This window comes from Crotalus tigris, unplaced genomic scaffold (genome assembly GCF_016545835.1).
Source record: "Crotalus tigris isolate CLP2741 ecotype Arizona unplaced genomic scaffold, ASM1654583v1 scf7180000017639.5415321, whole genome shotgun sequence".
Lineage (NCBI taxonomy): Eukaryota > Metazoa > Chordata > Lepidosauria > Squamata > Viperidae > Crotalus > Crotalus tigris.
Genome location: NW_024096532.1, coordinates 4217586 through 4288979, shown reverse-complemented (window position 1 = coordinate 4288979; position 71394 = coordinate 4217586). Strand labels below are relative to the sequence as shown.

General features: G+C 41.4%; 3 protein-coding genes across 7 annotated transcripts in view; 1 reads left to right on the top strand and 2 right to left on the bottom strand.

Annotated features, from left to right (window-relative positions):
- Positions 1-2224: 2224 nt before the first annotated feature.
- On the bottom strand, positions 2225-20536 carry PRMT1 (protein arginine methyltransferase 1). Of its 3 annotated transcripts, XM_039335265.1 has the most exons (12): positions 20420-20464; positions 17081-17138; positions 15980-16023; positions 12283-12384; positions 11954-12109; positions 11516-11579; positions 9927-10069; positions 7412-7499; positions 7097-7212; positions 6004-6154; positions 5289-5410; positions 2225-3083 (listed from the first exon to the last, which is right to left on the bottom strand). In XM_039335265.1, the coding sequence occupies exons 1-12, from the start codon at positions 20447-20449 to the stop codon at positions 3000-3002; spliced, it is 1158 nt and encodes a 385-aa protein (XP_039191199.1). In that variant the 5' UTR covers positions 20450-20464; the 3' UTR covers positions 2225-2999. The 3 variants fall into 3 exon arrangements, with proteins under 3 accessions (XP_039191199.1, XP_039191201.1, XP_039191202.1); XM_039335267.1 differs by lacking the exon at positions 15980-16023 and having other exon boundaries at positions 17085-17138; positions 20420-20509; XM_039335268.1 differs by lacking the exons at positions 15980-16023; positions 17081-17138 and having other exon boundaries at positions 20420-20536.
- A 5618-nt stretch (positions 20537-26154) lies between these two features.
- Positions 26155-63772, top strand: GYS1 (glycogen synthase 1). 3 transcript variants are annotated; one of them, XM_039335261.1, is made up of 18 exons: positions 26155-26245; positions 27141-27324; positions 29362-29476; positions 33492-33673; positions 38902-39093; positions 39184-39369; positions 41646-41790; positions 42522-42639; positions 44834-44954; positions 46068-46174; positions 47984-48043; positions 48858-48936; positions 50964-51077; positions 52368-52494; positions 54936-55031; positions 57389-57552; positions 59783-59863; positions 62751-63772. In XM_039335261.1, the coding sequence occupies exons 2-18, from the start codon at positions 27265-27267 to the stop codon at positions 63057-63059; spliced, it is 2256 nt and encodes a 751-aa protein (XP_039191195.1). In that variant the 5' UTR covers positions 26155-26245; positions 27141-27264; the 3' UTR covers positions 63060-63772. The 3 variants fall into 3 exon arrangements, with proteins under 3 accessions (XP_039191195.1, XP_039191196.1, XP_039191197.1); XM_039335262.1 differs by lacking the exon at positions 29362-29476; XM_039335263.1 differs by lacking the exons at positions 26155-26245; positions 29362-29476 and adding an exon at positions 26302-26325.
- A 3722-nt stretch (positions 63773-67494) lies between these two features.
- Positions 67495-71394, bottom strand: part of FTL (ferritin light chain) — a 4009-nt gene continuing 109 nt past the window's right edge. The window contains exons 1-4 of the mRNA XM_039335264.1: positions 71257-71394; positions 68703-68849; positions 68457-68582; positions 67495-67806 (exon numbers count right to left, since the gene is read on the bottom strand). The exon at positions 71257-71394 is cut by the window's right edge and continues 109 nt beyond it. Of these exons, the coding sequence (XP_039191198.1) occupies positions 67648-67806; positions 68457-68582; positions 68703-68849; positions 71257-71358 (534 nt within the window). The 5' untranslated portion in view covers positions 71359-71394 and the 3' untranslated portion in view covers positions 67495-67647. The remainder of the gene's footprint in view (positions 67807-68456; positions 68583-68702; positions 68850-71256) is intronic.

The following is a 71394-nucleotide window of genomic DNA, read 5'->3' as shown; positions in this document are numbered from 1 at the left end:
CAATTGGATGTTGGAGATGCACAGATCCTAGAGGCCAACTTCCCTGATTTAGGAAGTTAACACATTTATTAAAGTCATTGTTCAAAAACTGACTTTCCAAGGAAAGCAAATTCATTGCATAACGTAGCTGTGGCAAGTTCAAGCCATTTATCATTCACAAGAATCAAATAGGAAAAAACATTTCATAATTTTACTCATAGTTTTCTTTTGAGACTGCTGAGAAACACCATTTTGCAATTTATCTGAGTAATCTTAGAAAACTTGCATTGCCTAAGCTAGCTCCATCTTAAACTGGCTGTGAATGATTGTTGACAGTAAGATCAGGTGCACATATGCCTTCTCATTTTTCCTATGAAAATTTAAATGTGACTGTTGCTTAACTTCAAATGATTTTGGTGCCATAATTCCAGAGGAAAAGTTCACTCTTCCTTTATTCAAATTGTATAACAAGGTTACTGGCTGAACCATTCAGTCAGCCTTCCCTCTGTATTTGGCAATCTCCATTGCTAGTATCAAAACTATTTTAATTCCCATAGAGAAGTTCTCTCCCATCACTCATTTCCCTGATTCTTTCACTTCTGAAATTCCAGGGCACCAATCTGCAATATTCTGCAAGCAAGAATATGCTCTCCTATTCCCTTATTCACACTAGTCAATCATACACTGACACTAAATTATAATTGTGATTCAGCTTTAAAAAAATTCACTTTATTCGACCCTGTAATCCCTTAATTTGGAGTAGAGCTGGATGACTGGATGGAGCTGAGCGTTCACTGGCTAGATGCCCTTCCTGACGCTGTATTGAACTCTCAACCTTCTGAGTGGGAGGCGAGCATCTTCACCCCCCTAGGCCACCACACCACTCTATAACATTGATTCAACTATAGCAACAAATCCTGTTCTTTAAGTCTGCATAAACATAGGCAAGTCAGACTTAAGGAGCACTTTCTAATATGAGGCTTTATTTTAAGAATTGGTAGCTATGAGCCATAACCTTGAACCCAAGGTTGCCCCCTGCCATTCATTTCCACTTCAGCCCCCAAAATCATTTTTAAATAAAATGCATTCAGTATGCTTAATTCTGATATATTGTAGATGCCGATGCAACTTTAAAACCCATCCTCAAAGGAAGAAAAAGTTTTAAAAAGGCTTTCTGGAGACCCAATTGTCTCGAAACAGAATGCTAAGAATTGAGGTTGAGATTACTATATCTGAGCTATGTGTTAAGGATGATTGAGTCCACATTTGTAGTGAGGGGAGGGATTGTGTGGAAAATGCTCTTGGTTTCATAATTCGGATAGTTTGGGGCAGGAATGTCGAACTTTGGCAACTTTAAGATCTGTGGACCTCAACTCCAGAAATCCCCCATTCAGCCATGATGGTTGCGGAATTCTAGGAATTGAAGTCCACAGGTCTTAAAAGTTAACAAAGTTGGACACTCTTGTTTAGGGCTATTCCACACTTGGGAGCAGCTGCCGTGGCGATCAGGGGTACAAATACCCTGCATTGTTTTCCTAGACCAGCGGTTCTCAACCTGTGGGTCGGGACCCCATTTGGGGTCGAACAACCATTTCACGGGGGTTGCCAAACAACGCAGTCCACCATTTTTTCCCCCTTTTCCTTAGCTGGGCTACTCCCTTTTATTCTACTGGCTTTTAAAAGCCAATAGAATAGACTCTCTTGAATAGAGTCTAATTCTATTGGCTTTCAAAAGCCAATAGGAATTGTCCAGGCTGTCTCTGCCCTGCTGAGCCCACCAAAAGTCCCATTCTGCAAATGGTGCTGCACCAGTTGAGTAGTCCTCGACTTACGACCGGTTGAGTAGTCCTCGACTTACGAGCGGTTGGGAGTCGCGGCATTAAAAAGATTGAGAACCACTGTCCTAGACTAAGCTTCTTTATCTGTGTAGTTAAGGAGTCTATGCTGGAGCCACTGCTGAAGATATAATTTCTCCAGTTAATTTCTACATATGGAAAGGCTGGTGTGCTATCCTGTCTCTTGGGACTGGCTTGTAAAAAGAAGTCTACAGCGGCATCAGTGACAGGATGGAAGTCCTTTATATCCTAAACACCCTGGGTCAGACTGTTTTGGAGTTCTCCACAGCGCAGCTCTATCCTTCATCCTATTCCCACGTTCTTTTCTTATAGAAATATTTGCACGGAACATTAGATGTGCAAATGGTCACATTATCACATTGTCTTTTTCTATTAAAAGAAAGAGCAACTGGTTTCAACTTCTTTATTTTTTTTTCCTCATGAATGTAACCATATAAAAACCATAAGTTATGAAAGTCACACTATGTCAGCTTTCCAAGGGCAAGGGATTTAAAAAACACCATCACCCTCCACAGATCTGAACAGGAAATTTAAGAGGGAAAAGTACAAAACCGTCAGTGAAAAAACAACATCCACAAAATGAAGATGCTTTTTTCACCCAAACCTCCACATGCCCTCTTGATTTAAAAAACCTGTCGGGATGCCCATCCTGCTGACTGGACGCGAAATTGATGTATGTACCCCCAAAAACCAAGCAGCGTTTGCACTGGAGTTGGTGACAAGGAACAGTGTTACACTGAAAAAACGGGCTGGGAGGGAGAAAATTTTTTAGGCAACACAGTTTGGCAGAGAAGACCAACAATGATTTAACAAAAATAAAAATCCATGATGGAAGCCTGCTGTTGGCATTCAAGCCTCAGAACAAACGGACGACAAACCACGTGCATGTCTTCAATTGTGCTAACAGCCTCAGTTCCTGGTAGTTGGGGAAGGGGAAGGCTTTTGAAAACAAGGGGCAATGGGATTTGGGGTGGGGGGATCTTGGCTATTTCCCCCTAGCCTCTAATACTGACCCTCTCCTTGCTGGCCCAGAGTGCAGCTACAGGGAACTACACAATGAAATGAATTAGTGATACGTCAACGGAATAGGATGACAGAGAGGATTTGCTCTGGGTGCAAGGTTTGTTGAAGGAGGAGAAAAAAAACCCTGTGGGAGTAAAAGGACTAACGCATCCGGTAATCCGTCGAACACGACAGCTCACATAATTGCCCCTTGAAGTCCAAGTCAATGGTGAAGTCCAGATCTCGCTGCATACAGAAAAAGAAAATATTTTGAGTCAAAACATTTTTCTTTTGGCACAATGTACTCCACCACACACACACACACACACACACACACACACACACACACACACAGGAAGCTCAACCTCATCCCCATTAAGAGACAGGGAGGATTTACTTGTCATTCTTGTGATGCAAACGTTGTTATGTTCTCTTTTCAGAATGTTACCTTCCCACTGAAATGGTACCTATTTATCTACTTACATTTGCATGCTTTTGAGCTTCTAGGTTGGCAGGAGCTGGGCTAAGGCTGGGAGCTCACCCTGCCGCATGGAGCTCGGGTCTTTCCAGCTGACAAGCCCAGCATCTTAACCTCTAAGCCACCGTGCCGCCCCCACTTGCTGCAGTGCATAACCTTAAATACGTTAAATTTTTGGAACCTAGATATTAAACTCAAAGTACACTAAAGCTGAACTTTCACAAGTTTACTATATCTGGTAAGATATTAGAGTCCTTGCATGACAATTCAAGGGAGAAAGTCCCAAATCCCAATTTTATACAAGATGTTGCAGGGGAGTTTTTAAACAAAGAAAACTTTTTTTCAGAACCATCTTTTATATATTCAGAAGATTATGCAAATTTCATCAATTATGCCTGAGTCATGACTAAAACATTTTTTCTAAAAATAGTAAAAGTTACAGATTAGCTGGCCTTCTCCCACAATCTAAGTGCCGACAATGGTGCCGAGATGAGATGGAAGAGAAACTGGATAAACAGGTAACAACATTCTAATACCTTTTTATGGTTTAAATATAAGAGGCCAATCACACTCATTAAAAAAAATATGTCTTATTTAAACTCCCACCAATCAAGAGCATGTAACTGAGAAAGAATGGGGAAATTAAGTTGGGGGGGGGGAGAAAAATGTAAAGAGCATATGAATGCACCCTAATGGGGGAAAATCCATTTCAGATCAGCTTTTGGCCAGGATTAGGGTAGGAAGTAACCAATTTCCCCAAACTGGAACCTCCTAAACCACTTCAATCACAGCACTGCTGGTAAAAGAGCCAAAGCCCAGATTAAGACCTGCTATCTTCTCCACATATGTACCGTATATGCTGGTGTACAAGGCGACCCGGCGTATAAGACGACCCCCGTCTTTGTCGCTGAGCCGCATTCCTAGAACGTCGTCTTTTACGCCGGAAACTACCAGTATTTCTGGCGTATAAGACGACTCGGCGTATAAGACGACCCCCGTCTTTGGCGCCGATTTTAGCGTTTGCGGAAGTCACCTTATACGCCAGCATATATGATATGCTATTCATCAGGAACCTTACTTTAATTCATGTCTATTCAGGTATATTTATAAGCTGCTGAAGAATCAAGAAAATTGCAGGGACTTGCCCAGGCACTCTCCAAGACTGAAAAAGGAAGAGAAAAAAAGTACTTCCACACGAGTGTATGTGTGAGAGAAAGAGGAGGGAGGGAGGGAGGAGAGAGAGAGAGAGAGAGAATCTGAAACTGACTTTTTTGCAGCAAGCTACCAAACCATATATCTACTGCCAAAATAATGTTTAGGGACATGGAAAATTTCCTGAGTCAAAATATATTCTCCAAAAAGTTACAAACAGTATGAGGACAAAAACTAAACTCAAAATTTTTTTCATTAAAATCAAAGGATCTCTGGTCCTCCTGTCACATTAAAATTATACTTGGGTAATATTTGGAGTTGCACATGTAACTTTCAAAAGTTTCAGATTATGAGCATTTATCCAAAACTATTACTATGTCAAAAGTGTATCACATAATAGCATTTTTAGACAAATGTTTGATTCAAGAACAGAATGTTTCCCTACTAGTTTGTCCACTACAGGCAAGGTTATATTTACCTAGACCAGAAGAACAGAACATTTCACGCTTCCCTACTTAATTGGAGGAGTAAATGCATCTTAATTAGAATTCCAGCCAACCATTTCATCTCTCTTCATCACTGCACGTCCAACACTCCATGGCCAACACTATGTTTGATCCTCACTGGACTGTTTCGGGCTAATAACTTTTTGCTTAATATGCTTATTACGGCCTTTGTATTTTTGCAAATCTAAGAAACAAAGAAGCTTCTGTAGATTTGATTTCTATTTCCCAAGCAGGTCTGCCATTGGAGGAAATGATGTCAACTTTCCAAAAAAAAAAAAAAAACACTGCAGGAAAAGACCCACCCTCCTGACTCACATTGTTCTTGGCGTTAGGCTTCATGCCAATGGTGCCAAATATCTCCTCTCCTGTCTTCACTGTTAGATAATCCTCCATGTAAAAGACTGTCTGTTTCCAGTGGGTGTAGGGAGATTCAGGACCTGAAGGTAATAAAAAAATGAAGCTGAACAGAGAAAGCAACCAGGAGGGGGAAAAAATAAGTCAAGCCATTTGCTTCACTTAGTTGACTTTAGATATTTTCCTCCAGATAAACTGAAGTTCTTTGAATCCCCCAATAATTTTACTTTTCAATCTCTCAATCAGTAAAATCTACAAGAATGCTACAACGGGAGGATACCCATGCTCCTGAAAAAACAGACTAGATATAGTTTAGTTCAGTTCTTACTGTAACATACCACTGCTAGAAAGGCTAGATTTGTGTTTCTCAACCTTAGCCACTTTGAGTCGTGTGGACTTCAACTCCCAGAATTCCCAAGCGGTATGGCTGGTTGGGGAATTCTAGGAGTTGAAGTCCACACGTCTCAAAGTGACTAAGGTTGAGAAACACAAATCTAGCCTTTCCAGCGGCACTGTGTTACTGTAAGATATTAACTAGTCATATTTTAATACCGAAAATTCCATTGATTTAGTTCTATCCTTTACCAGAATTAACATTTCAGCACCCCAGCTCCCCGACACTGGATCAAAGTCCCTTATTGCTGATTTCCCACACTGAGGTAACAAATGCCCTTACTGGTAGAGAATCCAGTTCGCTTGTGGCATCGGGTAAACTCTATGTTGAAATAGGCGACCAAGGCATGGATGTAGTCGTTGCGCTTCACTTGCAGACAGAAAGGGGACGTGAAGGTGAGGTCCTCCACCTTCACTGTGTAGATGTCTACTTCCTGCCACAGGTGTACGAAGGAGAGAGAAAATAAGACAGATTGAAAAAAGTCAACATGCCCTCATTAGCCTCACAAAACAACATCTATCATTCTTTCCGATAGCAAGCTCCTGCAGATTGCAAAAGTAGCAATCCTTTAGAGCCAAAAGAGTAACTTCTGAAAGCCAAATATTTGGAGGCATCCTGAGATGAACTAGCATTTGAAACAAAAAGTGAGCAATCTGTAGAGTTTGTAAGGGGAAGGTGCACCTGTGCAACTCACTATGTTCACAGCTAGTCTGCTCTGCTCTGGGCCATACGGGGACAATACCAATCTGATTGTTTCCCCTTTTTTTCTCTGGGGAATACTCCCTTACTGCTCTTCAATACAACAATCTACAGTAGCATTTGTTCTTAGTCCCCATTTGCCTATTTCCATCATCTTCTCCCAGTTATATGCCAGGGCTGTTCTCTTTTGCCTACAAAGTCCCCCAAAGGGTCATTTGCATGCATAATCCAGATCAGCAAGAGTCATAGATAGACAAAGTATAGAGAGACCCTGTCAAAAAACAGGAGAAGCAAAAAAGGCAATGTTTCTAATGCAGTGACAACCTTTATCCACAGTAAATGCCCAGTAAGATTAAGAAAGATTTCAAATGCTGGATTGTAGATCCTCTGGGTGGGACTAATTTCCTCTAGGTTCTGCAAAGTTCCTGGCGTGCCACTCTAAGTGGCCTTCTTTGGGGATAGCTTAATGTTCCCCTTAATCGGGATCACTGCGATCGATATTGTTCAACCTTTTATTCACTGGTCTGAAAAGCCACTGCAACAGAGAAAGGTGATCAATGCTAGAAGCAACCAGTATGACCAGCGAACACCTAATACCATTTTAGAAAGGGTGTTCATAGCAATGGTGATTAAGAAAGTCAAGAGCAGAAAAAGAAATTACCCCAGCCCACCATACCTTGATGAGACAGGCGTTAGTGACCAACTGCTTTGGGTCAACAACGTCCACCAAAGGCTCTTTGATTGCCACATCTTTGATGCACGACATGTCAAATCCATATACGTTCTCCCACCCTGCAGTAAGAAATACGGAGTTTAGAAGGGATTCAGGTCCTGGAAAGCCTTTGCAATCACACCCACCCACTAAAAAAGTGTACAATAAACAGAAGCAGAGAAAATGCTGTTCCCTTAAAAGAGTCACCAGGAAATATATTTTCCCCCGTATGTGCTCAAAAGGCCTGGCATCCTTTTTGGGAAAGAACTTAGTACTTACAGTGGATCTTGTAATCTTTGTACTGCCGGTCTTCAATAGCAGTGATGTACAGAGTGGCACGGTCTGGAAAAATAAGTCCATCTGGGGCCTGGCACAAAATGGATGGTAAACAAAAAATTAGCCACAAAATACAATCCTTCGTGGAGAATCTAGTTTCTTGATTAGGGGAGTGAGCAGGGGAGAGACACACAATATACATGTCAGAATTCATGTTTCTTACAATTACTTATACCCCAACTTTCAGAATAACAATAAAATACAGTAATACCAAAATTGCTTACAAGCAGTATAATTCATTCTAAATAAAAATAGGAGGAGACTTCTAGGATCCTTCCCATAGCATCATGGGTACTAATGACGCTGTAAGGAGGAGGGGTAACCTAGGGAAGTTAACACGACTGTTAATTATGAAAAGTGAACATGAGTAATCAGGTTTCAAATAACACTGCATATTTATTCTGACTTCTGCACAAATTACAAAAAAAACATTTATAATTACTGATAAATAGGTTTGAAACCCTATTCACAATAACAGCCATTAAGTGCAAAACAGGTAACATTAATTCTCAGAGCTCGTCATCCTGAGAGATCCTTGAGCTGGGGTGTTACTTAAAATTAATCCTTGTGTCGCTCCCTATTGATGCTGTAATTAGATCTTCAGCAACATTCAGAGGGCTACAGATGCCGCAGTGTGTCCTAGTGCAGGGATAGGCCTCTTTTATGACTTGTGGACTTCAACTCCCAGAATTCCTGAGCCAGCCATGCTGGCTCAGGAATTCTGGGAGTTGAAGTCCACAAGTCATAAAAGAGCCAAGGTTGCCTACCCCTGTCCTAGTGTAATAATAGTATTAGCATCCATAGAAAAGCAGCTTGCCCTGAAAGATACTCCTGAATAAGCTAAATGCCAAAGGGGCTACCATCATAGCTTGAGTGACTACGTAAAACGGCAGTGGCTTAAATACTCAATCGGATACTTTTGCTCAATGAAGAAGAATGTTCCATTTGCCTTATTTGGAGACAGCCTTTACTTCACGTCAAATCAAATTCTGTACAGGTCATCCTCAACTTACAACAGTTCATTTAGTGACTGTTTGAAGTTACAACAGCACTGAAAAAAGTGACTTATCACCATTTTTCACACTTATCACCATTGCAGCATCTCCACAGTCGTGATCAAAATTCAGAGGCTTGTAAACTGACTCATATTTATGACTGTTGCAGTGTCCCAGGGTCCTGTGATCACCTTCTGTGACCTTCTAGCAACGGGGAAGACAGATCCACTTAATAACAGTATTACTAATTTAACAACTGCAGTGATTCACTTAACAACCGTGGCAAGAAAAGTTGTAAAATGGGGCAAAACTCACTTAACAAATTTTCACTCAGCAACAAGACATTTGGGGCTCAATTGTGGTTGTAAACAGAGGATCACCTGTATTGTACAGCAACAGCCCAGACCAAATAAAACCTATTAAATAAAACTTACACAGCTACAATGTAGAGCATCCAGACTAAATTAAGGCATACCAGGTAAAAGTACTTTCACTACTTTGCTGTCGGTGTGGGAAAAAAAAGCTTTTGCAACTTTTATTTGTGCTTCCCTATTATTTTATTAAGAATGAAATTCTAATTCCGTTTTATGTTTTGTGATTAACAGCCAAGGATGGATTTTTCATGAAGCACAACAGCACTTGAGAGACCCATAAGACATAGAGCACTTTTGAAAACTGAATACCGGGAAAGGGTGTGGTTTAGAACAAGGACAGATATCTTTTTTTCTGTTAAATACTACAGCCTCTCAGGAACATAAGCCAGCTTGAGCGAAAAGTATGTTTTTATTATTACCTTTCCCCATTTCTACCCAAGAAACTGCAGGGGAACTTTTGCCAGAGGTACAAATAATCATTTCTAAAGAGGTTTTGAAAATTAATCAAGAGCTGAACAATTCCCCTGCTATTATAAATGGTACCCTTCTGTCTTACTGTATTTTTAAAGGAATTAGTACTGTACTGTTCTGAAAGATTAGATGATTTAGATACTGGGATGAGTCTAATGAATCTGACTGTAATCCTGAGACTTTACAGGGACAAGGTCACTCCGAAATGTTCTTTTGGCCAAGAGAGTAATAGCTATTATTAGTGGTGTACAAATTTCTGAAACTGAAAATCCTGTTGTGACCTTGAAATAGCTAGTCCGAGATCAAAACAGCTATTTCATGTACAAAATGGTCTTCTCCGATTATTCTGGAAGTTTTCTGAGCTAAAAATTCTTCACTTCAAACTAGAAGTGCTTTCTGAACTATAGTTTAGATTACAAAACAGTTGTTTTGCATTCAAAATGGGGTGCTTCACATTAAAATAAGTTTAAAATCAAAACGTCTGAACACATCACCATTCGACCACTACATCTTGTCCTTTTTGTCAAATGGCATTTTCCACAATCCAGATTTGAAAATAAGATAAGCTAGGGCCAGCTTAGATCTAGGCACTGGCAGAAATCAAGCGTTGAGACTTACCAGCCACTTATCCCGGGCATAGATGACAGTATTGAGCATGGACTCATAGAAGAGACAGTAGCCCATCCACTCACTGATGATGATGTCAACCTTTTCCACAGGCAACTCCACTTCCTCCACTTTGCCCTTGATGATGGACACCACTTTAGAGAGAAAAACAGCATGATTTAAAATTATGCTTCAGCGCAAAAGAGAGAATGAAAATCAGTTTGGCAAAGATGGCTTCTTCATATTATTAGCTCAGTCAAACCCAGCACTCCTAGTTGTAACTGTTAAGCAATCTCACAAGTTGTTAAGTAGATGAAGTCCCAGGTAAGTTACAGTTATGTCATGGGAGTGGAGGAGACCCTGGGATACCTGGCGCAGGCTGCGGGCAGGTCTCTCCCTACTCGGGAGCTGAAAATCCTCCTTAGTGAAATTCAAGCAGGACTTTAAGCTCCAAATCGAGAGTCACGTGGCCTAAACCGTGCATTCTCCACCTCCTTGAGGGACTCTGTACTCTGTACCTTAGAATGCTACCTCTCTGCTCAGGGGCAGAAAATCCTGCTTGGACTTCAGCTCTCTCTCGTTTCTGAGGGTTGGCTGAAGTGTTATTTGCTTAAGGATTTCAGCTCCATGCCAAAATCTAAGCAGGCATAGAGCTGAAATTTTTGCAACAGCTCTTTTAGCCAGCCCCCAGAAACATGAGAATCCTCTTGGTAGGTGCCAGCACCTTACAACCTTTCCTACTGGTTTCTCCACTGACTTTCTGGGAAAGCCAGCAGAGAAGACTGCAAATCAGGCCCCAAAACAAAGAAAGACAAGTAGTCGTTCTTCCAAGCTGATTTCTTTATTGCAGAGTTCCCCAATGTTTCCGGCTTTATGGACTGGTGGGGGGAAGGAGATGGTTCCGCATGAGCAGCCAGCAAGCATGTGCACAGCTCCATTTGTGCAAGTGGAGTGCACACGTGCCTGCCGCTCACTTAAATGGAGCATGCACACATGCTGCCCATGCAAGTGAGGATCACCCTTGCGTGCATGCTCACTTGCTGTTTCCATGGCTTGGTTGCAAACCCTCATAGCACACTAATGGGCCGCAGCCCACAGGTTGCGGACCCCTGCTTTATTGCTTCCACATCTATAGACAGAATTTTACCAAACTAAGCATTTTACTATCTCCATCTATCATACACTCTGAGAATTATTATGGAGGCGATGGCTTCATCCTCTTTCTCACAGATAAAGTATCTGGATTGAGTTGTCCCTTACTCCTTTAGAATTACCCCCTCCCCTGGGAATCCACCTTCTAACTATATTCCATTGCATTCCACCTCACAGGATCATGATGTGCTTGTCAACCAGTTATAAGCATGAACAGGTTGCCAAGCATTCAGACTGCGGCCACTTGACTACAGTGTTGGGGTTTTTTAATATATATTTTGCAACAGTCAAAAGTGCTTTACATGAGCCCATTGTTAATTTGAACCATTGTTAAGTATGGTCCTAAGTTGAGAACTACCTCTAAACATCTTCTGTACAACACTGGCTTTTTGGATACACAGGTAAGTGACTCAGAAATTGAGGACATTTTTAAAAATGAATTTACTTACCATGGTCAAGTTTATTGGCTTTGACGATTTTGACAGCATAATCAGAGATACTGGAGCATTCAATCTATTAGTTGAGGGCATATCCAAAGTGGAGAACAGGGTGGGGGAATAAAGAGAGATGTTTCGTAAGCTAGTGCATTACATTTTTTATTCCTAAATTAGTAAGAAACATCCCTGGAAATACATGTGATGAAATGGCACTAAAGAACGCCAAATGTTAATATAAAATCAAATGGTGTCTCTCTCTTGCCTGTCATCCCAAATCTTCCTAAAACAAATAAGGCAGATTTGTACAACTTTAACAGCACTAATTTTAATACAGAACTTTAAATCTCTGCTTACCAGTCCACTTAGGATTCCATCAAATCCTTTCATCCATTTTGCACCCAACAAACTCCATCACAAAACAGAGACCAATAGCATGAGCATCACACTTACCCCAATGACCCGCCTGGCACCAGCCTTGGCTGCAAACATGCAAAGTATTCCCGTGCCACTGCCAACATCAAGGACCACTTTGTCCTTGAAGAGGTGCCGATTATGAAACATGGAATTTCTATAGGTCAGCGTGCGGACCTCATCTTTCAGCATTTCCTAAGATGCAGAGAAAAGGCACATCAGGGAATTCCCCCAAAATCTATTTACACACACACACACACCCCTCCAAAATGGACAAGATTGGATCTCTCTGAAAAACTTAAGGAGAGATGGGCAGCAGACAAATTTAATAAATTAATACATAACCACATCCCCACCAATTCTCTCACCTCATGGATCCCAAAGTGAGCGTAGGAATCAAAGTAATAATCCTTGGAAGTCATCTCTTCTGCTGTTGGTTTGCTGCTGCTTTCCGGCTGGGTGCACGAGACCTGGTGAAAATACAGAAAGGCCCAAGTCATCCCAGGACCCCCTAATATAATTTCCCCACTTAATTCCATATTAACATTTAAATTTGTACCGCTCAACTAATAATTTAATATCAATCAATATGATCTATATGATGGCTGATTAAATGGATTTTAAAAACAATGTGCTTTCTTAACAATGTGTGTGTGCAAGAGGCAAAAAACAACAAACATCTTTTCATAGATGTCAATGTACATATACTTTATACAAACAAGTATGATGCTTCTTTTAGAATTAGTTTTTACTCATAGCAAATCCATGCAACTATTAATTAGATGATGGCCATAAAGAAAAAAGGAGTATTAGTACCTTAGCTTGCAGAAATTCACACTCACATTACCCTCTCACAAAATATTTGCAGTTTCTGAAGTAACCCTTTATTCAATTTAATGGTTGGGGTTTTTTTATTTCACCAAGGGAAAACCAGAGTTCCAATGTCCTTTAGAAAATCTGTTGCTGATACTCTTCTTCTGAACATGTCACAGTGCATCTATTTTAACGAGGTTGATCAGTCTACAGATATTGCAACAATTCCTTCTTCTCAAGAAATCAAATGTTTGGTTTACAAAGTCACTCTTATATCCTACAGAGGTATAGGATTTTGCTTGGTGGAGATAATACCCTAGGGAGATATAGGTCAGGGTGGGTTCTTGGAAAATTCACAGGCTGACAATGCAAAGGGTTAAGTTGGACTCCTGTCAGAAAGGTGATGGATGACCCTGCCATTATAATGAGAATTGTAACAGGCAATTTGGATAGTAAGGAAAAACCACATGCATCTCTTCTATGCTTCAGGTGGTCTCAAGATGCTATTCTATACTCACTGATTTTAGGGAAGGTTCTTTGTGTATGCACTGAGTCTAACTCTTATGTTTAATTTGGTTCACCCATGTTCTATCAAGTAGCAAAGTCTGTTCTGACTAGTGGTAAGCTCTTTAGGCAAAAGCCTGAACCCAAGACCAGTTATCCAGACATTTTAATCAAACACGTAATGGAAATTCTTGGACATTTATTTTTGCAGTTTTGCAGGAGGTAGTTGGTGGAATAAACAAGTAAAATGAGGGGCTAATTCTTAAAATTCTAAACAAATTGGACTAATTTCCAATTTAAGGGAATGCCTTTAACCGCAGGTAAAGCAAATTGTAGTTGCTTAGTAGAATTAACTATTTTATCTTCCTCTAATTAAGATTTCTTAGTCAGAAGAACAAAGAAAGCAGGAAAAAATATAGCTCAAGCCTATGTAAGACAGACCATATCACTGAATAGGACACAATTTCACAAGTTGCATTTTCAAGCATGTGAATCTTAAAACAGGTTGTAGATTTGGAGGTGGAATTTGAGCCTCTATAAAAACAAACTTTTAAGGGGGGAAACTGAATCATAAACTTGGATTAATACCTTGTACTTATTACTTAAGACTTCAATGCTAGACAATTGCAACATACTTTAACTACTCCCAGTGTTGCGTCACTGGAAGCTATAGCTGGTACAGAGAGCAGATGGCTGAATTCAAGGAAATAAAATGGGAGGTGTGACTGGATGATCAAAGTCCTGCCTCTTTTAATATGCATTGCAAGCATCTCTGTCTCTCTCATACACACAGGTAAAAAAGGAGTCTTTAATTATCCCTGTAATGTTCATGATTTTCATGCTGTCAATGCTTCCCCCCTCTCTATAGAGTGTCCCTGTGCATCAATATTCTTCTATCAATGCAGATCCTGTCATTTTGCTGGCAAACCTCTAAAAGCCATCTACAAAGTTCATCTACACTGAACTCTAACTAGAACTTCCTGGATTAGAACTCAGTCCTTACTCCAACTTGGTGCCTTCCAGATATATCTATATCTAGTTCTCAACTTATAGCTATAACACAGGCTGCCTTTCTTGGTGGCAGTCGTTAAGGAAACCCATTGTTCACTATTTTTGTCGAACACTGGAAGTGTTCTTGGCAAAAATGTGAATATGGGATGCTACTGAGTGCCCAAAATGCAATCATATTAAGGAGGGGAGGGACATTGGAACTTCAGAACTGGGTCATAAGTACCTTTTAGGAGGGGCCCATCATGATTTCAAACAGTTGCTAAGGTAAAACAAGGACTTCCTGTATTTACAACTCCTAATGTTTCTACCCACATATCCAATAGGGAAGTTGCAATCCAACCAATTTTGAGGATGTGTAACTGGGGAAAACTATTCTATATCAGTCAGAAGATCCCATCTTAAGTTATATCTAGTCATCTTCAAATAGCTGTAGCTCTTAAATTATTCCTGCTGAGATAGTACTTTTTTCATGATCAGAACCCTAACTTTAAAAAGGTGAATCCATTTTCTCTGCATCTAGAAAGGTGTCCAAAATCCACAAATCTCCCCAAAAACAGATGGCCTACAAACAGTTCATACCATCTTTTCTATGTTACCTGTTACCTGTCCTGCCACAATATTGCCCAATGAGGTTGTCCAATTGTGTATAAACTTTTCAAAATATAGAGTCACTGCCTGGCAAAGTGATATAACAAGCCCAACTGATTTAAACAATCTTATAATTAATCCTATATATGTTACTAGACTGCTGGGGGCTCATAAGCTAAGATCATACTAAGTAGCTCCCTCTTTCCACTACTAGCTTGCTCAATCACCTGCATGGTATTCAGGAGCACACATGACTACTAGGATATAGTACCTTATAACTGATGGGGGATTGAGCCAAGTTATATTAAGTCCTTCACTGATTTCAGAAAGCTAAACAGAATTAGTTGGATGGGATGCATCCAGAAAACTCTGCAGGTACAGCTGGGAAGTAAAAAAGTATTTTTGCAGAAGACAATGGCAAATCCTGTCCATATTATTACCAAAATATCTACACATTCTCTGTGTAATCTCCAAGAGTTGAGCTCTATATTAAATCCTAACAAGCCATAAGAGCACAACATTCCTTTCACCCAGGTTGCTCAAACACATCTGGAGGGCACTAGATTGGAGAATTCTGTTTTCAGGGTTAAATTCTTAAGGAAATCAAATTGTTCCCATATTTGTAAGCCACGGAGATTGCTTTTATTCTGATCTTTTGATGTTTTAAAAATAGATTTATACTATCTCTAACTGAGTTTTTTTAAAGTTAAAAGGGCCTTGGACAAAAAGGGGATTGATAAATATTATAATAACAGAAAAATGACAACTTGAAATGCATTTCAACAAGCAAGCAATGGTTCACTAAAACCTATATCACAACAAATCTGTTCCTCCCCTTGAAGGTTGTCACAAGACCTCAGCAGTATGGATTCTTTACTCCCCAAAGAGGAAAAAATGGGGCGTTAAAGATCAAGTCTCTGTGTATTTATTTGGCTAGTCAGATGCTGCACAGATTGAAGTTCTAACTAAAATGCACCAGCTCCATTTGATGGAAGAGAAATTTCTGGCTCTGTCATTTCAGTCTTCTTAGTACCACCATATCTAGGGGATCAGCTCTTTGTCCCGTCCCCCCATGCTCTCAGGGCAATTCTGTCTCATATTCCCACAATGCACAGGAAAGTTTGGCAGGCTTTATTATTATTGGCCTACCTCCTGAGCTGCTCTACCCCCTGAATGTCCCCAGGAGCGGGGAGCTGCAATAAAAGTTAAGGAAAGAATGGTCACAAAAGTGCTCCCAATGCAACCAACACCCTGGCTTAGAACCCCCCAGCTCTGTCCCACAAAGTCTCCCCAATATGTCAATGTCGGGCACTTAGCATTTTGTTTAAACTGACCGACCTGAGAAAGGGGGGGGGGACTCTGAGGTACAAATCTTTCACCCATACATCAACCAGAAAATAAGTGTGATTTTTTTTAAAACAAAGATGCAATGCAAGGCTAATATAGTTTGATGTCCTTTATAATAATTCGTATGTCTGAGATAAATGCTAAAACTTGAAAAGTGGGTATTTAGGAATCATGGGACAATAGCTGGGCAGCACAAGTGAATCTGTTCTCTCACCTAACATCCAAAACCTCAAATCAACCACTGTGCTTTCTCCCCTTCCAAAATATCAAGTAATGCCTAAACATTTTCTACCAATACTGTGAGAAACCAGTAGGAACTGCTTTCCACTTCAAAAAAAAAAAAAAAAAAAGTATTGTAGAGAAATATTATTTTATTTACAGCTTTATCAATGGATCAAAAAAGGATAGGTTCCTGTCAATTTCCACTAAGAACATAAATAAAAGTTTATATGGGCAACAAGGTAAACAATTTGAAATAAAGCACAAAAAAATTGGTCATGAACCCAATTCTTTTTTCATTCTGCATTGTTTAGCCACTCAGACTGAACAGGCACTGCATCATAGGATTAACTGAGGGATATGGACTAAAAGATGCGTACAGAAGCAAGAAAGAAGAAACAATATGTAAACTAATACTGTGAAGAAGAAGGCAAAGAACCAGAAAGTGGGTATATTCTACATCTAGACTTTATGGGAAATGGTGTTTAGTTAGTCCTAGCAGTTTGAGAAAAGGGCAATACATCTAAGCAAGAGTACAAAAGCAAGGGGGTAACTATAGATGCAACTTTAGCAAGAGATGCGAGGGGGACTAATGGATGATGCATCACCAAGGAAAGATCTGGCCTGAGCTCAACCACATTCAGGGTTGAGCACTAGCCTAGTGTTCATGAACTCAAAGGATATTTACATCTTCTAGCGGAGTCTGCAGGCTCATCCCATTAGCCAGCGTGGTTACAAAATTCTAGGAGAGAGAGAGTAACAAGGGAAAGAATGTCAATTCGGAGCTCAACGGGAACTGATCCGGAGCCTGGATCATTTTAACAACTAGGATTTGGAGAGGGAATAAGACAAAAAAAAAACCTGATAAAAGTTGACCAACAAATAAGGAAGCAATTCTGGGATGTCTCTCTATGTGAGGGATTAATGAGTTTCCTTCTAGGTTTGCCAATGGTATCCAGAAAGAACAATTTCCAGAGCTGGAAACCAGCCCTTAGAATTATAACAATCCACCCAGAATCACATATGTGAGATGGGCTGCTATACAAACTGAATAAATAACAAGGCTGGCAAATACAAGATCGGAGAGGAAGTCTTCTATGTCCTCTATGGTAAAAAAGACTAGCACCCCTCTGAGCTCTCCCAATAATGTATGCACCTTCCATTCAACCATATCACTAAACAGAACTATAGCACACAGAGCAGGGTTGCCTCCAGTCACAAAGGCTTTTTATAGGATTATCACAATCCCATGCCAGGAATAGAAAAAAAAAGTCATCTGAAATGTCAGCAGTTGCTATGCCACACATCAAGGTCTCAGTTATACACCTACCCAAAGACAGCTCTCTCCACCACCTATTCCCCTTCAGTATGTTCAGATACAGCACTTCCAAGAAGAAGTGGTAAACACTGTATTGGAAATAGCTACTTAAACATTCAGAAGGTGAAACAGAATGCAAAAGTTGCATGGGTTACTTAAGATATGCATGAAAGACATCCATTAGGTGATAGGGGCTCCTCATGCTACATTCCTGTTTGGGCAGCTTGTTCCCCACATCCTTAGTACTCTGCCCTTTTGATTCGCTTTTATAATTATTTCCATAATGCTCTTATAAATTGTCAGCTGACACATATGCAGCAGTTATACAATAAGATGTCAGTGCTAGCCCACTCCTCAGAGGATAAAACTGTAGGATTTCTTCCGATAGCCTAGTGTGAGTTACCTGTGTTACTACTGACTTAGGCAAACCTGAAAGCCCTGGCATACCAATACACCCCTCAGTGTGCTCCCTAGCTACAACTGCTCTTGCATTTGGTTGAAGGACTGTTAAGGCAACCAGTTATCTACTGAGATGATAATCTTTAACGAACGAAGGCGAATATACATGTCCCAGGATAATGTTGCAGGATCCAACCTAGCCTAGACAGAAGTTCCCTGAAGATGGGTTACAGCACGAGTCCGAAAGTTTGGGAGACAAAATCTCTGGTCCCAGTGATTGATCCAGATTGGATCCTGCAATCTTTAAATTGAAGGAAATGAAAAAGAAGCTAGTAAGTCACTTATTAGAGTTAATTTGGATTCCTACATCAAGCAAGAGGTTAACTCAGTAGCCCAAATCAGCTTTCAACTCATGAACTTCCAAAGGACTCACCAGTAATCAATATGCGGTGAATGTCCAGATCAAGACGCTTGGCCTAAATGGATTATTCCAATTCTATGGGCTCTATTAATCCAAAAACTGAAGGGCAGGTGGGGTTGGGGAATATCTAAAATGGAATGAGCTAGAAGATGATAACAAAAAAATACCTTTCCCACAGTTAACTATTGGGCCTTGTCATTTCCATTCTAGGAAGAAAACCAGCAGATGAAAAGGATTCCCAACAATGGTGTTTCTGTGACCATGTGAATTTTGCAAATGAGATGGGAGATACTTCAATTTCTTGTAAAATTTGCAGCTCCCTGAAATCTATACATTGTAATCTCTGATATCCAACCCTCCTAAAATTTAGTTCCACCTTGAGCTTCGCCTTTCATCCAAATCTTACCCCAGCTTCATCCAAGCTTCCTCTGAAGACCCTGGAATCTTACCTTCCTTCAAATGATCTCTTATACAAATCATAGCACGTCAAAGCAGGTCCTCCTATCAATTTGCCCATTTTACTTGTGAGGCTTAGACTCAGAAATGTCTTCCCATCCACAGTAAACCCACAGGCTACATCAGAGCCTCCTTAGGAGAATGTGCACAATGGGCTTGTCAAAAGTAAAGAGCAACCACCCTGAGGGAGGCATTAAGGCCCACAGTTTCCTTTCGGACAGTTAGACAAAGCAAAATTAAGAGGGAAAGGGATCACTTCCCAAAATCATGGTGGAAACAGGCACCCTCTTATTATTATTTTTACAGGTAGATTATGAGGTTGAAAAATTGGGGGGGGAGGAACAGATGGGACTGAGCGAGGGGGGAGGGGATTGGTCTGTGGGTTGATTCTGTATTTCCCCGAGTGGGAAGAATTTGGGAATCCACAATACCCCATATTACGAGAACCCAGCATGGGGTTGCCCAAAGGAGGAAAGGCGAAAGTGCCAAGGTGGCAGCGGGATAGCCGGCGAAAAATACGGAGCGTCCGCGAACGAAGAGTTCAACTATCTGTAGCAGCGTCGGGGGGGGGGGCTTCCCAGCAGAAGGGAGCGCAACTTGGGGAAGGGGGCGGCTGCTGCGCCCTGAGGATCGATGGTCCAGGGGAAAAAGCTTAACCATCCGGGGAGCAAGAACCCCAGGCGGCCCTGATTAAGGAGGACCCTCGGCGGGGGCCTGCGCAGAGCTCCAAGATCGGCGGCGGTGGGGGGCGGTGGGAGGAGCTCCAGGGGCCTCCCCCGGGCCACGGGGGGCGGGGCCCAATAGAGCAGGCGGTGCCATGCAGCTCCCATGAGGAAAGAGCCGCGTTAAAGGGGGGGGGGGAGAAGCGTGCGAGGTATTCCGCGAAAACGGGTCTAAACGTCGGAAGGGGAGCCTTTCAGATTTGAAAAAAGCCCAGGCTTTTCCCGCCTAACCTAGCCAGCAACAGCGCCACACACACACACGTATCTCAGGGGGCGGGGGGGAAAGCGCCTCTCTTCCTGACCCCCCCTCCTATGTAGGGACAATCCGGAAAGGGGCGGCGTGGGGGGAGGCGGCGATGGCGAAAAAAATGGACCACTATGAAGAGAAGAAAGGGCGGGGATGGTATTTACGGGGCCGCCACAGGGGAGAAAGAGGGGAAAGGCAGCGAGGGGTAGAAAGTAGGGGGCTCGGTCACTTAGGCGGCGGAGGGCAGCCGCTCCCCAAGAGCCCCGTCAAGCCTGGGGGGGCTGTCATCAGGTGAGGGGCTTCGGAGGGGTCTCGGTTGAGCAATCCCTCCCATTCCTATCGCGTTATGAGGTTCTGGAAGAGACTCGGTTGAAGGCTTAGGGGCCCCTCGGAGGGAAACGGGCAGCCTCCGACTCCCCCCCCCTTTTTTTTCTTTCCCTCTCCCCCCCCACTCCCTCACCTCCATGATGCAATTTGCAGCCTCCGCCATCTTGCGAATGAGACAGAAAAGAGAACCTCTGGCCGGACTCCCCCAGCCTCGTTCAGTCGAGGGGAGGGGACTGGGCGTTCCATTGGGCGGCCTCGCCGTCATTCAAAAGGAAAGGGGGGGAGGAAAAGAGGGCAGCCCCGCCTCCCAGGTTTTCATTGGTCGATGGGGTCTCCTTCAGTCAGGAAGGGAAAGGGCCCTCCCTCACGTTATTTCAAACCGTATTGGGCGCACTTAGAGGAAGGGCTCGGCGTGCGCAGGCGCAGACTCTTTTTTGCGGTCGATAGACAAAAAGTGAGAAGCTTTGGGAAATGCCTCCTCTTGATTGCCATTGGTGAAATAAGAAACCTTTCACCAATAAGGATCAGAGGAAATTTCTCCGATAATTTATTGGAGAATGTAGATGTCAGTTACAGCAAGGTATCTGCGTTTCTCTCAGCCTTTGGTGTCTTAATTTCTAAGGGGTGGGAAGAAGCAACGCATTGATTACCTGAAGTGGCTGTCAAAGAAGAGCGTTCGCTTTTAAACCTCATATTGCAGCCTATTTCACCATGAGGGAAGTACAATATGACAAAAGATGGGAGGGAGGAGGCGCCATTTATTTTGAAGGAGAAAGAACCGTGGCAAATACCGAAAACTCTCAGTTCCCAAAGTATTAAGATAAGATAACCTTTGTCATTTTTTACTGGGAGCACATTAAAAATGAAGTTCTGTTACCTGCTCTCAAAAAAAAGTATATATGTACCTATACACATAACACACATGCTATATATACCGTACACACACACACACACACACACACACACACACACACACACACACCACTATCCATTTTGAATACATAGCAGAAAGAGGAAACTTCTGACTTCACAAGGTTGATGCTATATGGGACAAAATTGTGACTGAATCTAGATATTCTGCTTCGGGTACCACAAAGCCTCCTCCCAGAAAGTAACAAGGAAATCAGATCGTGAAGAGGATGTGTAGAGTCCCAGATAATATTGCGGACTCTGTTCAACTATCGCTTATATGCCATGTTCTGGATAGAATTATTGAAAGCTATACTCCTTGTAACTGCCTTCAGAGGGGAATATGCCCATCCTAGAACTAGGGGAAACACAATTGGCTGTTGAGGTGCCATTCAACAGCAAAATGTCGCTTATTAAATCTTTTTTGTCTTGGGGGGGTCATATTTTAATTAACCTTCATTCGCTTTTCAACGATCTGTTTGCCATTTTAGATATGCCATTGGTAGAAAATCAAATGCAGCAGCAGTTATTAGTATAGCAATTCAGTGATTTATATTAATCAGTCACGTTCTACTGGCTGGCCCTTTTGCTCATAGGCTGGCCCTTTTGTTAATTGGTGGAAATTAGGATCAATTAATAAACTGACGGATATCACTGGCTGCTTTTGTGATCATTCATGGAGCGCGAACTTTCTCCACCAACGAATGAAAGCTTCCTGGAAAATAAGGGGCGGGTCTTTTGAATTCTCTCGTGGAAGCTGGTTGGTAGAAGTTTGGTTCTTTCCTATTGGTCCGACGTGAGGCCATTGACAAAAATGTGTTGGAGAAGTTGGGAAAACGTCCGTGTGCGGTTGTAATATGTTGGGTAGCTTCTCGATCAATGCAGAGGAAGTTTTCTTTGTTTTTAAAAAAGCAAGGTCGGCTATCCGGAGTCTGTTATTTAATACAATTAATAGAATAATATATTGCCAAATGGGAAATCTTGAATAAATGGTCAAAACGCTGACAAATTCTTTGCAACTCGAAACTAGACAGTAATTGTGGGGAGCATGAAAGTGTTTTAAACGCTATCACGATGTGTCTTATAAGAACAAATGATACCAGGAGACACCAGATCCCCATGAGCTAAAGTAAAAGAAACTGGGATTGCATCTGTCATATTCCATCTCGTTTTTCTATTTTGATTTATAATCCTATGTTATGAAAATTGTTCTTGAATCAATCTATTGTAGCCTATCTTACCACATAAGAATGTTCCTAAGATAAAATGAAGGGAGCTGGGGAATTTTTGATTCAGCTTTTCCTGATGTGCTGTCATCTAGGTAAGTCAGGTTTCATTCTACTTCCAACCAAAGGACCTTGAGCTCACAATTATATGAAAAATTGGTTTAGTGCTTTTGAAGGCTGAAAATGGAAATGAAAAAAGTAATAAAATAAAAATCTCATGCAACTAAATTTCAATTATGAATTCTATGGTGCATAAAATCCCATGCATGGGTCATAGCCCTTATGTTCCATATAAGTAAGCTATCCAAAGACATCCAAATTATAAAGAATCTGTATTGGCATCAAGTAACAAATGTGAGACTAGGCCAAAAATACTCAGCTGATGCAGAAATAAGAAGAGGGGTCAGACAGGGATGTATTCTGTCTCCACTGTTGTTCAATATCTACTCTGAGTCAATCTACTCTGAGGCATTGGAGAACATCGATGCTGGCATCAAAGTTAATGGTGTTCGGATCAACAACTTAAGATATGCTGATGATACAGTTCTGCTTGCCAGTAGGCATGATGACCTTTAGCTCCTCATCAACAGAGTCACAGAAATATCTGAAAAATATGGCTTGAAGCTTAACACCTCAAAAATCAAGATCATGGTTGTCAGCAAACAACCCGTTAATTTACCACTAATAAATTCAGAAGGAATACCACTAGAAAAAGTTGAAAGGATCACGCACCTTGGTTCTAATTTACATGAAAGCTGGGACATGACCACTGAAGTAAAGACAGAGAAAGCTCGAACAGCATTCTTCAAAATGAAAAAGGTCTTCTGCAGTCATGACATAAGCCTAAGACTGAAAATCAGGCTTGTCAGATGCTATATTTTTTCTATCCTGTTCTATGGAGTAGAGCAGACATGTCAAACACAAGGCCCGGGGGCCGGATGTGGCCCGCAAAGTGGTTTCATGTGGCCTGCGAAGTCATCCTGGAAACAGTGAGGGAACAGCCCCCACCGCCTTGGCCTGGTCCAGACCAGCCGGGAGCCAATGTACAATTTTGTGGTGGCTATCTATGCTGAAATGCATTCAGTCTTGGCTCCACAAGGCCTTCTGGAAACAGCGAGGAACCAGCCTCTGCCGCGTCAGCCCTGCCTCCTGGGTGCATGCTGGGGAGGTATCACCCTTTGTGAGGAATGAAGAAATGCACCATTGCCTGGAAGTGGCCAGCAAATGGCCCTTGCCTACTTCACATATCCGGCTTGATGGGCTCTGCCCTGGTCCCACCCCTTTCTGCCAGAGACCTTCAGATCTGTCCCACTCCTGCCCAGGCCCCCACAGGCACCCTTGACACAAATGTAGAGCTGGCCATGCCCACCCAGTAGGCCACACCCATTCCATCCATGCCCACCCAGTAGGCCGCACCCACCCTGGCCACACACCCCTGCCTCCCCCAGGGCAACTGCAATGCTGATGGGGCCCTCAATGAAATTGAGTTTGACACCCCTGGAGTAGAGAGTTGGTCTCTGACCACCTGAAGAGACTAGAAGCATTTGAAATGTGGATTTACAGGCGGCTGTTACGTATAAGCTGGGTTGACAAGATCAGAAATGAGGAGGTGATAAGCCACCTGGGAAAGCCAAGGGAAATCATCAAAACAATTAAAAAATGAAAATTAGAATATTTCGGACATGTGATCCAACACCCAGAAAAATACGGCATACTCCATTTAATTCTCCAGGAAAAGATTGAAAGCAAATGAGGTCCAGGCAGAAGAAGAACATCATGGCTTCAAAATCTAAGGGACTGGTTTAGACAAAATTCAGCAGCACTTTTTCGTGCGGCTGCTGATAAAAAAAGGATCGCCAGCATGATTGCCAACATCCAATAACAGATATGGCACAAGAAGAAGTGCATCTTTCTTCCACATTTTTTCCCTTAGAAACGTGCCCAAACCTATAAACTTTGCCTTTTGAATGAAACTAGCATGTGCGGGTGAATAACACAGAATATAACTAAATCAGGCAAAATTCATGTTTCCCTCTTTTAATTGCTTTTCATTCAGGGCCTTGGGATAAGCACAGGTAAAATACTACCTAAATACGACCACAATTGAGCCCAAAGTGTCTGTTACTAAGCAAAACAGTTTTTAAGTGAGTTTTGCCCCATCTTACGACCTTTCTTACCACAGTTAAGTCAATCACTGCAATTGTTCATAGCATGGATGTTAAGTGAATCTGGCTTCCCCATTGACTTTGCTTTGTCAGATTGTCAAAGATGATCATGTGACCTACGGACACTGCAATATGAATCAGTTGACAAGTGGCCAGATTTTCATCACCTGATGCTGGGGATGCTGCAATGGTTGTAAATGTGAAAAATGGTCATGTCACTTTTTTCAGTGCCATTGTAACTTTGAACAGTTACAAAATGAACAGTTGTTAAGTCAAGGACTATCTGTAATACAATTTATTCTTCATGTCTGCTTTAAGATCTGCATAGTTTAAAGACTCGGTTTACCACAACATCAATAATTTCAGGTCTGACGTCCTGTCTACTCTGTCTTCAGCCCCTGCTATGTGGGTTAATATTTTGTAGCCCGATTTATCTGTTCTGCCCTGTGACTATTAATATCCCAACAATCAAAAGGTTATTTCCCTGGCACTCTCTTGTCTACTTGTGATTTTCCATCTTTCTCTAGCCTCCCCATTTTTTAAATTTGTTTTTTCTGTGTTACTTCCTTTTATCCCATAATCTCCTTTCTCTTCAAACTTTATGCTGCAGTCTTTTACTCCGATTCTTCACATCGGAAACCCATTATTCAGCCACAATCATTTTTTTATCAACTGTCCTGTCCCTACCTGATGTTTTTACCCTTGGTTTTCTTTCATTACAGGTAGTCCTCAACTTTTTACAATCACAGTTGAGCCCAAAATTTATGTTGCTAAGTGAGAAATTTGTTAAGTGAGTTTTGCCCCATTTTACAACTTTTCTTGCCACATTTGTTAAGTGGATCACTGCAGTTGTTAAATCAGTACCACAGCTGTTAAGTGGATCTGGTTTCCCCATTCACTTTGCTTGTCAGAAGGTTGCAAAAGGGGATCACATGATTCCAGGGCACCGCAATCATCATAAATGTGAGTCAGCTGTCAAGCATCCAAATGTAAACCGTGGAGTATGGTGCAAGGGTCGTCAGTGCAAAATGGTCATAAGTCCCTTTTTTCAGTGCTGTTGTAACTTAAAACAAAATTCATGTTTCCCTCTTTTAATTGTTTTTCATTCAGGGCCTTGGGATAAGCACAGGTAAAATACTACCTAAATACGACCACAATTGAGCCCAAAGTGTCTGTTACTAAGCAAAACAGTTTTTAAGTGAGTTTTGCCCCATCTTACGACCTTTCTTACCACAGTTAAGTCAATCACTGCAGTTGTTAATAGCATGGATGTTAAGTGAATCTGGCTTCCCCGTTGACTTTGTTTTGTCAGATTGTCAAAGGTAACTTAAAACAGTCACTAAGTGAACTATTGTAAATCGAGGACCGCCTGTACTTCCTATCTGCTATATTTTCTTTTTGCCTCCGAATCTCACCCTGCATTCACCTGCTTATTTTTTTGCCCTCCCTTTCGATTTCCCTTCCACCGAAAGCAATTTCCAGGAAGCCTCCATTCTCTCTACCCCCCCCCCGCGCTCTGCCTTCGTGACGGCAGCGACGCTACTCCTTTAAGTCCTTGTAACAACCTCCTGGGCGTGGCTTCGGGGTCTGCGTGGTCCAGGCGGTGGCGGTGGAGGGAGGGGGTCGGACGGGGAGTCCTTAGACTTCGGCTCCCGAGAGGTAAGTGCGAGCGGGCTTCCCCGCACTTCGCCAAGAGATCGGGGTCTTCCATTCCTTTAAAGGCCAAAAGAATCTTGCTGGTTTGTTTTGGTTTGTTTTTTCAATGCACAAAATCCTTTATTCATTCCTAGCTCCTTCCTGCATCCCCGATTTCTCCCGGGACTGAGCCCTGAATGCTCCACTGCAAATCGTGCGACGTTGATTTCCCTCTTCATAGTCATTAATGTGCCCTCCCCCCCCCCCGGGCAACTTAGAGGCACAAATTTGGTTTCTTCAAAATCTTGAGATTTTCTCCCATCCCCCGTTCCTGTTTGCCTGCAGCCCCTTAAAGGAACTTTGTTGCCTGTTCTTTCCTTTGCACGTCACCCTGTCCAAATAAGGGACCCGGCGTAGAAAATGGGGATGGGGGGGGGGCATCGTTTCTTTTAGCCCATTGTCTTAAAGTTAAGAGGTGCTTTTCATGATTTAGCATTCTTCTTTCCTTGCTGCGCCCAGGAATCTTATAGACTACTCTCTGAGCTAACTCCCAAATGAACCCTTTTGGAAAGCTGCAATAAATCTGTTGCAGCCTCCCCCAATCCAGGCGATTTCCACCATCTTACCCTGTTCCTTCCTTCAGCTGTTGCTGCTACTCCAGACTAAAAAGACAAGCATCTCAAAGATCGTGTTGGAAGAGCCAGAGGGGGGGGACAATTGACTTACAATGTTTTTTTAGAACCAGGTAGGCCGGCAACTGGGTGAGGTTGCAAGATAGACACGTGACATATTTAGTGGGGTGGGGTAGATAAAACTAGGATCTAAGATGCAGAGGAGTTCTGAAGTGCCACCTCCTGCAACTGGTCCTGAGCAGATATTGGCCTGTCTTTTGACCACATCTTCCTTTCTCTTTCTCCAGGTTAGGCCCTGACACCTCCTCCCCACCCCCAAGTCCTCTTGCCCTTGCTTTCATCCTCTTGAGACTATGCCGCTGACCCGCAGCCTGTCCGTGACCTCCCTCTCTGGGTTGGAGGATTGGGAAGATGAACTTGACCTTGATAATGCCATTCTTTTCGAAGTGGCTTGGGAGGTGGCCAATAAAGGTACGTGGTGACTATTTTTAAAGAAGATCTTAGGGAAATGATCGGGTTTCCAAAGTTGGAGCAGGAGAGAGTTTGGGAATTGGAAGGCCTGGATTTCTTAATGGGAAGGTGGCTGGAAACAGATTCTGCAGAACTATTTGCAAGCCAAAGGATAAGCAGTATTGAAAGAACTGAGGCCAGAATTCAAGTATCACCCGGGAATGGAGTCTATAGAAACGAAGACTTATCTGATTGCTGGTCAAAGACTCTTTTGGTTGAGCAGGCAGAGAAGGATCAGGCCTAATCAACCATTATATGGGCAACTCATTGAATTGTGGAAGGGCATGACATGGAGACAAAAAAAAATTGGGAAACAGGTTGTCTGTCTGTCTTTAAAAATGATTGACTGGCATGTTGAATGTTAAAGCAAAAGGTGTTTATATTTTTTAAAAAATCCTCATGTGGGGGGAAAGGAAGTTCTTGTTGCAGTTTCTTCCAAGCAATGTTGCTCAGCACTTTAGGAAAACTCTTAGACCTTTCCTCCCTCCCTTTGCAGTTCTTGCATCCTCCCTTCCATAAATCTTTCATATGTGGGTTAGTGCTGTCTGAGATGACAGTACCCTTTTATAGTGAACATTTCCAGGGCAATACGATTCAGCAAGCTGCTGTCACTGTGTGTTCGTTGGGAAGATCCACTTCTGGAAACCAGCTACTACACAGCTGGAGGTTTAAGGCACTGAGATCCCAAGGACAGTGTTTCAGGCTGACTTTCCCTGTAGTAATGTGACTGTGCTGAAAAACAGCTAGAACAGCACTACATTCTTAAAAAAGGGTAGGGATTCCCAATAAATCTGAATATGTCAGTGTTGCTATAAAACTGTTCTCATGTGCTTGCTTTAGCTTTTAAAGCTAATTAAAGATGTTTTGGCCTGGGTTGAATTTTGAACATCTGTTGTGTATATTCTTGATATGTACTCAGTACAATATATGTACACGAAATACATACAAGCTCTCCTCCACTGCATAAGAAACTTTTTGAAATGCTACTCATTCCTTCAGAAGCTGCATCTCTGTTTAGATCTACTTTCAGATCAGGATAACTGCTTACCACAGCACATGACCACTGAACAGGATCTTCCCCAAAGTGATTTTTTTAATGCATTATTTTTTTCTATCATGTACTAGAATAGATTATCACCAATATGCAGGATGTAGAAAACCTGGGGTCCTCTTTAGATAGCTTTCCAATTCTCTCAGTGTCAGCAAAAAGGGGGCTTTGCATGCATGCCTTTGAGTAACTCTTGATTCCTGGTGATTACCTGCATAAGTCCTTGCAGTTTACTTGGAAACATTTTTGGAAGTGATGTACTATCGTCTTTGTCACACAGCTGAGAGAATGACTGGCCTGTGTCAGCTAGCTTCAGGCCTAAGGCAGAATTAGAACTCATGGTCTACAACAAACCTATAGAATTGTTGGTACGCACAGAGATCCTGGTGGATAATCGTTGTAAATTAGAATCTGTTTAATGTAGCGAATCCTGCTGAATGTAGGATTCCATGCCAATACAAATAGAATTTGTAATTTTACAAAAAAGAATTGGCTTTTAAGCCTTTTTGTGAATCTACATACATATATGTAAATATATATCTAAATTATATCGTTAATAGAGTTTTAAATGCCACATTTCACTTTAAATATTTTATCACTAAATTTACCAGGAATGACCATATCTGAAAATTAGTCTAGTCAACCACTTGTATCTTTAAAGAATTGTTGTAGTGTGAAATAGCAATAAGTACTGCTGCTGGTCAAGATGTTCACCCCTTTATTTCATATATTCCTTCTGTTCTTCATCTGTCTTCCCCACAGACTATTAGTAGAATGACTTTGTGAACTTTCCCTACAAAGTGATTTTTTTCCTATGATTCTTTTAAAAATCTACATAAGACCTTTCCCTGAATTGCCCTTTTCTTGTCAATGGTGGTACCATTTTGGTACTAAAAATGATGGTCTTAGAATACAAGATGATACTTGGGTCTATCTCTACCTCTGAATAGGGTACCTGCCTCAGTTGTGGGTTGTTTCCTCAGATAAGACTACCTGCATGTTTTGTGGCCTATCTCTGTCCTTTGCCCTGTGATCATTTGCAGGACTCTCGTCGCTTCTATTCAAGTAAGTAAACAAGCAAGAATAAAGCATCATGAGGTTTTTGTTTTGTTTTGTTTTTGCTTCAGGCAAGTACATTTCTGGAGAAGTACATTTTTGGATCTTCTGAACAGGTTGCAGATACATCAGTGTAGAGTACATTCATCGTGGCATGCAGGATACAAAATCCTGGGTGTGTGATGCAGGCACTCAGGGGAGAAATGGGACGGAGTTCAACTTATTGTTCATTTTTTCCTCTCTGGATCTTTAATTGACAACTGTCTGCAGCTCCAAGATGAGACTTGGCCTAGAGCTAGAGAGAGAGAAGCAATGCTCTGTGGTGTTGATATGAGAGGCCGGCATTTACCTAGTTCTAAAATGCCTTAGAAAAGCATGCAATTGTAATTGATGTGTGATAGGAAGGTCAGGTTCTGATGTTTGGAGGTAGCAGCTCAAGAAAGGTCTCTGAAAAAGAATTTAATCTGGTCTTATAAATGAAGGTGAATATATGTGTCCCAGGATAATGTTGCAGGATTCAATTGGGGTCGGTCACCAGGACTGGTGTTTTGTCTTCCAAACTTTCAGACTTATACTGGAGCTCATCTTCAGGGAACTTCTCTCTAGCAGAGTGTGTGTTAGTTAATCTGCTCTTTTTCATTGTTGTGCTATTAAGAGTGTTTGACATCTTATGAACTTTGAGAGGGCAGGTTCCTGCCTTGTGTTGCTTACAACATAAAATCTAGTATACTGAACCAACAGAGGAAGGGGAGAGTAGTGAGGCAATCAGGAAGCAAAGTAAGTTTGTTTCTAAACCATGTGCTCATTTTTTGTTACAGAGTGGGTAATAGAAGAGTAACAATGGTTGACTCCTTGCTAATTGGGAGCCTTGCTTAATTTTTTTTAGAAAAGAATTTGTGGTTATAGTGGGTAGGGGGACAGTGTTCTATTAGGGAGACTTTCCATGATTTGATTTAGTTCAAGATAGTCTTGGATGTTTTTCCTCAGGAAAGTTGCATTTTTCTCCTTTTTTTGCTATATTAAATCTTATTTTAGATTGAATAGCAGGATATTTCTTCTCAATGATACATTTGGGAGAGGTTTATAGGGGCCCAGAAAAGGATTTCAGAAGCTATAGACTGCCATTCCTTCAGCAAGATATCTATTGTGCCAAGAATTTTGTGGAAACGATTTCCATTTCACTCCCTTGCTTCTGAGAGCAAATCTGAAATGCAAAATGCCTATAAGAGTGCCCTGTTCACTTTCTAGCTCTTCTGCTATGATAACGAAATGATCTCACAAAGAAAATCAATTTAACCCATTAAAAGAAGTCTTCTCCAGCCTAAGTATCCTCCAGAAGTACGGACTTCAACTCCTAAAATTTCCCAGATAGCATGGTGACTGTTAAATTTTAGAAGAAGTGGACACATATATAGGGCACCCAAGCTGGAAAGGTTGCTTTAATGACTATTTGGATAAATCCTCCTAAATGCCCACAGTTCCTCAGCAATAAGACATTACTGTTTCTCATGACTCTAAACCTCCACCTCTAGACACAGTCTAAGCTCTGTTTGGTTTCATTGCGAAGCTTCACGATCTTATATTCTACAGTGCTATTTCCCATTCATTCTTCCCTCATAAAATATTCATGTGGGTGTTTTTATTGCTTTTCCGGTACAACTCCCTGTTTGGAAGAGGAAGCAAGCCTCCTCAAGAGGGGAGGAGAATGTAGTTGAAGGAGCCAGGGTCCTTGAGTATAAAGTAAATACAGTGGTTTGTAAGTGCTGGCTGGGTTTGCCTGCTTCCCAGGAAGGAAGTTGGAGTCCAGCCACTTAGAGGAGATTGAATATATGAAGAAATACCTTTTGGCTTAGTTGTATAGCATAAGACAGAGATCCCCAACCTTTTGGGCACCAGGGACTGGTTATGCGGAGAGAGGTTTTTCCATGGGCCAGAGGGGGTGGTGGTGGTTTTGTGTACTGCCTGCATCTCGCTGATGGGGCTTGGCTTGTTTGTGCAGACCGGTTGCTGGCATGCCACGGACCGGTACCAGTCCATGGACTGGGGGTTGGGGACCCCTGGCATAACACACACAGACACACACCGAGAGAAAGAGAGAGGGAGAGAGGACTAAGAACTGTTGCAGCAAGCTTCTGTGCTGGGTATGATTGATAACAGTCTGCCTGCTTCCATAATCCAGCTGCTTTTATGTGGGGCGCAGGTATAATAAAACTATAGTTTTGTTTACGTCACTGGGGGTGCTTGTACCCCTGGGGGGGCAAGATGATATTCCAGGGGGTGCAAAAACTTGGGTTTTCAAAATTATAGTGTATATGCATAATTCGTTGCTGTTATTTCGAACATTTGTATCAGAAGCATTTTAGGGGTATGGTGTATAGAAAAGGTTGGGAACCGCTGATTTAGATGAATGGAACATAAAGAGTTTTGGGCTGATCATAACACTGAATTTTTGCTTTCTGGTGAAGTATTGGTCATTTTAGCTGGATCTGTCAAGTGTCTCAAAAATACAATGTTAAAATAACAGTATAAAACAATTGCACACGAAGCAGCGTCTAAAAATGAGAGATCTAGACAAAAGAGAGAAAGCATTGTAAAAGCTTGAATGAATAACCATGATCTTTATCTGGACCAAAAAGATCATAAAGATAATATTAGGTGAACTTCTCTGGGAAATCTATTTCATAATCAGAGTATCATAAGCCAGGGGTGCCCACCCCCAGTCCGTGGACCAGTACTGGGCCGCAGCATGCCAGCAATCAGTCCGCACAAACAAGCAAAGCCCCTTCTGTGGGTTACAAGCAGCACACAAAACCATGTACCCTCTGATCCATGAAAAAACCTTTCTCCACAGAACCGATGGAGAAAGGCCAAATCATAAGCCACCAAAAGGCCAAATCAATCTCCTTGAAACTCTCTACCACTTTGCTCATTTGGGAAGGTCACATAGAAATGGAAGGCCAAAGAAGATCATAAGATTTGGATAGGGGGAAATGCAGCCTTCAAGACATTTAAGGTTCAAATCAGTCCTTTAAAAGGAATCTGGAAAGAGACTTATCAGCAGAGATTTTGATAAAGATCCCTCAGTGCAATGGGTTAAAAATGAAATACAAACACAAAGGCTCACTAATAACCCTGCAACAGTGTACAAATTGCATGCAATTTCAAAATAATTTTAGAAGTTTTCTACATTTGCCTAATTTCAATATTGAAACAGCCATTGGGGCCAATAGCCAATAACAGGCCAATTTTCCATGCATTAATCAAAGTTACTTTTAAAGACATATTTAGATTGTGAAGAACGATGTAATTCAACTTTGACCAGCTTACCTTGATCTTCACCTGATAGGTGATGACTACAGTTCCCATAATTGCACAGCAGCCTGGTTAAAAACATTGTGTTAGCAAAATCTGCAGTAATTTAAAAGGGATTATATGAAAAAATATTCTACTTTGTCTGTCCTGAAGCTACAGCTGATGAATTTCACATTTAGAGTCAAGTGAGCATAGGCTGATCAGATACTGACATCTGTACATTCTTAGATTTATTTTAAAAGGTTTATGTTGTTTTTTATATATTCAGGATGTATTAGCATATCCATACAATGTAGAAGAATAAATTGCATTAAATAAAGCTATTAGAGCTGATTTTCCCAACTTTGGCAATTTTAAGATATATGGGCTTCAACTTCCAGAATTCAACTTCCAAAGCTGGCTGAGGAATTCTGGGCATTGAAGTCCATACACATCTTAAAATTGCCAAGAGTGAGAAAACCTGCACTATAGTAAATTTACATTGCTCTACAGCACGGATGTCAAACTCTGGCACATCACCTGATGGTCCCGAGGTATCGTGACTTTTTTTGCATTGCCGCAGCTGGGCTGGGCACGGACCTCCATATGATGTAATCGGCCTGCAGGCTGGCAGTTTGACACCCTGCTCTAAAGCTTCTTGACTAAGATGGGTGCTCAGGATAATTTACAAGCATGCAAGGAGAAAACAAATACTTATTCTCTCTTCTTTCAGTTGGTGGGATCTTCACTGTTATCCAAACAAAAGCCAAGATTACACTGGATGAATGGGGCGAGAATTACTTTCTGATTGGACCTTACCTGGAATTGAATGTGCGCACACAGGTGGAGCTGATAGACCCCCCCCACCCTGCCATTCGCCGAACCATTGACTCCATGAATTCAAAAGGATGTAAAGTAAGAGACTGCAGGATTGGGGGGGGGGGAAATATGTGGGACTTACGCCTCAGTTGGCTTAATTCTCAGAAGCAATTCTTTGCCTTTGTTGGTGAGGAATGTTTATGGATACAGCGGTACAACAAGAATATTCAATTCAGTTCATTATAATTCTAGTTTAAAAGGAATGTCAGTAGCTAGTGATAGGTAAAGGCTCTACTTTAGGCTAGGAAGAAAGAATTTCAAGTCAGAGGAAATTAGAGATAACTTTATCTCTGAGGAATCTACATAGATGCATATATACGTATCCAGCACTCTGTTTCATCCTGGACTAACCAACATAATGCCATGCGAAAAGGTATAAATATTATAAGCTGGAGAAATGAAGGCATTGTAAGTAAAGTACAGGTAGTGCTCGACTTATAACCACAGTTGAGCCCAACATTTATGTTGCTTAGTGAGTTTTGCCCCATTTTATAACCTTTTTTGCCACAGTTGTTAAATAAATCACCACAGTTGTTAAGTTAGAGACATAGTTGGTAAGCGAATCTGGCTTTCCCATTGACTTTGCTTGTCAGAAGGTTGCAAAAAGTGATCACTCTGGGACACCGAAATAGTCATAAATGTGAGTCAGTTGCCAAGCGTGTGAATTTTGATCACATCACCATGAGGCTGTTGCAGTGGTTGCAAGTATGAAAAACAGTCATGTCACTTGTAGTGCTGTTGTAACTTCAAACACTCACTAAATGAAGTATTATAAGTCAAGGATTACCTGTAGCTCATAATACCATCACTACCTCTTTATATTCTTACAAACTGTCCTTGTAAACTATATGCGTACATAATTTCATATATTTCGTTCTTTAAACTTCTCACTCTTTTTGAGGATCTCATCAACTCCACCCAACACAATTTTCTTGGTTACTCCCAACCCACTCATTCTTCCATCTTACCTTGGTTTGGCAATGTGACTCCTATTAATATCTTCTATATGACCAGAGTATCTCAATATATATTTTTCATAGTGGTCTCTCTCGTATTTGATTCATCCATTCAGCACTGATTGATTTTTGACTGTATTAAGTACTCCGTTCCCATCACACTGCATTTCTTCTGATATATTCAACTTTCATTTCTTTATAAAATGTAGGCAGAAATCTACATTTATACACATCCATTATATGTCTTTCAATAGACATTCTCATAATAGACTATTTACTATATTTTTTCAGCATTTGCACATCTTAAAATTTCTCTATCCATTTCTCTATATTTAACAAACATCATGGATGCAAATTCATCTATTTTTGCCATTTCTGAATAATTTACAATTGTTCATTTTTGTTGTCAGATGCAAATACTTTGTTTTCTGATAGAGTGTTTAGATCCATACTTCTTATTGCACCATATGCTCTGTCTAATATTTGTTGGAAATCATTTGTGCACACAAAAGTACACCTATTCATGTCCCCAAATTACACAACTGTAATAACATTTCAAGCATTATCCATGAATGCATTAAGCAATCAAGGGGATACCCATTCTTGTCTTACTTCCTGTTTAAAGTTGAACTATTTGTTAAGAATTCTGTTAAAGAATTACAGTTGGGCAATTAACTTTCCTATTTTATAATTTCATGTTTTTACTATTTGCTACAGTTATATTCTAAGTTACAGTGCTTCAAATCATTGATCACCATTGGATGAACCCATGTGTATTGCTCTCTACCATCCAGGAGGTTTTGATCAATCCAGGTTTTAGATACAATAATTCTTTTTAGTAAGTTGAAGAAGGTGTAGACCATATTTCCATGTGAGTCACACTATGTCACATGCTTATAATATAGAAACTTATGATCAGTTTTGTCATATGCTGGCCAGTCTAACATAGAGACTTCCTTGTAGACCAACACAGGTAGTCCTCAATTTACAACCACAATTGAGCCCAACATTTTTGTTGTTAAGTGAGACATTTGTTAAATGAGTTTTGCCCCATTTTATGACCTTTCTTGCCACAGTTAAGTGAATCACTGCAGAAATTAAATTAGTAATTCAGTTGTTAAGTGAATTTGGCTTCCCCATTAACTTTCTTGTCAGGTCACAAAAGGCGATCCTATCACCCTGAGACACTGCAGCTATCATAAATATGAGTCAGCTGCCAAATGCCTGAATTTTGATCATGTGACCATGGGGATGGTACAATGGACATAAGTGTGAACAACAATCATGTCACTTTTTTCAATGCCTTTGTTACTTCAAACAGTCATTAAAAGAACTATTATAAGTCGAGGACTACCTGTATCAGGTTGCCTATATTCTTCTAACCAGGAGATTCTTGCAGTGTACTCACACATACACAAATCCTGAGATATTATAAGGTTTCCAAAAGTCATAGAATCTCAGCAATCTCACTCTGAAATCTGGTGAAGTCTTCCATGAGAATGCTGAAATTGTGCAAGATTTATGCAACATTTAAAATTATTACTTTAATTCACTGTGGACACCTTTTGAGATACTACTGTACTTCCAAGAATCCACAATCTTTGTGTAATAAATAACTCCGGGCTATATGAACATTTTGAAACAACTTGTCTAAGATCATTGGTTCCTTTGTAAAATTAGTTTTCCTCTTTTTTTGTTTGTATACTTTTGATGCATTAAAAAGGACAAGAAGATAAAAAGAAATGACTCTTAGTTAAATTAATTAAATGGACCTCCATCAATGGGAGAAATTGGGCCAGATTATGAGATAGTTGGAAACCTTGCTGGAAAGCTGTTTAGAAGCATCAGTCTCCCTTCAGCCAGCAAAAGGTGTTTGATCTTTTGCAATTGGACTATTTTGCACCTGAACACCTTCAATCACTTGGAGAGAAGCTGCGGAAGTCACAATAGCTCTGCCAGTTCTTTCTTCAGGACCAGGACTGTGGAGGTTCTGCCCAGGTGAAGGCATCCTACAGATAGTTTAATCCTCTTCTCCCTCAAAGTAAAAGAAACATTCTTCATCTCCAGGCCATCTCCAGTGAGATTACTCTAAAGGTTTCTGCCTGTTGGTGGCCCAATCTGTTCATCTTTACATAGGAACATCAAGAACAATTTAGGATTCCAGCGATGTAGCGCAAGAAATAAATGTTAGTTGCCATTGAAGATCATTCTAATGCCAGGCATCTGTTTTTACTTCTCTTCTCAATTTCCAAATCTATGAGGATATGTCATGAATATGGAAATCCTCCCCCCCCCTCCCCAAATCCCTGGCTCTTGAAAGGCTGCAAAATGTTTTTAGGGAAATTCAGGTAGATTTAAAGAAAAAATAAGTAAGTTGAGCTTAATGGAAATCTCACACATCTATGGTAACCTTTATTTCATTTATTTCACTTGAGAAACGTTTGCCTTGCTGCCAGATTTTGACAGCTTGATCTATTAGCTATAGAATGAATTTTGGGAATGGGCAAAAGGCCACCAGCCCTATTTTAATCAGAGCTGGCAAGGATTGAAGCTGGGACTTTCTGTGTGCAAAGAGAATGAGGGTCCTGCCATTATGCTACAGGCTTCAAAACTGCATCATCGTGATGCAACCCACAAGTATGGGGAATATTTGCATGGGAAGGCATCTTCTTTCAAGGTGCAGGTGTAGAAGGAGGAATCTGTACTCTTCTAAAGTTGTTGAACTCCAGTTTCCATCCATGCCAGTGAGAATCACCACAAAGATAAGAATGAGGAGAGCTGTGATCCCATAACTGCTGAAGGACCCAGGGAGTCTCATGCCCACTTTAAAGTCATTAGAAAACAGATGAGCAAAAGATTTGTATTGTGGGGTTTTTTTGCTGCTGCATATCTGTAAGCAAATATTTTAAAATATTAAGATAATGCCGAATTGTCTTCTCACTCTTGAGTTATTGTACAAATGCAAATAGTCATATTTGCTCACATTCCCTTCCCAGAAGAAGACAGGAAAAATGTATCGGTATGTTCTAATGCATGTGGTTTGTGGGACTTCACATATATAGACAAGTCCCCATTAATTGATTAACTGTGGAAAACAATGACAGACCCCAGCCACTGTGACAAAACCCAAGAATGCTGGTTTACAGCTCCCAAAACTATGATTATTAATCTGGGCACAGATCTGTATATTGTTCATCCAATTAGCCAGAAATTTTGGCTTATCTTTGTATCATGTAAGTACTGGTTCCAAATTGGATACGATATCAGATATATTATGATCAGTTCCCTAAAACAGTTACAAGCAAGCAGGAAAACACTGGTATAAAAACACATTTAAATGTATGCTGGAACTATTGAATGTAGATATTGACTATTTCCAGTATGGAAGGTACATATAGCATACATTTAATATTCCCTCTTTTTTTACTTGATTTTTCTTTTTCCTAACCTCATTTCAGAGCAAGAGGTTATTTTGGGTTGCCCAGCAAAAAACAACCCCAGGCAAAGCGACCTTTTATAAATGGAGATGAGGTAACATGAACCAGAGACTAAAATTAGAGATGTACAAACACACATGGTGCACATATCTCTGTACACTTTGGTATGTGAAATGAGTGGAGAAGGGGTGATGATCTCATAAATTAAAGCAGGTCTGAGAGATGAAAGAGAAAAAGAGTACTGGATTAAAATGGAGTCATGATTTACAAGGTCCACTGGAAAGTAAAGCATTTGGAGAATTTGAGAGTTAAAAATAAGTTACCGAGATATTCTCCTCAGATTTGGAGGTCTGCAAAATCTGAAGTGCAGAAGTCATGATCTAAGCTTCCTTGCATGTACAGATTCCACATTAAATGTATACACAAATAATTTTAAGAAGCTTTTTCGTAATTCCATTGATAAATCTAATGGGTATAAAGTTGAAGTATTTCAGCTTGAAGTATTTCAGCTTCTGCAGAAAAAAGATGTATTATATTTCTAGCACACAAAACAAAAGACAAAGTTTGAACATGTAAATAAGCAGAGCTGAAAATTCAGATGATTTAAAGTAGAAGTATATGTGGAACTTCCTTATATAAGATCCCCTTATGCATGTTCCTTCAAGAATCTGAGAGACAAAATGCTTGTTCATCATTCTAGAACATAACCTCATGAGTGTGGATATTATTAAGTTGATGATAAAATTTGCTTAATTGAGCACTGTCCTTTATGATTGATGCTTTGTTGATTGTGCTTTACAGAATATCTCTGGATTAAATACAAAAATGTCAATTTATACCTCTGCTATTCATTAATCTGCTGTCTGTCTAGGTTTACTTTGGCCGCTGGCTGATTGAGGGGGGTCCATATGTGATCCTCATTGATATTGGGGCAACCGCTTGGAGCTTGGATCGCTGGAAGACTGAATTGTGGGAAAGCTGCTCCATTGGGATTCCCTGGTATGACCGAGAGGCCAATGACGCCGTCCTCTTTGGCTTCCTCACAGCCTGGTTCCTAGGGGAGGTAAGGCAACATGTTTCTATCAGAAAACTTCTCCCTTTCCTCTCTCCCAATATCTTTCTCTTCACTCTCTTCTTCTGTTTTTTTGTACAGTTTGCTGCACAGTGTGAAGAAAAGCCATTCATCATTGGTCATTTCCATGAGTGGCTATCTGGTGTTGGCCTCTTCCTCTGTCGGATCCGGAAACTTCCAATAGCTACTATCTTCACCACCCATGCTACCCTGCTTGGCCGCTACCTGTGTGCAGGAAGTGTGGACTTCTACAACAATCTGCAGACTGTGAGTCTTTTAACCATTAGAATTGAAAATCGATTGGTGGGTGGAGAATTCCTGGAAGTGTGGCATTCAGACAAATCAGCCATCAACAGGCACAGAGATATAAACAACATCTACATGCCGTTCAAAAAAGACAATCAAAAAGCTAAAAAGGAAACAAAATGACCCAAATATCTCTTTGCCTGCCATCAGTACTCAGATAAGCAGAAATTAATATCAAGATTAATACTAGATCAGCCATCAAATAGTAAGCAATACTCTGCTCAAGAAACTACCAACTCAGACAAACAATCAAACAGTAAACAACAGCCTAATCGATTAACCACCAAGACATTCCCACCAATACTGTCAGAGCAACTCACTTGTATAGAAACAGAGCAAACCCAACTTCCCGTCACACTGATAACGCTACCGAGTATGGGTAACCATACTATGATCGTTTTTCACAGTTATGACCTTTGCAGCATCTCCATGATTATGTGATAAAAATTCAGATGCTTGGCAACTGGTTCATATTTATCACTGTTGCAGTGTCCCTGGGTCATGTGATCACCTCTTGCGACCTTCTGATAAGCTTAACCAGGGCTTTTCAACCAGTGGTATGGGTACTACCTGTGGTACATTGGCACTTGGCAGGTGGTACACGACCATCCTAGAAAAGTGGTAGCGGGGGAGGGGAATGAGCTGAACCAGTGGCAGCACCACACAAGCCTGAGCGAGAGATGGCTGGAGCTGCAGGGTTGTCAGGGTTCAACGGAAACACCAGGATCAGTGCCACTTTCCAACTGATCGGCACTTCTTCAGGACTGTTAGGGCTCAGTGGAAGTGCCAGGATCAGCGCCAGGCTCCAGCTGGAGCTCAGTGCTGATCTTAGTGCTTCTGCTGAGCCCTGAAGAAGCACCAATCAGCTGGAAAGCAGCACTGATCCTGGTGCTTCTGCTGAGCCCAGAAGTGCCAATCAGCTGGAATGTTGCAGCCTCTCCAGGGTCTTGTGATTTACATTCAGATGCTTGGCAACTGATTCATATTTATGATGGTCACAGTGTCCCAGGGTCATGTGAAGTGACCAAAACCTGCTGCAACCACCCAGCAGACGGGAGGAATAAAAACCAAACACCTCCCCCACCCCACCCCCACTGCCAATCCTCAACAGAAATGCTCACAACAATGGAAACTTCAGACAGGAGGAAGAGCACTGCCAGATGGGCAGGCAAATGTCTTGCTTGGCTGTGACTTGGGAGGCGCTTTTTTCAGTGCTATTGTACCTTCAAACAGTCATTAAGCGAACTGTTGTAAGTCGAGGACTACCTGTACTTTATCACTTTTTTCCTTTTTTTTTTTTTTTGGTCATCAAGTTTTTGACACCTTTCTAGGTGATTGGTGGTACTCGGATATTGCCATATCCTAAAAGTGGTACGATGGGTGAAAAGGTTGAAAAGCCCTGCACTTAACCACCATGTTACTACCTTATCAACTGCAGTGAATCACTTAATGACTGAGGGAAGAAAGGTTGTAAAATGAGGCAAAACCCATAACAAATGTCTCACTTAACAACAAAAAGTTTGGGCTCAATTATGGTCATAAGTTGAGGGCTCTCTGTAGTTGGAACTGGATTAAGAAGAGAAAACGCTAAAAAAGCTATCCTCAGTTTTTCTAACTCTCAGTCAAGGCACCCATTTGTTAGCACTCGTGAGAGGATTACAAATGAATTTCACAAAGAAAAATTGTAGAATTATTAAGTTCTTAGAGTCTTGGAAATTAGATTATTGAATTGCATTCTCCTTTGTTCAACCATCAAGATACTACTGGTAGCCCTTGACCTAAAGCAGTTCATTTAGGGACCGTTCAAAGTTACAGTGTCACTGAAAAAAGTGACTTAGGACCATTTTTCACACTTAAACCACCATTGCAGCATTCCCATGGTGATTATGTGATCAAAATACGGATGCTGGGCAACTGGTTCATATTTACGATGGCTGCAGTGTCCCAGGGTCACGCAATCCGCTTTTGCAACCTTCTGACAAGCAAAGTCAATGGGGAAGCCAGATTCACTTAACAACCGGGTTGCAAACCTATCAACTGCAGCGATTCATTAAACAACTGTGGCAGCAAATGTTGTAAAATGGGACAAAACTCACTTAACAAATGTCTCACTTAACAACAGCAATGTTGGGCTCAGTTGTGGTCATAAGTCGAGGACTGCCTGTATTCTTTCCTGCTTTTACTCCATGCAATTCTGTGCATTTCAGGATGTTTAATATACTTTGTCTTGCCCCCAGTTTAATGTGGATAAGGAAGCTGGAGATCGGCAAATTTACCATCGTTATTGTATGGAAAGAGCTGCTATCCACTGCACACATGTTTTTACTACAGTTTCTCAAATCACAGCAGTAGAAGCTGAACATCTGTTAAAACGGAAACCTGGTGAGTTGCCTTAAAAGCTAAACGATTGTTTTGTGTGACAAGATCCTATCCAGTTTGAGCTTTCTTTGATTTATGTGCAGAATAATATTACAAGGAAATTGGTTGCTTTGCGTAGAATGCAGAATCTCAGGTCTGGTAGTTTTTAATGAAATTTTCTAGTCTTTAAACAATATTAATTAGACTGCTGCTAGAAATCTTACGTTGAAGCTTGATGTTTAATCTCTTTCTTAGATAGAAAGAATTCCTGATATAAAATAACCATTTTACAATTCATTTTAAAAATTCTTAAAAATATTTAATCTTAATATGTACTGTGAATTTTTGATTGTATCCAGTGATTTTTTTTTTAAGGACCAGCCTGCTTATCCTTTTTCAGAATAAAGAAAGGGATGTAGGAGGAGGAGAATGTCTATTCTTATTTGCAGTTAAGACTAGTAGTTCTGATTGGCTGGCTCCTTGTGATGTCGCAAGACCACTCCCCTTCCTTTTCCTTGGGGTCTGTTTTACCCATCCATTCCTATACATTGAATCAGTTGCTCTCAAAGGCATTCATCAATTATATTTTCAAGGATGTCTGAGGAAGCTGAATACATTTGGGAAAACACTTGTTGTGACTCACACATGTGCTTTTCTGCACATATATCATTGCAGCTTGAGTAAATTCAGAAACTTAAAGTGCTAAAACTCCCCACTTTTTACAAAACCCATCTCCATATGCATTGCATATCCAGATATTGTGACTCCCAATGGTTTGAATGTCAAGAAGTTCTCTGCTATGCATGAATTCCAAAACCTCCATGCCCAGAGCAAAGCTCGTATCCAGGAATTTGTCCGAGGCCATTTTTACGGGTGAGTTATCATTAGCTTCACTAGTATCATATCAATTATAACAGCTTGCCCTAAGAAGCTGAGTTTCTAGGGGACAAACTGAAGCTAGTAGTGACAAGTGATGTAAGAATATTCATGAATTAAAAACAAATGACTATTTGTGCTCCATTCATCTTCCACAATGTTGTTGTCATAACACACCTTCAAGTGTAAAGTGAAAGCTTAGTGTTCTTCCTTTTAAAAGAGTAGAAGAAGAGGCAGAGACTGGGGGTGGAGTCAAGAGAGGAATTCATCTGGAGTCGTTATGTTGCCACAAATGATTCACCTCCAGCCCCCCTTGAATTATGTTGACTCTTATCTAGTGTCAATTTAGTGCTGACTGTTAGTTGACTAGATTCTTGTGTATAGGCTTGAGCAATAAATTTTAACTGGAATTTAAGATGTGGTCCTGATTCTTCCCACCTGAAAGTGACTCAGTTTGGGTCTCCACTTTTTAGGCAAAATAAATTTCCTTTCTGTATGGAGAACAAGAGATGCCACTTTGACAGAATACAAAAAGGGAAAATTGGACGAGGGAGGAGCTCTCACAGGAAAGGCAGGATATAAATTAATAATAGACAATAAATAATGTTAATAACTTTCAAAGAGGAGTAGGAAAAATGAGCAGTTGTTTTTGCTCAAGGCTAGCAGAATCAAAGAATGAGGTATTGAAAAAAATTTCCTGGACACTCTTATGAGAGAAAAATCATTTGTTATTCATAAAGAATAGGTTTATAAATAACTAAATGAAGAACTACTGCTTTCTTATTCAGGTTATAGGCATCTGTACATTAATGAAAATCAAACTGCATTAGAAATACTGGTAGTCCTCAGTTTATGACCAAATTGAGACCAAAATTTCTGTTGCTAAAGTGAGACAGTTGCTTAGTGAGTTTTGCCCCATTTTACAACTTTTCTTGCCACATCTGTTAAGTGAATCGCTGCAGTTGTTAAGTTAGTAACAACTTAAGTGAATCTGGCTTCCCCATTGACTTTGTTTATCAGAAGGTCGCAAAAGGTGACACTGGAACTCTGCAACCGTCATAAATATGAACCAATTGCCAAGTGCCCGAATTTTGATGACATGACCATGGGGATTCTGCAATGGTCATGAGCCACTTTCAGTGCCATTGTAATTTTGAACTGTCACTGAACGAGCTATTGTAAGCCGAGGACTACCTATCTATGCTTCTATTTGCCTTCCCTCATCTGTCACGGGTCTGACATTTTTCCTGTTCTTGCTTCTTATTTTCTTGTCCATTCTCCTTTCTGTTTTTATTGCACTGAGAAATGCCCACACATGGAGCTCTATCTCTTTTTTGTTTTGTTTTTCCACTTTGCATTCATAGTTTGCATGTCTAATGCTTAATAAATAATACCATTGTGACTTAATAGGGAACTATTAAGATTTTTTTTTTTAAAAAAAAAAGATTTCTGCCAGCTGTATATTCTGCATATGTGTGTGTGTGTGAGAAAGAGCTATTTTGAAATACACCCCCCCACACACACACACACTTCATTTTAAAACATTTTGCTGCATGTTGCTAGGGAAGACTCACAACTATTTAAGTATGCACATTGATCCCATCCATAAAAAAAGTTTTTCCCAGCAGTTTTTTGGGAAGAGTGTGTGATATTACCAGAAAAGTATAAACATTGAAGGATGATTGTATTCTGGTTTATACAGATTTGGAAAGTGCAAATTTCATTCTTTAACTTAAATACTATACCAAACTTTTTTTGATTTCTTCTCTCTAGGGCAGAGGTGTCAAACTGTCAGCCCGCAGGCCAGATGCATTATGTGGAAGCCGCACCCATCCCATTGTCAGCAATGGCAAAACCGGCCCCATATGTTGTGCAACGTCACATGACGTTGCGAGTTTGACATGTCTGCTCTAGGGCATAAAAATAATTTCTGTTGAACACAGGGCACTTGCTTCTTCATATTGGGTCGGATGATGTTCCAGCCCCCACCCCACCCCCATGGATTCCCCCAACTATTTTTGCAATGTTGTGGTTGTTGATATAAGCACCATGGATATTTCTAATCTATTAGTGCGTCTTTTTATTTATTTAGACAATTTACTTGTCTTGGCTTTTAAATTACATAAGATTTCTGGTTTTTCAAGCTTGGACTTAGAGTCATCTTCACCATTACTATGTGTTATTTTCCTAGGCACCTGGACTTCAACCTGGACAAAACTATTTTCTTCTTCATCGCTGGACGCTATGAATACTCCAACAAAGGAGCTGACGTTTTCTTGGAAGCCCTAGCGAGGCTCAACTACCTGCTGAGGGTGATTAGTAAAATGGGGGCTATAATGGAACGAGATGTAAAAGATGGTGGGCAGGCAATTAGATGTGGCTGTATTGAGAGGGTATGGCCCACAGTAGTGGCCCCCAACATTTTGGTCACCAGAGACCAGTTATGTGGAGAGAGATTTTTCCATGAACCACAGGGGGCGTGGTTTCGCATGCTGCCTGCATCCCATGGAGGGGGCTTTGCTTGTTTGTGCGGCTTGGTTTGTGGCATGCCGTGGCCCGGTGCTGGTCCATGGACCGATGTTGGGGACCCATGGCCTACAGCAATGGGACAACCATGTGTCTCGAGTTAAGGAACTGTAGCCCAAGGAATCTGGAAATTGTTTTTGGATTTATCTTCACCCTTACATTGTTGTAGAGAGGAAAGACAATGGGTAGAATGACTACACAGAATACATTTGGACGAAAGCAGGAAGAATATATTGGAACTATTTTAAGCTGGCAGGAGTGGTAATTGAACCATATCCCAAGAATACCCCATGAAAAGATACTTATAATAAAGGACTCCCAGTCTGGCCATCATCTCCTAATCTGTCCAGCTGAGATGTTTTAGCCATAAGGAGTTCTCTCTTCAACCCAGTCCTAGGGAAAATAGAAAGGAAGAGAGAACGTATTGCATTTCAGATCCATATTAGCTGTAGATGTTCACACCAGCCTTATTGTCACGAATCCTTTCCTGGGATTAAATGATAGTTTCATGATTCTTGGACATCATGTAGCTCCTACAAGAACATCCCAGGAACATTCTTGATTTATCCATCTATTCATCCAGTTTTCCTCATCCTTGCCAAGCATAGTCATATTTCTAGGCTATTGTTCATTTATCTGCCTGGAACATGTGAGTTTCTGCTTTTTAATAAGCACCTCAGGAGTCCTTAAGCTGTAAGACTAATGCAAACGACTCGTGAGGAACTGACAACATATTAGAATGGGGGGAAAGATGAATTCTAAAAACAAATTATGAATTCAATTAATTAAACTCTTTTAACATGGGTCAGCTTATCTACTGTTTCAGGGAGCAGGTTTGACCATATTTAAAAGTACTCTAGTGATCTTTCATACCCATTTTTTGTGGCTTCTCTCTATAGGTGAATGGAAGCCAGATTACAGTAGTAGCATTTTTTATCATGCCAGCTAGGACAAATAATTTCAACGTGGAGACACTAAAAGGCCAAGCCGTCCGCAAACAGCTCTGGTAAGTTTGTGTCAGGTTCTGGATCTCATAAATCTGTCCTTGTAACAGGCTTCTTTTGTATCAGGCTTTGTAGTGAATGAAATAAAAATACATCACACCAACCTTCCTTATCAGGAAAACCAAATTGCCCATACAAGTTCAAAGTACATTTGGAAAGGATGTGCTGATATATGGTAAATCATTCAAATGTCTTAGTTCTCTAACCAGATATAACGTTCATTTAGTGAACGTGCAAAGTTACAATGGCACAGAAAAATGCAAGATACAACTGGTCCTTGCACTTGCAACCATCATAGCATTCTCCAGAATTTAGAATTTAGGCAAATGGCAACTGGCACATATTTAGGATGGTCGGGGCATCCTGGGCTCATGTGGTGGCCATTTACCACCTTCCTAGCGGGCTTCTGACAAGCAAAGTCAATAGGGCAGTGGTTCTCAACCTGTGGGTCGGGACCCCATTTGGGGTCGAACGACCATTTCACGGGGGTCGCCAAACAACACAGTCTGCCATTTTCCCCCCCCTTTTCCTTAGCTGTGCTACTCCCTTTTATTCTATTGGCTTTTGAAAGCCAATAGAATAGATTGTCTTGAATAGAGTCTAATTCTATTGGCTTTCAAAAGCCAATAGGAATTGTCCAGGCTGTCTCTGCCCTGCTGAGCCCGCCAAAAGTCCCATTCTGCAAATGGTGCTGCACCAGTTGAGTAGTCCTTGACTTAACGACCGGTTGAGTAGTCCTCAACTTACGACCGGTTGGGGGTCACGGCATTAAAAAGGTTGAGAACCACTGCAATAGGGGAAGCTGAATTCACTTAACAATTGCATGATTTACTTAATAACTACCGTTATTCACTTAATAACCATTGCAAAAACGATCCTAAATTGGTCACAATTCGACGCCACCTTGCTCAGCCGTGGAAAATCTGATCCCAATTGTGGTCATAAATCAAGGACTAGTATACAAATTAGAGGATTGCAAAGATAAAATGGGGGAGAGTAGAATTGTTCTTAGGCTTTATTTAACATAAATCTTAAGCTTTTAGCCCAATGGCTACTACAGGTAGTCTTTGACCTACGACTGCAATTGAGCCCAAAATTTATGTTGCTGACTGAAGCATTTCTTGAGTTTTGCTCCACTTTATGACCTTTCTTGTCACAGTTATTAAGTGAATCTGCAGTTGTTAAGTTAGTGACACGGTTGTTAAGTGAATCTGGCTTTCCCATTGACTAAGCATCTGAATACTGATCATGTGACCTTGGGCATGCTACAACGGTCATAAGTGTGAAAAACTGTCTTAAGTCTCTTTTTTCAGTACCGTTGTAACTTCAAACAGCCACTAAATGAATTTTTTAAATCAACAAAAACCTGTACGTAGTCCAACCTACCTCAAAGCGAAAATGTTATGGGGATAAGGCTAGTGAATGAGACTCTTCCCAGTAAATTGCTTTTTCAAAAAAAGCCAGATAAAAATGCACCACATAGGTAGTAATGAAAGATTCCCATAATTCTCACCCAATTTGGCCTTCAGTCTATGAGCTATGGCAAAGTCCAATCTATTCTGAAGCCTCAGAACAGGGAAGGTTTCTCCCTACCTGAAGAAATACTGATATTGAGACAGTTTTCCTCTTTTCTCAAGTCTGTTAGATCTAATTTAACTCTCTCTGGGAAGAAAATCCCACAGCCACTGGAAGCCGTTTTTCTTAATCCTTGATTCAGAAGCATTCAAGGAATCCTAGGTCCTGTCACAAATGATAATTTCTTCCTCCCTCCCCTCCTACCCCCACCCTTTTTTCCCTTTTTTTAATTCTAGGGACACAGCTAACGCAGTGAAGGAGAAGTTTGGCAAAAAACTGTACGAATCCCTCCTCGTGTAAGTCTCCTAGAGAAGGCAAGAAGAAATATGATAAAGTGCTGAGCATCGGAGAATGGACTGCTGGGTTGCCATGGCTACAGAGAATGGGAACTTAAGAGACCTTCTCTTTCTCTTTGCCTTGTCTCTTCTGAGAAGTATTAATTTGATAGAAGCCTATTTCAGAAATCCTGGTTCCGATATAAAAACTAGAATGCGCATCCAAGTGATAAGCAGTACTGAAAATATTTTTTTTTAAAAAAAGGATTTTTATTCACTTACAACATAAAATACAAAAACACAAAAACAAATAGTAAGGAACAATAGTAGGGGAGGGGGGAAAAGAGAAGTGTGGAAAAGGAGGAAAAGAAAAAAAAGGCATTAATTTCCAACTCCCTCTGCGGCAGTAGGATAAGGCATTAACATCGAATCTCAACTTTTTATATTTCTATAGTAGTATGAACTAGCCATTTCTGTATCAACAAATCAGTCTAATCAGTAAAACCCAAAATCATAATATCATTTTTTTCTAACTCAAGCACAAAGTCCAGAAGCGGTTTCCAAGTAGAAACAAAAGTACTTATAAAGGATCCTGGTTTTTTTTTTATCAAAACAGTCAATTTAGCCATCTCTGCTAATTCCATCAGCTTTTGTAGCCATCCGTCCCTGGTGGGGATCAAAACATCCTTCCATTTTTGTGTGTAGAGCAGTCTGGCAGCCGTCACCATATATAAAATCAGAGTTCCATTTTTTTCCAGGTCTTTTTCTGTTAGACCCAGAGGACTGTAAATATTATTAATTTCCACATTATTCATTGCCTGCTTTTCTATTTCAGGGGGAACCTTCCTGACATGAACAAAATGTTGGACAAAGAAGATTTCACAATGATGAAGAGAGCCATTTTTGCCACTCAGGTATAGGCCATGAACAAAAACGAGTCTTGAAAAAAATTGGTCAGAGTATTTGCACATGAAAAATGAGTTTATTTCACATTAATAATACAGGTACTCCTCGACTTAACAATCATTCATTTAGAGTCAGTTCAAAGTTACAACAACACTGAAAAAAGTGACTCGCCACCAATCTTCACACATATGACTATTGCAGTATTTCTGATCAAAATTCAGGCACTTGACAGCTGGCATCTATTTACAATGGTATTTTGGGGTTCTGATGGCCATTTGCGACTTTCCCAGCCAGCCAGATTTGTTTAACAACTACACAATTCACTTAACCACTGCTGCAATCTGCTCACTAACTGTGGCAAAAGAAGGTTGTAAAATTGGGCACAACTCACAACCCCTTTACTTAGCAATGGAAATTCTGGTCCCAATTGTGATTGTGAGTTTAGGATTACCTGTAACCATTTATTTATATGACTGTTCATCTCACACAAAGCAATTCTGGGTGGTTGCAATTAGGCTGAGTGTCTCTTAGAAGGACATGTAGCTAGTTGAGTGTTAGTAGAGGATTCTGGGAGTCTGGAACTAAATTCCTGGATTGTAGGTTGCTTTCATTCAGCCCTCCCCGTATTGGCTGAGTGGACTTCTGACTCTGAATTGTCAGCAATGACGATGCTGGTTCTAGAGATAGAAAAGACTCCTGTGATTGAAGCTGAATTGGAACAGAGATGATAACTGCATAGAAGAATGTTGGATTTGTGTTCCTTAATTAAGATATCTTGCTTTACTGGACTTGTCTTAGAAAAAGGGGGGGGGGATGAACATTGTTCGGAGTTTGAGGAAGGATCTTGTGTTTTGTATAAAAGAACATTTAATCCTCCTCCCCTTCTTTCCCCATCTGGAATTTTTCAGCTCAGTCTCTGGTTTACCATCTCAGTGAAAGCTGCACCTCAGTAGAAAATAAGCCAGAATATTCCATTATAAAGTCAAGAATGCCACACTGAGGTGTGTGGAGATCTGCCTTTCTTTCCAGGGTCTCTGAATGAGGAATAAGATTCCCCTGGAGACATGGGTGGCACCCTCTCTCCTGGGGTTCCAGAAGGACTTTAAAGCATTTAAAGTTCTCAGGCCTGGGGTAGTGTATCTGAGATTCCCCTATAATGTTTTGTATTATGCTTTTATTGGTATGGTTGTTTTTAATCTAGGCCAGTGATGGCAAACCTTTTAGAGACCGAGTGCCCAAACTGCAACCCAAAACCCACATGCATCGTTGGGTGCCGGCTGAGTGTGGCCCATTGGGTGGGTGTGGCCCATTGGGTGGGCGTGGCTGCAGTGGTAATGGCAGACTGGGTGGGGCTAAAAAGTTCAATCAATCAATTCCATCTTTTTTCCCCCGCGGAAGTTGAAATTGACTGATTGATTGAACCTTTTTTTTTTTTTGCACACGGCGGCGGAGGCCTAAAGCGAAAAGGTTTTATAAAACCCAGCTGAAGGCCTAGGACTAGGGTGACGGCATGCGTGCCCACAGAGAGGGCTCTTGAGTGCCGCCTCTGGCACCCGTGCCATAGGTTCGCCACCACTGATCTAGGATTTCACATTTCTTACATGTGTTTCTTAACTTTTTTCAAATGTTTTTTTAATATATTGTAATCCACCCAAAGTCTGCTGGAGTGAGTAGCCATAAGAAATGTGATTAAATAAACACTGATGAATGTAGGATTCCTAGTACTAAGTTCTGCACATGCCCCCAAACACATTTCATGCATTCTGTGATTAGACAGGAAATCCACATTCTTCACTCAGAAAACATATGAGAAAAGGAGAGAGAAATCATCTTTAAATATAAAATGATTCCTTCAGGTAACCATCATGTGTTGTCCTGCCAGATTTACACAGTAGGAGAAGCAGGAAAAATATAGAAGGTATCTTAGATTCAGTTTAATGTGTGAATTACAGGCTTTGCTTCTCTTCCAGACTTAAGATTTTAAATCTGAGGTGTTAACATCTGTCTGGATTTTTTTTTTCCCCTCTTCAATCAGCGCCATTCTTTCCCCCCAATCTGTACTCACAACATGCTGGATGATTCTACCGACCCTATTCTGAACACCATCAGGCGCATCGGTCTCTTCAATAGCAGTGCCGACCGTGTCAAGGTGAGTAACAGGTGCCTGTCCATGCCAGGTGAGGGGAGATATTTGGGGGAGATATTTGCAGTACAGTATTTTTAAAAGCATTTTAAAATATTATAACTTCCAGCATTTTTAAGATGATGCTGGCAATTATAATATTTTGTGCCCGATTTTATCTGGTAATTTTTGTCTTTTAATTGTCCTGTCGACCTTTTATTTATTCTTGGAAATCTTACGGTAATAATGATAAGCCAAAATGATTGAAGGAAAGAATGGTGGTTTGCAATCTATTCTGAATTTCCTCTGCTGGCATTTTTTGAATTCAGGCTCTTTTCTTTTATTCTTGGTGTCTATAGTTGCTGTGAATAATAATAAGAATTTTTAGTGGATGCAATTTAGATATACATCCAATGTATTTTAAATGTTTTATTGTAATTGGTACATGGCCATATTTTACTGTGTTTTATAGTTGCCATATTATTTTTTCTTTTCATCTTTTGGCTTTGTTCCTAAAACGAAGTTATCTGTTTATCAGAATCTTTGTACTTTTAGCTTGCTTTTTTAAATGCTTATTTCCATGGAATATATTATTTTTTAAAAGGATCCTGTATTATCATGATCCCTTACAGACACATGAATTGAATACTAGCAGCGTAAACCTGAATCAGCTATATGCACATACATAAAGATACACATGGATGAAATGCAATATAGAATTTTAAGGATGGCTGTGCCTACAAGAGCAGAAGTGATGTATGTTTCCAAATGTATCCTCATTACATCACTATGGTGTTTTATGGCTTTTTTATAATTATTCATAATAATATTACAGGTAGTTCTCAACTTACGGCCACAATTGAGACTACCATTTCTGTTGCTAAGCAAAACAGTTGAGTTTTGCCCCGTTTTACAGCCTTTCTTACCACAGTTCTTAAGTGAATCACTGCAGTTGTTAAGTTGGAGACACAGTTGTTAAATGAAATCTGGATTCCCCATTGACTTTGATTGTCGGAAGTCACAAAAGTTGATCATATGACCCGGGCACATTGCACAACTGTCATAAATATGAATCGGTTGCCCAGCATCTGAATTTTGATCATGTGGTCATGGGGATGCTTTGGTGGTTGTGTGAAAAACAATCATGTCACATTTTTCAGCGCTGTTGTAACTTTGAACAGTCACTAAACAAACTGTTGTAAGTCGAAGATTACCTATATTGCATTATATTAAATCACTAGAAGCTGGTTCTTGAGTTTGATAGTATATAAACAAATAAATACAATCTCTTTCTCTTTTTTCTTTTCTCCTCCCTAGGTCATCTTCCATCCAGAATTTCTGTCTTCCACTAGTCCGTTGCTTCCTGTTGACTATGAAGAATTTGTTAGAGGCTGCCATTTGGGGGTGTTTCCTTCCTATTATGAACCATGGGGCTACACACCAGGTAGGTGGGTTGTAAGGGTAGGCTTGTGGGTATTGACTCAATTCACACACACACACATACACATACAGTTCCAATGTACTTGGGTACTGAAAATAAACCCTAGTACAGTGGTGGCGAACCTATGGCATGGGTGCCAGAGACGGCACTTGGAGCCCTCTCTGTGGGCATACGTGCCGTTATCCCAGCCTTGCCTCCCCCGCGACCCCCTCATCAGCAGCCCCCCTGGAGGAGAGTCACCCCTGAGCGTAGCCCACGCAGAGCAGCGCAGCTAAAGACATGGCAATCAAGCAAGTGTAGACAAGACTCTGCCCTCATGCCCCATCGTGCACAGTTGATGCTGTGGGGCGTGGATAGAGAGCGTGGCCACCATGGTGTTGCTGGGCTGCCTGGGCGATCTGCGGCAGGCCCTGGAGGCAGTGAGTGGCTCTTTGGGCAGGTGGGGTGGGGCTGGAACAGGGATGGGGCCAGTTTTTGGGCACTCAGTCTCTAAAAGTTTTGCCATCACTGCCCTAATATTTCTGTCGTCAGAAACACAGAATGAAATAGATTACTAACCTTGGTAACTTTAAGACTTGTGGACTTCAACTCCCAGAATTAATCAAAATTCAAGTGCTTGCCAACTGCCGTGTGTTTATGACAGTTGCACTTTCCCGGGTCATGTGATCCCCATTTGTAACTTCTGCAACTGCCTTCCAACAAGCAAAGTCAATAGAAGCCAGGTTCACTTAACAACTGCAGTGATTCATTTTTAGTAATGTGGCAAAAAAGGTCATAAAATGAGGTTCAACTCAGTTAACAACTGCCTTGCTCAGCAACAGAAAGTTTGGGCTCATATGTGGGTCAAAATGTAGTCATAAGTCAAGGACTACCTGCATATGAATATAAGATTTTATTTTTTGCATAATTAAGTGGTGTATTATAATGATCAGTTTTAACTGCCAGAAAACAAGAAATATGAACAATTGAAAGAGCAGTTGGAAATGAGAATAACTAGGAAAGTATTCAGAGAAAAGGACAAAATTACATTTTGTCACCTGTTGTTGTTTTTTTTAATGGTGAAACTGAAATTTCCAAGCAGTCTCCCCAACTATACCATCTTTGGAGTAAAGCAAATACGTAAATATTTTGGCTGTACTTCAGTTTCTCTTTATAAACAGAGCAAAAAAATTATTTATCTACTAGTAAAGTGCTTGTTCCTGTAATTGTTCACTGGATAAAATAGTGCATTTTATTTTGGGGCTACATTTTTGAACCAAGGTAGGGGTTCAGAATGGGCAAATTTTATAAAATGTTTTATGACAAAAATTATCATAAAACAGTTTATAACATAATACAAAATGCCTTGCAACATTTCCCATGCTGATCTTTGACTGTGCTACACAGTTCAATATGGGCTATTTTCAAGAGGGATACCTCTGTGAATATATGCCAACTTTTCCAGTGAAGACAATGCCTTAGAAACACTTCCACTGTTGAAGATATTGAGGAAGGGAATATGTCTGAAAGGACAACCAAACAGGCATAGGTTATCAGTGGATACCACAGTGTCACAAGATTGTGCCAAGTATGTTTTGCACATAATTCTGCGTGCATCTTGTTAGTCTTAAGCCCTATTAACTTTGCTTTCCAAAAGTGATGGAAGAGAAAGAGCCAAGATGGTCTTGAATTTTTCATCTGAAATTCATTTCTTTTAGTGTATTTTATCATTGTTCGGCCCACTGCAAATAATAAGGCCTTTTTTAGCCATTCACCTACATATTTTCCCACTTAATCAAGTACTTTTCTAAGTGTTGGCTTTTTCTTCTTCAGTTTAAGGAGATGGAGCTATTAAAAATAACAGAGGTGCATGTTTTATATACAATTTATCAGGAAACTTTGTCCAGAACAAGTAATATGACATCAAAATACATTGGAAATATCCAAGTGGGGCGATAATAAAACACTATAGTAGATTGCTAGTGTTTTTAGCCAGTTGTGCCTTATTCCAGGTTATTGTTTCCTTCTTTCCCGGTAGTCAATCAGCTTTCCACTTAACTATGTAGTGTTATGATTATATCACATCATGTAAATCATCTATTGATTAAAAAATAAATAAATTATGTGAGTAGTTTGGCTTTGGCTAGAAAAGGATGACAACTCATTTCTGAACCTTATTAAGGGAAGAGATAGAAAAACAAAATTATATTATGAATCATGGCTGAAAGGAAAAGAAGGGCAGATAAGTAAATGTAAATTTGAGGAAAGCAAAGCCTCTTGAAATGCCTACAACAAAGTTCTGGTGATAATAAAATAGTTGTTTACTATTCTTAATATGTACATAAAATCTGTAGGGAGTGGAAAGCTTAGTAAACTCAAGTGACCAAAATTGAACAGGCTCCAAGATAAATTCTTGAGGATTTAATCCTCCCATGTCCTCCAATGACCTCTCTCTTATCCTCCAGCTGAATGCACCGTGATGGGGATCCCCAGCATTTCCACCAACCTCTCTGGCTTTGGCTGCTTCATGGAAGAACACATAGCAGATCCATCTGCCTACGGTTGGTATCACATTGGGCCCTCTGGAAACAGGGATTGGCATAATGGGAACATGTGCAACCCTTGCTCAACCACAAGATAATTCCTTCAGGTGAATCTGGGGAGAATAATTTGGGTGGGTAGATCAATCTATACATTTCTGGAGGAAAAAATATTGGGAGAAATGACCGAGGGTGATTCCATTCTACTTGTTCTAGCCCAGTCTTAGCTGATTAAAGCAAGATTTCTGGGGCATAAGGGAGCAAAAATTCAAAGATCAGTGGTATTCCACTTGGAGAAGATTGAGCCATTTCAATCTACTGTATAAGATAGATGTTAAGATATTTAAATTTAATAGCTGGAGTGTAGTGAGTCAGAACACACAATTATAGCTGATTGGTTGCTACGCTGTGATTGGTTGCTATGCCTGTGGAGGGGGAATTTCACTTTTTTCCCCCGCCTTTTTCTTCTGTGTGTCCCATATGCTCTTGATTTACCTGATGATGCTCCTGTTGTCTGAGTGTCTTATCTGATATATGGTCGTTCAACCCCAAATGGGATCCCGACCCACAGGTTGAGAACCACTGCTCTAGCATCTCAGGCAACAGCCATTCAGTTAGGCATAAAAGAATCAGCCTTGTCTTCCTTTGGTCAGTTGTCAGCTCTCTGTATTGTAGACAATCACCTAAATATGAGCCAGCAGTGTGCTGCAGCTGCCAAAAAGGCCAACACAGTGCTTGGCTGCATTAACAGAGGGATAGAATCAAGATCAAGTGAAGTATTAATACCACTCTTCAATGCCTTGGTAAGGCCACACCTGGAATACTGCATCCAGTTTTGGTCACCGTGATGTAAAAAAGATGTTGAGACTCTAGAAAGAGTACAGAGAAGAGCAACAAAGATGATTAGGGGACTGGAGGCTAAAACATATAAGGAACGGTTGCGAGAATTGGGTATGTCTAGTTTAACGAAGAGAAGGACAAGTGGGGACATGATAGCAGTATTCCAATATCTCAGGGGCTGCCATAAAGAAGAGGGAATTAAGCTATTTTCCAAAGCACCTGAAGGCAGGACAAGAAGCAACGGGTGGAAACTCATCAAGGAGAGAAGCAACCTAGAACTAATGAGAAACTTCCTGACAGTGAGAACAATTAATCAGTGGAACAGCTTGCCTCCAGAAGCAGTAAATGCTCCAACACTGGAAGTTTTTAAGAAGAGACTGGACAGCCATTTGTCCGAAATGGTGTAGGGTTTCCTGCCCGAGCAGGGGGTTGGACTAGATGACCTCCAAGGTCCCTTCCAACTTTACTACTATTACTATTACTATATATATAGATGTAAAATATATTTATTTATATAAAAACTAAAAGTACAAGTCAGCATCTATGATTCCATTTGGATACCAGCTGCACAATTCCCTGACAATGGAGCATCATAAAGGCAGGCATGTACTGGATAAAACATTTTTCATTACAGGCAATCCTTGATTTATGACTATTCATTCAAAGTTACAACAGCACTGAAAAAAGTGATTTACCAGCAGTCCTTATATTTAACAACTTTCGGAGTGTTCCCACAGTCACATGATCAAAATTTGGATACTTGGCAACTGACATGGCTTTATGACAGTTGTAGTGCCCTGGGGTCACATGATCACCATTTGCAACTTTCCCAGCTGGTTTCCAACAAGGAAAATCAATGGGGAAAGCCAGGGTCACTTAAAAAATATGTAATTCAATTAACGACCATGGTGATTCACTTAAGAGCCATAGCAAAATAGGTCATGAAATTGGGAGCAACCATAACAGTCACCTAACTTACCAGTGGAAGTTCCTGTCCTAATTGTGGTTATAAGTCGAGGACCATCTGTATATTATTCTCTAGCACAGTGGTTCTCAACCTTTTTAATGCCGCGACCCCCCAACCGGTCGTAAGTCAAGGACTACTCAACCGGTCATAAGTCGAGGACTACTCAACTGGTGCAGCACCGTTTGCAGAATGGGACTTTTGGCGGGCTCAGCAGGGCAGAGACAGCCTGGACAATTCCTATTGGCTTTTGAAAGCCAATAGAATTAGACTCTATTCAAGAGAGTCTATTCTATTGGCTTTCAAAAGTCAATAGAATAAAAGGGAGTAGCACAGCTAAGGAAAAGGGGGAAAAAATGGCAGACTGCATTGTTTGGCGACCCCCGTGAAATGGTCGTTCAACCCCAAATGGGGTCCCGACCCACAGGTTGAGAACCACTGCTCTAGCATCTCAGGCAACAGCCATTCAGTTAGGGATAAAAGAATCAGCCTTTTCTTCCTTTGGTCAGTTGTCAGCTCTCTGTATTGAATCCAAGATGATGCCGTGCTTTGATATCTTTTTGGTTCCCACCAGGGATCTACATCTTAGACAGGCGTTTCCGAAGCTTGGATGAGTCGTGCACGCAGTTGACCTCTTTCCTCTACAGCTTCTGCCAGCAGTCACGGCGGCAGCGCATTATCCAGCGAAACCGCACAGAGAGGCTTTCCGATCTCTTGGATTGGAAATATCTTGGAAGGGTGAGCTTTTTCTTCACAGTGACATGCAATGGTGATAGTCCTCCTCCTCTTCTCTATGGCAGTTCATCTGCTTTCCTTCCTGTGTTGTAATCCTCATGTTTGCCTCTAGAGGGTATATAGTGCAAATACTACTTTATCCATTTTTTTTCACTGATGGACCTTTCCTGTTCAACCAGTCCTTTTTTATGGTCATAACTTTTCTGCCCTGTGCAATTTCCTGGAAGCAGAAATAAATCTGAGGACAGATCAGGAATATTGCCAGCTTTTGGGGGGGGTTCTGGTTCACGTCAGAACACAACTCTGCATTTGAAGTGATTGGATTATTTTCCTTTCTTAAAGGAAAAAAAAATTGAGAAGGAAAAAATATCTACTTTATAAACAATCATTATTAAATCTTTTTTACCCAAAGAGTAAATTTCATATACAGCATTTCATATACGGGTCCTGAGTTCCTAATTTAGAGAAAATCTAGTACAAATGAGGGAGAAAAATTCTTCTTCAACTCAATGTTATCAGTGAAGTCCCTAAAGCAAATGATAGATTGCATATTACTGTGGTAACTGCAATTCACACACACACATGTACTCCCCTAAATGAAAACTTGGTAACTGGAAGTTTCCTCATACAATAATATAAATAGTCCTTGACTTATGACCGTTAATTTAGCAACTGTTCAAAATTATAACGGTGCTGAAAAGAAGTGACTTACAACATCTTACAGATATGACCATCAAAGTATCCCTGTGGTCATGTGATCAGAAGTCGAGCACTTGGCAGCTGGCATGTCTCTATGTCGGTTGCAGACTCCTGGAGTCATATGATGGCCATTTGTAACCTTCCCAGCCAGCTTCTGATAGGCAAAGATTGCCCCTCCTCCACTGAGAGGGAAACTGGATTTATTTAGCAATCACAAGATTTATTTTAAAAAACATAGTCATTCACATGGCAAAAAGGTCATAAAATTGGACTAGTGCATTTAACATCACCTTGCTTAGCGACAGAAGTTCTGGTGCCAATTGTGGCCACAAATCAAGGATTACCCACATTTTTCTTATAGGCAAAAAGGTATTGTAGATCTTCTTCAAAATGTTCATTTTGAAAGTTATATTTGTATAGGAAAGCATTCACTCCACAAGCTGTGATACAAAGCGATGTTGCTACATATATGAATTAATTTCACTTATTCAGAAATGTGCAGCATCTGATTGTTTTGATGTTTATGAAGCCTTCATTCTGGGGCCCAAAGTTCATTCATCCCTAAAATCAAAGGGAAGTTCAACAAACTGTTGAAAATATTGTAAAATTCTAGGTCCATTTAAGTATATGCTAAGATATGGTAATAAAGAAAAACTGGGGAGATAAAATAGATTATAGGATAAATAGATTATAGGATTAAAGACATAGCTATTGATATGGGTCTCTAATTATGGTATCCTCCAGATGTGTGATCTTCAGCTTCCAGACTTCCCCTTAGCCAACTTGGCCATTTCTAAGAATTCTGAGAATTGCCCCCATCTTGGTGAAGGTGGATCTAATAAACAGTGGTGGAAAATACCTATCTTTTTAATGAACTGCCATGCTTCCCACCTGCTTCACTGGCCCTTATCCCTCACCTGTCACTTTTTCCACAATCATCTTGCAATTCAGGAAGCGATCTGGCATTTGCCAATTTGCTGGACACCTTTTTGTAGACTGACAAAGTTGCCTCTGTTTCTCCATCTACAGAAAGGAAAATTGGGTGGTGGGGAGAAGAACTCTGTATGGGGAAGGCGGGAGGCCATGTTTCGATCTCACCCAGCACTTGTTTTGAGCCATATCAACTCATGGCAGCCATGGATTCCCAAGAGGGTTACACAGACGCAAATGCAACGCAAAAATTGAGCCACCCAGAGCAAAGCATGCCATAACTTAAGTGTAGAATCAGAGAAAGCTCCCCTGCTTATCCTCATCAGTCCCATTCCTTCCATCCATCAAAGAATCTGACTGTAGAGAAACCTGATCCCATCAACGCTTGAAGACAGAAATCAATTGTTTTAGAACCAAGTTGATGATTCTGCAGTTCTGGGCCCAAGGGGAATCTTTTCAATGGGTTTTGGAAAGCAGATGTGTGTTGACTGCTTGACTGATAACAGATTCTGTGGCTTGCAGTGGGAATAGGAAGAAAATCAGCAATGGGGGCAGAATCCCAGCGTTCATTTTGTCTTTTCTCCTACCATACTCTTCCTTGCAGTATTACATGTATGCCCGGCATATGGCCCTTGCAAAGGCCTTCCCTGATAACTTCACCTATGAGCCACACGAAACAACTGCGGTAAGTAAGGTCCCTTGTGGGAGATGAAAGAGACCTAAGCCTTATATAGGGTCCTCTTACAACTTGATTTACAGCTGTTCATTTAGTGACTATTCCAAGTTAGAGTAACATTGAAAGCAAGTGACTAAGGCCGATCCTTAGATGCAAGAGTCACAGGATCAAAATTTGCGTGCTTGGCAATGGCATGTGTTTACAATAGTTGCAGCATCCCAGGGTCATGTGAATGCCATTTGAGACTTTCCCATCTGGCTTCCAGCAAGCAAAGTCAATGGGGGAAGCCCAATTTGCTTAATGACCACAGGATTCACTTAACAACTGCAGTTTTTTTGCTTAAAACCTGTGGCAGAAAAAGGCTGTAAAATTTACTGTGATTCGCTTAACAACCATCTTGCTTAACAACAGAAAGTCTGGTCTCAGTTGTGGTTGTAAGTTTTTAAAATCCAGTATCAGCTCAGACAATTGCCCACTAATACAGCAGCTCCTAAAGGCAGAAGTTCAGATTCAGGAGATCCACTTGAAAGAATTGCTAGCGGCCATGGATGGGATCTTTTAAAAGTGGTAACGCCTGAGATCTTTGAGAGCCACAGTCAGTTAGAAAAAATGCAAACATCAACTCCACCAACCAGTGTCTGTTGCCATATCCTGGATTTTGCCTAAAAAGCCACAGTTTTATCCCAGCTTTGCTCTTTTTCATTTTTATTTGTGCCCCAGTCTCCCCCAGACTTTACCAATCAGGTTGGGAAAGTAGTTTTACAAACTCTAAGAAAACAGGCCCAGCTTTGAAGGCCTTAGGACAGGGGTGTCAAGCTGCTGGCCCGCAGGCCGGTTGCATCATACGGAGGCCACGCCCACTCCAGCTGCGGCAATGCAAAAAAAGTCACGATGTGTCAAGACATGTCATGTGATGCGGCAAGTTTGACCCCCCTGCCTTAGGAGATCAGTTCAGAGGAATGGGGAAGAGACAGAGGCAGGAATGAAAGCGAAAATATGCAATTGTTCCATTATAACCAAGCTCAAATTTATGAAAGGCAAGAAGGGCAAAAGGTAAATCTAAATATACTGCTTGGTGATGCACAGTAGAGTGGCATGGATTTCTAATCAGCTCAATACAGGTCATCCTCAACTTACGAACCATTTATTTAGTGACCAAAGTTACAATAGCACTAGAAAAAGTGATTTATGGTCATTTTTCACCTGACAGTTGCAGCATCCCTGTGGTCATGTGATCAAAATTCATTTGCTTGACAACTGGCATGTATTCATTATGGTTGCAGTGTCCCAGGGTCATGTGATCTGCTTTTGCAACCTTCCAACAAGCAAAGTCAATGGGGAAGGCAGATTCACTTAACTACCATGTTACTAACTTAACAATTGCAGTGATTCATTTAACAACTGTGCCAAGAAAGGTTGTAAAATGGGACAAGACTCACTTAACAACTGTCTTAGCAACATAAATTGTGGGCTCAATTGTGGTCGTAAGTTAAAAACTACCTGTGTCTAGAATAGGGTTTTCAACCAGTGGTACGGGTACCACCTGTGGTACATTGGCACCTAGCAGGTGGTACGCGACCATCCTAGAAAAGTGGTAGCGGGGGAGGGGAATGAGCTGAACCGGTGGTAGCACGCACAAGCCTGAGCGAGAGATGGCTGAAGCTGCAGGGCTGTCAGGGCTCAGTAGAAGCGCCAGGATCAGCACCGGGCTCCAGCTGGAGCTTAGCGCTAATCCTGGTGCTTCTGCTGAGCCCTGAAGGAACACCAATCAGCTGGAAAGCAGCACTAATCCTGGCACTTCTGCTGAGCCCAGAAGAAGCGCCGATCAGCTGGAATGTTGCAGCATCTCCAGGGTCTTGTGATTTACATTCAGATGCTTGGCAACTGATTCATATTTATGATGGTCACAGTGTCCCAGGGTCATGTGAAGTGACCAAAACCTGCTGCAATCACCCAGCAGACGGGGGGGGGAATAAAAACCAAACAGCCCCCACCCCACCCCCACTGCCAATCCTCAACAGAAATGCTCACAACAATGGAAACCTCGGACAGGAGGAAGAGCAGGCGGGCAGGCAGGTGTCTTGCTCGGCTGTGGCTTGGGGGGCACTTTTTTCAGGGCCATTGTAACTTTGAACAGTCACTAAGCGAACTGTTATAAGTCGAGGACTACCTGTACTTCACTTTTTTCCTTTCCTTTTTTTTTTTTTTTTTTTGGTCATCATGTTTTTGACACCTTGCTAGGCAACTGGTGGTACTCGGATATTGCCATATCCTAAAAGTGATACAATGGGTGAAAAGGTTGAAAAGCCCTGGTCTAGAAAGATTTTTTGCCTTGCTAAAAAGGCCTGAAAGGATTGAGATTTGCATGTGATTTGATTCTACTGTTGATCACGAACTCCCAACTGGGCATATGTCCCAAATTTGTAGTGTCTGTCCATTTATTTGAGCCAGTTCCAGAAGGTGAACTTCAAGGTTCTAAAAAAAGGGCAAAGTAGATTCTACAGGATGAAATGTCCCATTGCACAGCTTGCAGCTGAAAGTCCATGATGCAGGTTCCAGTAACCCTCTTTCCAAAATTGTCCCTGAGTTGCAAACTGCTAGAATGAGAAAACAGTAAATCCAAGTGGCTAATGAAAGAGAAGGCTATTTCATGGATTGCATTTTTTTCTGTTGTCTGGATTGCAGTTCTCAAAGGGCAGGTAGTGTTCTCACCTTGGAAAAATGGAATAGAAGCTGGGATGCTGGTCCTGCAGTGTGATTTCAAAAAGAGAGTTCAGAGGATCTAAGAAGTGGTTGAAAGCGGGGGGGGGGACAAGAGACCCCAGGCGACGTTGATTGATTTTTTGCTGTTCTTTTTTTCCCCATCCACTCTGCTCCTCTGTCCTCAACTTTGCAGGCTCAGGGTTTCCGCTACCCACGCCCAGCCTCGGTCCCACCCTCTCCTTCCATCTCTCGCCACTCCAGCCCCCATCACAGCGAGACCGAAGAGGATGATGAACGGTATGATGAGGAAGAAGAGGCAGAAAAGGACAGGCAGAACATCAAGCCCCCAGCTATGATGGGTCCGGTCCCTGAATGGCGAAAGCACTCCAAGAAGGGGTCTAGCGAGGCAAGCACTTCCTCCAATGCTAGCACCCCCACCATCCCTAGCAGCCCCAGTGACCTCAGCAGCCCCACCAATTCTCTGATCGAAGAGAAGAATTAGGTAGGCAGACTGACTCCCCTGCCTGCTCTTTTCCCACGCCTCCCCCTATCCTCAAGAGGCCAGCTTGTTACCTAGTGCTGCATTCTGAAATAAGCCTAGAGTGTAGGTTCTAGGGTGTTCCAGACATAAGTGTTGGGGCCCACACTTGACGTAGTTTGGTTAAAGAACAGTAAGACAGTCTTCTCTGGATGACAGAATGCCAAGGATGGAGGACCTCTTCCTCTGGAAAGTCAGGAAGTGACCCATTGGCTCTTTTTGCAGAACACAAGAGAACATCCTTGTGTCAAGCAGGATTGAAAATGTAAAGTCATGCATTTCCTCCTCCCAAACACCCTCCATATGCTGCTGATGTTTTGGAAGGCATTCTCCAGATCTTAAGAACCTAGCTGCATTTTTTAAACAAATAATAAATACTACTAATGGGAGAAAAGGGAAAATGGGAGGCCTTCATGGGAAGGACACAGGAAAGGTATCGTGTTACCTCCCCTTCCCTACAACAAAGGTTTCATTGAACCAGAAACAGCAGACCTTTTAAAGGCTGCTCATAAAATGAGTGCATCTAATCTTATTATCTTTTTGGGTAACCTTAAACCAGTGATGGCGAACCTTTTAGAGACCGAGTGCCCAAACTGCAACTCAAAACCCACTTATGCATCGTTGGGTGCCGGGTGGGTGTGACCCATTGGGTGGGCGTGGCTGCGGTGGTAACAGCAGACTGGGTGGGACTAAAGTTCAATCAATCAATTCCAACTTTGCAAGATCTTTCCCCCCCCCCCCGTGAGAAGTTGAAATTGATTGAACCTTTTTTTTTTTTTGTATACGGCGGTGGAGGCCTAAAGCGAAACGGTTTTATAAAACCCAGCTGAAGGCCTAGGACTGGGGTGATGGCGCACGTGCCCACAGAGAGAGCTCTGAGTGCCGTCTCTGGCACCCGTACCATAGGTTCGGCACCACTGCCCTAGACGGTTGGCATGGAGGCCTGGTGAGGATGTCTGCTCAACAGGATTTTAGAGTGATCTGGAGGACTATGAAAGACAGTGTATTGCTCAGAGTTTGGGAACTTCCTTTAAAAGCCATGACTCTGCACTTCTTTAGACAGAGCCTTTAAAAAAAAAGAAAGAAAGAAAAGAGGATGTTTCATAATATGTCCAGACATCTCAATTCATACTTTGGGACCGTTTGCCAGTTAGCTGCTTGCCAGTCTGTTTCTGGAAAGGAATTTGCAAAGCCATTTAGAGCAAAGATTCTAACAAAAGGAAGGTCTTCTGAAAAGGGCCGTTGCAGAAAGAGCTGAAAAAATGCCCATGGAAGAGGATATGGAATTTGAGGAATAGAAGCTTTCCTGCTTGATGTTTTCCAGCCTGTTGTTCTCCAGATGTGCTGGGCTTCAACTCCCATCATCCTCGGCCAACATGGTCAGGGATCAGGGATGGATATTGTAAAGTGTCCAAAGGATCAAAATGTGCATTTATATGAAATGCTAAGGTGCAAGGAGACTTGGGACCACCTTTTCACATAAATTGCTCTCCTGTAGCTCTGTCATATTCCAGAGATACTAATTCCTTTTCAAGTTAGTGGTTTTTAGGGCTGCCCTTGGAAACTTTTAAAAAATGACTTTATCCCCATGGACACTCAAGAGCATTCTAAAATGATTTCCAGGGTGGTGATAGTCATTCTGCATATAGACAATGATGAATTTCAGAAGACCGCAGAGTCAAGTTCTACTGCAGGATCAAGGCCAGCAGAATAGACTGCATGCTTAAAAAAATCTCTGAAACAAGCTGGAGTGTTCTAAAATGCACTTTGCTCAAGGATAGTACTAATAGGACTTCCTTTCCAAGCTGGATGCACGAGTCAACCTCACTATCATCCTAGCTAGGTTTCATGGGAGTTACATTCTAGCACAGGGGTAGGCAACCTTGGTTCTTTTATGACTCGTGGACTTTAACTCCCAGAATTCCTGAGCCAGCCAAGCTAGTCTAAAATCCATCAGCTCTCCAGCATCCATCTTTACTCTAATGAGAGTTCTAAACTAGAATCCAGTCACATTGCCCATCAGGTTAAACCCCTTGCGGTTTCTGTTAGAATGATGCTGGCTATCAACACTTTAGATTGGTTTAGCTCAGTGGTTCTCAACCTGTGGGTCGGGACCCCATTTGGGGTTGAACAACCATTTCACGGGGGTCGCCAAACAATGCAGTCCGTCATTTTTTTCCCCTTTTCCTTAGCTGTGCTACTCCCTTTTATTCTATTGGCTTTTGAAAGCCAATAGAATAGACTCTCTTGAATAGCGTCTAATTCTATTGGCTTTCAAAAGCCAATAGGAATTGTCCAGGCTGTCTCTGCCCTGCTGAGCCCACCAAAAGTCCCATTCTGCAAACAGTGCTGCACCAGTTGAGTAGTCCTCGATTTACGACCGGTTGAGTAGTCCTCGACTTACGACCGGTTGGGGATCATGGCATTAAAAAGGTTGAGAACCACTGGTTTAGCTGGTTGCCTCTAAGAAAGAGCCAGAACTGTTGAGCTGTCCCTATCATATACTGTAATGTTTGGGATCAGGGTTCTGCTGGTGATTCAGTATGAAGCAGTGTGACCCTGCATCAGGGATGACGTAGCTATGACCAAAGCAGGTAATAGTGCAGACAGGCAGCAAAGAAGTGCTCCTGGAGACTGAGATACTTAATTAGCTGTTATACGGATAATACCCACCTTAGCACGAGAGGCAACTACCTCAAAAGGCAGAGCAGATGCCAACACACTCAAGAACCCTTTCTGTTCTGCTTCTCCTACCAATTTTATTTATCAATATGGAAAATCATTTTTTTACAGAAAAATCTTGTAAACTTCCTCTTTCTCACAATTCTTTGATGCAATCCTGCATGAAGAACCAGGTATTTTGGGAGGCAGCCCTGCAAATTCCCAGCTTTCTTGCCTCTAAACTTGGGGAAGACACAGTTTTAACACAGCAGGACATTGGTTTGGGCCTTAAACCTATTTTCTCTTTTCTCCAACTTTCCCCACCTAGATTTTTATTTATGGATGTCAAAAAAAAGAAAAAATGCTTGAATTTAAAAAAAAAATGCTTGAATTTTTTTGTGTCTTGTTTCTCCCTCCCCCTTTGTGTGGAAAAACAGACTATGAAAAGGAACAATTTCAAAATAAAATTTGCTTTGGAAATTGTTTTGGGTAATAGGAAGTGTGGCTTGTACTGCAGAAAGGCTCTTCTGGATCTGCTGGTTTTCAGATCCTTGAGACTTTGTCCTTATCCTACCCCAGAGGTGTCAAACTCAATTTCATTGAGGGCCGCATCAGCGTTGCGGTTGCCCTTGGGGGGGGGGCAGGTGGGTACGGCCAGGGTGGGTGAGGCCTACTGGGTGGGCATGGATGGAGTGGTTGTGGCCTACTGGGTGGGCGTGGCCAGCTCTACATCATTCCCGTCAAGGGTGCCTGGGCAGGAGTGGGACAGATCTGAGGGTCTCTGGCAGAAAGGGGTGGGACCAGGGCAGTCCATCAAGCCGGATATGTGAAGTAGGCGAGGGCCATTTGCTGGCCACTTCCAGGCAATGGTGGATTTCTTCATTCCTCATAAAGAGTGACACCTCCCCAGCATGCACCCAAGGGGCGGGGCCAACACAGCAGGGACTGGTTTCTTGCTGTTTCTAGACGGCCTTGGAGCTAAGACTGAATGCATTTCAGCATAGATGGCCACCACAAAATTGTACATTGGCTCCCAGCTGGCCTGGGCCAGGACCAAGGCACCAGGGGCCATTCCCACACTGTTTCCATGATGACTTCGCGGGCCACATGAAACCACTTCACAGGCCGCATCTGGCCTCCAGGCCTTGTGTTTGACATGTCTGTCCTACACAGAAATAGCCATCACAGATAATAAACTAAAGCCCGTTGGATTGCTTATGGTGAAATTGGAAAAGTAGTCCCTTCATAGGAAGGGGTGGCATGATTCAAAAGGATGTATCAGAGTCACACAACTGATTGCATGCTGCAGGCTCAAGGTTCTGCCTTCATCTCCAGTTCCAAGTTTCTTGTGGAGAACACAGTACATAATTACTTTCTGATGAGTGCATTAATTAAAATTTTAATTTAATTTAAAATCCTCCCTCGAAGCCAGTAAAAAATTGTCCTACTAGCATTTGTGATACAGCCATGTTCGTTTTTTTTTCTGCAATTCTTTACCTAGAACTTCCAATTCCATATGGCTGTTATCTTAGATCTTCCATTAGCAGTAAATGGAATTTACGTTAAGAACATTCCATGTTTGACTTAGATGCTGGTTTTGTGTTAGTTTGACACTAATTGTGACCGGATCCTGAATTAAACAGATCTTTAATCTAATGCAATAGTTGCCAAACCATTAAGCAGGACGGGCATATCCACTATATACCATTCTCCCAATTATATACACGTTCACAGGATGTAGTGCTTAATGCCAAGTTTATTTAATGCCAGTTACAGACTCGGCTCCTTTCTCCCCAAAAACAGACAGGGGTACAGAGACCATATTATTGACCAGCCAGCTTTTAATACATTTAAGGCTATAGGAGCTGGGAGGGAGCCAACACCTCTAGGCTCAGTCGCTGGATTCACCTAGGGTGAGACGGTCAAACAGGTATTCCCCAAGGCCTTCCTCCTGGGCACGGACACGCTTCAGGTTGGTCACATGGTCTCCCAGCTTCTTGATCAACTTCACCTCCTCATCCAAATAGTGAGTCTCCAAGAAGTCACAAAGCTTAGGAAAAGAAAGGAGTTTTAATTCAAGGATTCCACAGAAAAAGCCTACCTATATTAAATAAGAAGTCCAAGAATTAGAAGGACTAATGCCTCTCAATCATCCAATCTATCAGGAACTAGGAGGAATCTCAAAATCAGCTGATCCTATCTTCTACCAATGTAAAAAAAAATCCACTGCATTCTTGATAATTGGCCAGTTAGCATTTGGGACAGTAGGAATGCAGAAAACACATATACCGTGCAAAGAACTCAACCATAACCCCATTAAAAATTGAAAGCAGATTTTGAATTCTTCAAAGAAGATGGTGCATCCAAGGTCTGTCAATCACAATTCACTTAATCGGCAGCCACCTTAGCTGGATGGTTTGGGGTGGATTAAATAGGGAAACTCCTGATGTTCAAATGTTGCTGAATCTCAACTGCCTGTGGTACATTACCACCCAGCTTAACCAACAAGGTATATTTCTTGCAGCTGGATTCTTGCAGGTTCTCCATCCTTCCCTAACTGCAGCCCCATGCGAATATGCCAAAACAAAATTGGACAAGTGTAATTAAAGAACATATTATTCCAGGATACCTTGGTGGGCATTTACTGTAATAGTAAACGGGAGTGAACCTAACCCTGCAAACCTTTTCCTGTCAACTTACATGGGGATCTGTATGGCGTGAAGCAACTTGATGCAAATCCAGCAGGGCCTGGTTCAGGCTCTTCTCCAGCTTCAAAGCAGCTTCCATGGCAGCGATTCCATTCTTCCATTCATCTTGCTCTGGTTTCTGGAGTGTTAGAAAGAGTTAATCAGGTCTCAGTAGCACTATACTTACTCATATGTCCCATCGGCCGACCACCACTTTCATTCAGCCTCCGTGGGCCTCAACATACTTCTCCGCTCTCACCTTGACATCCTGCAGGACAACTCTTCCTCCACGGCGGTTCTGGAAAGTCAAGAACTTCTCAGCTTGTTCATGCTTCTCCTCAGACAGATGGTGGAAAAAGGAGGCAAACTTGGACAGTGCCACATCGTCCCGGGTGTAGTAAAAATTCTGGGCAGAAGGAAGAAAAAGTAAGTTCAGAATTGCCGCAAGTTTAAAGTTGCCTTTTCAACCAAATTTCTGAAAAGATTATCGCTCATGGTGATAACTGCCTACCTACACAAAAGGAGTCAGCCTCTCTTTAATTCACATATTGTACTACATTACAATATAGTTTGTTTAGGCTTGGTTTTATTGTGTGAATTTGGTCAGTATGACTTATAGCATGCCATATTCCCAAATGCTAATGGTTTCAATCCAGCATGCATCTCACATCATGGGTTGGAATCAACAGTATGGTTTGATAAGACCGCAAAATAGAATAGATTTGTAACTAATCTGCAAAACCAAAAATATATATATATGATTTGAACTACAATACATAACCATATTTTGTAGCTGTATCTTATTTTGGGGGAAGGGCAAATTACACTGTCTAAGAGTAAAAAAAAAATTAATGACATTGTTTTACATGCTGGCTTGCAGCCAATCCACAGTGATGGTTTGCAGCTCTGCCTTCCCCTGAACAATCCTGAGAAGACCAAAAGCTAGACCAAGTAAACAAACATATGATGGTTTGAATTCCAGATTCAATGTAGACTACAGAAAATCTGCAGTTGCCCATATATGCTTTTTAACAGTCACTTTAGCAAGGAAACTGGATATATTTCTGGAAAAGCACTAATCAGCAGTGATATAGGTACATGAATTCTATGTAAGAATTGCCTGATTCAACCCTGACTTGCAGCATTCCTAACTTTAAGTCCTTTGAAAGTTTTTTCCAGGCCTCTGCCTATTCAAAGACAATCCCCCCCCCCCCCAACTGCTATCTACCATATGGATATAGACAGGTTTTAGTTAAAAAGGAGAAACTTATTGGTATCTAGAAAAAAGGTTATTTGCTTATTTGCTTCTAAAATACCGTAGATCAAAAACTGATTACCAATAACCAAAATATTGTTATGGCTTAACACATTGTGTAAACCTGCCCACTGTGGTTTATAAACTACAGTTTATGGCTAATCAAACTTAACTGTTGCTATACCCAAAGTGCCCATTGCCCCTTCCTCAGCTTATCAGTCCAGCCTTTGGTTCTAGTTTATGTACTGATAAAGGAGTTTGACATAATTAAATCATTAACCCCATCTCATTTCTCCCTTAAAACCATTCTAGAGGATGCAACTATGGGTAAACATGAAGAGGTGGACTTTGTATCAAAAGAAAAATTGTGTAGAGTTCCTTGCTTGCCAAAACCAAGTACACTGCAAGGACAAACAACAAGTATCTTATTTACAGGGCAAAAAGGACTATTTGCCTTGGCACTTTTCCTAACCAGGTACCTTCTGATAGTGGGATACAGTTCCCATCATCCCCAACCAAAACAGCCTGGTGAGTGGAACAAACTCTTTTTAAAAACCTGATGAAGAGATTAATTGAATATATATGAAGGCAGTGTTAGGATTTGGAGCAAACAAAGCACAACCTGAGGGCAAATGTGTACAGCATTTAAAAAGAGGATTATGTATATATAATTAACAGGGCTATCAAGAATCTCAAAGGGAGCTGCTCCTCATATGATAAAACCAGAGCCGCTGACATTCACTCAGCCTATGGGCTCACCTTAAAGGACTGGCTGATTCAGCTAGGAGAATCAGAATATTAACAGGATCAAAAGCAGAGGACAAAGAAACCTACAGCACACGTTTAGTATAGCCCACAAAAAGATGGGGATGATGGGACCTGGAGATCCAGGATGGGAAAGGTTAACTTCATGGCTAAATAAGCTACACTCTACTCTTTCTCCTATAATGCCAAGTGAACAGAAGAGCAGAGTTGGTGGAAAACCGTGCTTAGGTCTCCATGGTTACTGCAGGAAAAGAAAAAAAGGGGTGAATTTTCTGGAGGAAAAAAGGGGCCCATCTAAAACCAGAGCCTACGGTGGGGGAGAATGGGGGAGGGCGGTGTTTTTCTTACCCAGTTTATAAACAGAGGAAGCCAGATTCGACGGATTTAGAAAAAGGACTCGCTGGGTGGGGCTATGGTACACAATAGCACAACACAACGCACACAGGAGCCCTACAGTCCGCCATCGCGGACTGTAGGAAAGGGCAGCACTTTTGCCAGTTACCTCCAATAAAGCAATCGGGCCCCTCCAACCACATAAACGTGTATCCACCATTTAAGTGAGGAGGAAAGTATATTTTTGGGGGGCTTTGTGCACACAAAGACCGGCTCTTTGGAAAAACGGGGGGAGCAACCTGATGCTTTCCAGAGGTACCGATCTGCAACTCCCATCATCCGTATCAAGTATGGGTATGGATGATGGGAGCTGTACGCAAACATCAGTACAGGGCACCGGGATGGGAAAAGCCAGGAAAACGTCAGAGAAAGGGGGCCATTTCTGCTTTCTGATACTCACCAAGGACAAATAGGTGTAGCTGGCCTGAAGGAATTGGTTGACCAAGCGATTCACGCCTGCTTCGCTTTCGGCTTGGTAGTTCTGGCGGATCTGTGAGCTCATGGTGCAAGTCGAGGTTGGTTGGACTGGCTGGCAAAC

Bases quoted from the DNA above. Each gene is read 5' to 3' on its own strand.
- PRMT1 (XM_039335265.1), bottom strand. From the start codon at position 20,449: ATGGCGGAGGCTGCAAATTGCATCATGGAG. The intron at 7,213-7,411 runs GTAAGTACTAAG...TTCTTACTGCAG, and splicing joins CAAAGATTACAAGATCCACT to GGTGGGAGAACGTATATGGA. The intron at 3,084-5,288 runs GTGAGTCAGGAG...TTCTGTATGCAG, and splicing joins AGCCTAACGCCAAGAACAAT to CGAGATCTGGACTTCACCAT.
- GYS1 (XM_039335261.1), top strand. From the start codon at position 27,265: ATGAACTTGACCTTGATAATGCCATTCTTTTCGAAGTGGCTTGGGAGG. The intron at 27,325-29,361 runs GTACGTGGTGAC...ACCTCTGAATAG, and splicing joins TTGGGAGGTGGCCAATAAAG to GGTACCTGCCTCAGTTGTGG. The intron at 57,553-59,782 runs GTGAGCTTTTTC...TCTTCCTTGCAG, and splicing joins ATTGGAAATATCTTGGAAGG to TATTACATGTATGCCCGGCA.